The sequence below is a fragment of the Ostrinia furnacalis genome, unplaced genomic scaffold, assembly GCF_004193835.3.
Source record: "Ostrinia furnacalis isolate ACB-3 unplaced genomic scaffold, ASM419383v2 OfSCF7657, whole genome shotgun sequence".
NCBI classification, from domain to species: Eukaryota; Metazoa; Arthropoda; class Insecta; order Lepidoptera; family Crambidae; genus Ostrinia; species Ostrinia furnacalis.
The window spans coordinates 375,952-448,040 of NW_021137896.1; the positions used below are offsets into that span (position 1 = coordinate 375,952).

General features: G+C 37.9%; 2 protein-coding genes across 3 annotated transcripts in view; both read left to right on the forward strand.

Moving 5' to 3' along the window:
• Nucleotides 1–2,822: 2,822 nt before the first annotated feature.
• On the forward strand, nt 2,823–49,208 carry LOC114365832 (Kv channel-interacting protein 1). The gene is made up of 7 exons (XM_028322514.1): nt 2,823–3,330; nt 26,439–26,773; nt 39,494–39,563; nt 41,458–41,528; nt 46,874–47,083; nt 47,846–48,012; nt 48,962–49,208. Exons 2-6 carry the CDS (start codon nt 26,618–26,620, stop codon nt 47,972–47,974), a joined length of 636 nt encoding a protein of 211 aa, XP_028178315.1. The 5' UTR covers nt 2,823–3,330; nt 26,439–26,617; the 3' UTR covers nt 47,975–48,012; nt 48,962–49,208.
• Nucleotides 49,209–60,953: 11,745 nt separating this feature from the next.
• The window catches only part of LOC114365835 (uncharacterized), an 11,374-nt gene continuing 238 nt past the window's right edge, over nt 60,954–72,089 (forward strand). Inside the window, exons 1-4 of one of the 2 annotated variants that reach the window (XM_028322518.1) lie at nt 60,954–61,118; nt 61,810–61,876; nt 62,944–63,060; nt 69,697–69,806. In XM_028322518.1, the coding sequence (XP_028178319.1) occupies nt 61,044–61,118; nt 61,810–61,876; nt 62,944–63,060; nt 69,697–69,806 (369 nt within the window). In that variant the 5' untranslated portion in view covers nt 60,954–61,043. Of the gene's footprint in view, nt 61,119–61,809; nt 61,877–62,943; nt 63,061–65,872; nt 67,419–69,696; nt 69,807–72,089 lie in introns of those variants that run through there. The other variant, XR_003656982.1, reaches the window with a different exon arrangement.

Below are 72,089 nucleotides of genomic sequence, written 5' to 3' on the forward strand. Positions count from 1 at the left end.
TTCGATCGGCTTTTGTCGCCTAAAATAAAAATGATTGTCAGGATTTTAAAGTTATTAAGTTTCAATAAAATTTACAGCATTGTTGAGTGGATGAGTTTTATTTTACGCTAAGCCTGCAATGCTAGCGAGTCCAACAACGTGTTGGGCGCCAAAACTTTTTTGGCGCCCAACACGTTGGTTGACTTTTACTGGCCGTATTATGTGTTTACAAATTACAGTTTGCAATGTTGTTTATGCGAGAAACATTCATTAAGTTATTGAAACAACATCCCTGCCTTATATTTGTATTAAATAGGCTCCTAACTCAGTAGGTAGGTCTCAGTTCGACGTGAAAATACATAACTAGTGTGTTGCAGCAGCAAAGTAAAATAAGTATTGTCGATTAGAACTTAAACCACCTTAAACTAAGTAGTCAGTAAGAAAAGTTCTCGATTGGCAAGCGTGCGGACTGGAAGACTAGGCAGGCTCTCCCAAGGTGGACTGATGATCTGGTGAAAGTCGCGGGAAGCACTGGATTCGCGGCATCGCAGAACCGATTGTAATGGAAACACTTATAGATTTTAAAGTTAGAACAAACAAAAGAATAAATCGTCAGTTTTGACATAAATTTCCCATACTGAAACTGTCAATGTGCCAGTTATACCAGGAGCACAGAATAATAAGTACTTAATAGTATAAAAGTTTGGACGAATCGGCCCTTAGTTATTTAACGAACGAACGAATTAAACGAGTCGTCAATTATTTTTTTCGTTTTATTTTTCATCCTCGTTTCGGCCATTTTAGTATCCATAAACTGTTTTGTGAAGATGGATGACTCTCTAGAGATGCATAAAGACCTGTCTTGTTTGTAGCCATGGACCTATAAAAAAAGGCGGACGGAACTCGCGCTACAACAAAACTGTGACGCAAATTTTGGCGTTTGTCTATTGTGTGAGTGAATTTAGGGATGCCATGTTAGCCAAAACATTTTACCCATTTATTTTAAGAAAAACATAGATCGGCAGATGTTACTTGGAAATGTAGACAGAATTATTCCGTGCCATTTTAAAAGGATGAAAGGTGAATGCGTTGAGGTAGGCGCGAAATTTTCAATGTTCAAATTTTCTTACATTGTTTGCAAGTCAGTGTGTCAGGGTATGTACATAATGTTGATCAAAAATGATTCACGCAGTTACAAATTACGAATCTTGTGTACATTATAATCATAATCTTATGCATCATCAATATATTATTATTATCTCTGATAGATTTTTTTTAACATACAACCTGACACTGACTTGCAATCAATGTAAGAAAATTTGAATTTCGCAGTTCCACATTTTTGGGAAGGATCAAATTTGCCTATGAAAATATATCCCATTAAAACACAATTATTATGATAAATTATTTTATTTCCATAGTATGCGTAATAAATAACTAAAAAGTCCTAAAATTATTATTAATTTCCCATATTTCGGGTAATTTTCCCACGTAAATAACTGAGAACACTGGTCTTTGACGTATTATTTTTTCGAGTGAATGACGTTTGATTTCAATTAATTTCAATATTTTAATGTCGGGAAATAAGTGATTGGATTATTATTTTGCCTGTGAAATGTGATTCCTTAATTTTTGTTTGTTCGAACAGAACGGTTTTTACACAATTTCATCACACAAGACATGTCGTATTCGTGTTGTTTTTTCGCTGCTTAAATGTGTCAACTGTGTGAAGTTTGCACTCGAAGTGGTGTAACAGGGTGTGAATGTGTGCGTGCCGGCCTGTACGTACAGGCAAGCTGGTGTATCCTAATGTCACAGTATTTTGTTGATGAGAATCCGTCCGACTTTTTTTATAGGTCCATGTTTGTAGCCACCTTTATTTGGCACGTAAAATAGTTTTTAGTATCGGTTTAGATTCGAGCTATAAATACAACGGAATGTAGCATCAATTTATTTGTCTGTCTGTGAATACCACGGTGTAAATGTATTCTTAGATCTGCATATTAGGTCATTGCCCAGACTGATTTTGTTTGTAACTAGCATCGTTTGAGGATCCCTTCGAGTAGGTATTTGGTTTAATTATACTTACAGTTCAAAAAGCAAAAAAGAAAATGTGCATGACGTGAACAAAACTTATCTTATTTTTATTTTCTTTAATCTTTTAAGTGTAAAAGTTAATATTTTCCAGTTAAAAAAACGTCGTTTATAATTAATTATTTCTTAGACCTAAAACTTGTGCCCTACAGTGGGATATAGGATACTTAGCAGTAGCGGCGTAAGGGGGGGGCGGTGGGGGCGGTCCGCCCCGGGTGCCAAGCATCAGGGGGTGACAAAAGTCGCGCAGATTAGTACTCACTAGCACATCTGCATGGCAAATCCGCGGTCTGTCATGATACGGGGGGGTGCGATTGTCTTTCAAATCGGTAGGTAACCCCAAAGTCCTGGGGGGTAACAAGGGGTGCCATAGGACTTNCGGGTACCAACCCATGCTACGCCGCCACTGATACTTAGGCTCTATTATTACTTCTTTTAGTTCCCGAGAAGTTCAAACGCCTTCAAAATCAGTTTAAATACCTTCTTAAATAATTAAAATTAAATGTAACCTTTTAAAACTGAAAAATACGTGATAAGTAGGTTTAATAAAACAAAAAGTAGATTTAATAGATTTTTTTGTGCCAAGAACAAAGGTTTGTAGTTTGTAGTTGTTGCGGACGGTGCAGAAAGGCTGATTTCTTTCTTAAATCAAAAGAATATTTAATTCGTTCCATATATTTTACGCGCGAAAATAAGAATCGGCACTAAATTAAAAGCATCCAAATATAAAAGCGCACTCCAATCTTCGAAGCGCATAAATAACAAGATTCATTGCCACTAAACGTCGCATCAATGAAACGGACCCATTTTGACGTTTCATATCGCATCGATAATTGTAGGTGGCGTTACTGTCTTCGTGGAAGCGCTCAGTGACCGCCCGCGCCCGGGCCGAGCTAGTTGCTTGCCATCGACCGGGCAAACCCGCCTTGAATGATAAAAAAACACGCGCGATTACAGCCTACAATGTCCAAAACCATCTATCATGAATAAAAAACACAAAACTAAATCAAAATGTCGCCGTGAACGCGCGTTATAGTGTTAAAAGTGCGGATTTTCGACGCTATCAAGCAAGGATCAGAGTGAGATAGGTGCGCGAAAAAGGATAGGCTAGATTAATGTACCTTGTATAATTAAAATATGACAAAATTCCTTGGTGTGTGAGTGCGTGATTTTTTAAAGTGGTGCTTTTTTCAATTGGCTTGCAATTTCGGGCTAAGGAATAAATGAAATATCCTGTATCCTGCTGCTGAAAATATAGTGCGTATTCATTTTTTTTACAGTTAAATTCACATGCATGTTTTTTAATCTGTGGCATTCTAAATTTAATTTCAAATTCCATTGTTTTTTTAGAAAGGAGTTCGCTTTGTTTTCTTTTTGATGTTGGCACTAAATCGCTTGTTTTTTGTTATTCAGCCATTTTGCATAAAGATCCCAAACAATCCTGCATGGAGGTGGATTTCATTAGGCTCTTTAATCTTTGCTAATTATGTTTTATAGCTTTTTAATTAGTGTATTAAAATGCTTGTTGTTTGATATAACTTTTTTGTTTAAAGCTTCATTTGATGTTATGTTTTTGTAATTTTGTTTAGTTAATTAAGCTGTATTTTGTTTGATGTGTTTTTGTTTTAATAAAACCTTTTTTAATGTTGTTTGTCTCATTATTTCGGTGTTGTTTGTGCGAATGTTTTTGTTATTTGTACGAATCATCGTTATTAATGTAGCCTTGATATAATTAATGAGATTTGGGAAAATGGTTACCTATACCTATTTTGCAAGAAAATTTATAGGCTGGGTTGCACCATCTTACTTTGACAAACGTCAAAAATCTGTCAAACTCCATACAAAAAGCACCGGTTATCAACATAGTTACCGTTAAACTTAGGTGGTGCAACTCGGCCTTATTTTACTAAACTTTTCACATTTCCAACTAATGTCTTTTTTCTGCGAATACAACTGTTAGACCTTAATCCATCATCAGACTCATCAGATTAATTTTTTTATGTGATAGTGGCAGAATGTAGCAAAGACTGTGATCCCAAAATGGTTGAGAAGCCCTGCCACCGTAAATCCGTAATCAGAATCAAAATCTATCAGCCCTAATGGTTGAGAAACCCTGCCACCGTCAGATTCAAAAGCTATCAGCCCTTTTCAGAGCACTTATATACGTCCCAATATAGCTTGCACTAGCCATCATTTTAGAACAACACAGGTGTCCTAAAATTAACAAATCACATCGAACAAGCTTAAATGTCCACAGAAGTTTCATGAGTTACGAGATAATATGGCCAATTACATTTAGTCCAAAAAATAACTAAAATTGGTCACATCTCAAATCGGGTTTGACGGAAAATGTGCACTTGGCAAAATGAGTACTTTTCTATACTTACTAATTTAAAGCTTGAAGAGTTTGTTGTATGGAAATACATATTTTGCGAAGTGCATATTCTGCGTCAGACCCCTTAAAACTCATGCTTCCACTTACTAGTCCATGTACATTTGTTGTCACTGTGCTGTTCTCAATATAGGACATTATGAGTAGCGTAAGAAACCCAGTCACCTCTGTCAGCAAAACAACTATTTTTCAACCCAGACAAAAGGAAGAATTGTCAAAGCAATCCGAGTTGTGCTCACGCAAACAAAGCAATATCATATTTTATTGACAAACTACCAGAAGAACTGTTGTTATTCTGTGAGATCGAATTACTTGCTCGTTTATTTCTTTTGTTATTCTATCTGCTGTTTTCGCGTGTAGATTCTCGCAAACAGCCCTTTAAAAGTTTCCTGTATCCATAAATAAAGAAGGTAGGTCGGTACATACATACCTAGGTACAATATAACTAACTACCTATTTAAATACTACGCAACGGAGTCTCTTACGCGTACCTAGGTACCTAGATTAAGCAATTTGATGCAATAAACTAGGCATCATTTGAAAAATATACTTACTTATATCGTGGCTATAAAAAAACAGGTATTTTGCCATCATCATCATCATCATTTCAGCACAAGACTTTCTGATTGCTGAATATAATATATAGAGTTATAGACATAGTAGAAACATAGTTGTTACATCTCCAACTAGGAGGCCTCCCTCTTCCTCCAATGATTTTTCAAATTGGCCAATTTATTTTTAATAACATTGTGCTCTAAAATTCAATATTGAACTTTTTTGATTTGTTTTTTTTTGCTCTTTAGAGCAATATTACCTTTGAATGTCTTAAATTAATAAATGGCAGAATGCGCGAAAAGAGAGACAGCGTTTTTTAGCTATGGCTAAAAAACAAAAGAATCATACATTATAATCCATGCAGTAGTGTAAAATTCTTACATAAAGTGTGTCTTCTCACAACAACCCAACTCAAGGCTTCATTCTCCATTGTATGGTATGATTTTTTTATGAAGGTACCGATTGCGAGGTTCTAAATATTTCCCACTATGTATTTGAGAGGTCTCAAGGTCTGGGCTCTCATTATGTAAAAGGTTTACATGCTTAGAGCACGAGGAAATGAACTGGGGATTTTTGATATTTTTTATTCGAACTCCGTCTATGTTCTTATGGTTAATTTTGCTGCGAGTCCAAAGTCAGTTTAACTTACCCCCAGCGGGACAAACTTGGCCTTCACTGGTTGGGTTATTGGCGGTCAAGCTGTAGAACCTGGCTACGCAGGAGTTGCAGCGGTGGGAACGAGAGGTGGGAATAGTATTCTAAAAAAAAAGAAGCATGCTGTAGAAGCTGTACCTAAATAACTCGCGGCTCCGTTTCATTGGGCTCCGGTGGACACCGTCGGGTTTCAGTGGGTAGGCCCCGCCTTTAGTGAGCAGGTGGGGTTAGTCCCACATAACCCACTGGCCGTCCCCATCGACCTGATCGACTGTATTTGAATAAGTGCTCTTAAAAGCCAAACAATTTCGAAAGTCGTAATTTTTATTTAAAGATACGGCTTAGCAATCTAATCTAAACTAACCGAAGTAAAACCTTGTTTGCTAAACTACTTTCTGCTATTTAACCGTTAGATTGTGGGCTTACCTTTTTGTTACAGTACAGCCAACTAGCGCAACTTTAAAATGTTTACGAAAAGAATTGGTTGTAGAGAAAAGGTTTTTTGTAGTAGCGGTTTTTTTACTATAGGTCTAGCGCTTAATTCAGTCAGTGCCTGAGGGAGGATTCCGTCAACTGGGACCGCAATTAACTGGGACCGCGGTCCCAGTCGCCGGATGCCTAAAAATTTAATAATTTTCTTCCGGCGACTGGGACCACTCATGGATTTTAGTACTGTACCAATTTTGGATTGAATAATATTTTCTTTTAAGTTATCTATGAGTGGTCCCAGTCGCCGGAAGAAAATTATTTTTTTTTATGGATCCGGCGACTGGGACCGCGATCCTAGTTAATTGCGGTCCCAGTTGACGGAAGCCTCGCCTGAGGTACGAGTGTGGGAGCGGCACGGGAGGGGTTCGTTTCAGCCGAAAGACGTCCACTGCTGGACAAAGGCCTCCCCCAAGGATATCGACGAAGACCGATCCTGCGCCGTTCGCATCCAGGCACCTCCCGCGACCTTCACCAGATCGTCGGTCCACCTAGTGGGAGGCCTGCCCACGTTACGTCTTCCGGCTCGTGGTCACCACTCAAGAACTTTCCTACCCCAGCGCCCACTGCCACTTGATTTTAGCGATTCTGCGGGCTATGTCAGTCACTCTGGTTCTCCTACGGATCTCCTCATTTCTGATTCGATTACGTAGGGAAACTCCAAACCTTGTTGAAAAATTATAGACCCATCTCACTTCTGAGCCATGTCTACAAGCTGTTTTCGAGAGTCATCACGAATCGTCTCGCACGCAGGCTTGACGACTTCCAGCATCCCGAGCAAGCCGGTTTTTGAAAAGGCTTTGTACCATAGACCACACATACGGGTACGGGAGGGGTACATTGACATAGTAATGAAGTGACAGAGCATATAAATCTGAAGCCTCGCTGACGTTAGACCGCGGGTCACATAATAACCCTAAGGCCCAGAACAGACGGTGAAACGCAACTGCAACGAAACTGCAACTGCTAGTACTTTTGAGTTGCATCTAAGTTTCTGCCATAGCGTCCGTTGAGAGACCACACATAACGCATTCATCAGAATCATCAAAAAGTTGCAGTTTCGTTGCAGTTGCGTTTCACCGTCTGTTCTGGGTCTAACCGTGCCGCTACCATACCTCAAGTACTGACTGAGTTAGGCGCTAGATTTATAAAATTCAGTTGTTTTCTAGTAAAGCCAAGATTCCCGTAAAGACAAAGCTGTTCAACATTGAATTTGTGTATCATGGGGCTTCCCGTTTGCAGTGTCGTATCCCGCAAAGAACCGATCCATTCGAATTTCATACACGGGACTATTCCCACCTCTCGTTCCCACCACTGCAACTACTGTGTAGCCAGGATCTACAGCTTGACCGCCACAAAAACTCAACCAATGAAGGTCAAGTTTGTTCCGGGGGAAAGTTAAACTGTCATTGGCCCCGCAACGAAATTAATCAGAAGAACATAGGAGGAGTTCGAAATTAAGGTTCGACTTCCCTCCATTGCAAAGCGGATGACAGATGACAAACAAAGGTTTAAAAACCTTTAAGAAAAGAAAAGAAAAGAAAAGTCTTCTTTCTTAAATGTTTTCTCTTTTCTTAAAGGTTTTTTTTTTCATACACACTTACCTATGTGTCACACGATAGTCCTCCTGCATTACTGCATCCCGCAAAACTGGATGCGCGTGGGAGAGCAACTCACGTGGCCTATGTCCTTGGATTCTGTATCATAACTTTAGCTTTCTCAATAGAAATTTCATTATTTTAGGACTTGTTTCAATTTTCGGGAGGAAATTGCATCGCAGCGTTATGTAGGTCATATCGGCTACTATTGATTTACTCCAAAACTGACGAATCGCTTTGTGTGAGGGTTTGGACAGCACCAGTTGATTAAAATACTTTATAGGCTGTCAAAATGCTTTTTCTTCATAAAGTTTAATGAAATACCAACCTTTATCATTGGGAGAGGGCTGCTGAAATAATGATGATGAACCTTTTTTTTAACTACGATAGAGGCGGAAGGATGGTTGGGTGCAATAGAAGGGTACAATTTAGTAACCGATCAAGAAAACAGCAAAATGTTTGACCATGATGAGTAAGTGTGATCTAGGTTGATAGGAAAGTTGAAGATCGTGCAAAGTAGACACACAACTTAGGCTAAGTTGCACCATCTTACTTTAACTTTAACAAACGTCAAAAATCTGTCAAAGTCAAACTTCATACAAAAATATCATCAATTCATTTCAGCCACAAGTCTACTGAACAGAACATAGGCCTTCCCTCAATGATTTCCACATCACCCGGTTGGTATCGGCCAGCGCCTTCCTGCTACCTTGCCCGCTTAACGATGTTATTTTTGACTTTTAAAATCGCTTTTATTCTGAGAGGTTTGAAAAAAATCGCCTCCAAATCGGCTCACCTTTAAAGAGTTATGGCAGAGTAAAATACAAATGAGTCTGGTCATCTTCATAGAAACGCACCGAGCGCGGTTTGTGTATGCGCGCGCCTACTCATTTGTATTTACTCTGGTTATGGTCCCTGAAATACATACAGCGGTCAAAATCATAACACCTCTCTTGCGTCGGGGGTTAACAAATTAAATTGAATTTTTGAACACATGTCAGAGCCTTGTTACGAGGTAGTCCCGTGTAGAGATATTCTGGCATCTCTGGCAGTTCTGGCAACCTGCCAGAAAGTCTCAGATAGGAATGAAATGTTTCCGGAACGTTTTGTTTTGTTAAACTGTTGGATTGGACGCGAAACGGCTCAGTAAAGTTTCGGGCAGTTAACCATTTTCAAGTGTTGTTTTGCTGTTGTACATCGCTTTTTATTACAGCTTGAATATTAAACAATTCACGTGATATGTCTCTTGAGTAAAATTTTTACCGTTTGTGGTGTAGGTGTCTCTTTCTTCATCATCATCAGGTCATTTAGGCTAAGTTGCACCATCTTACTTTAACTTGGACAAACGTCAAATATCTGTCAAACTCCATACAAAAAGCACTGGTTATTGTAATTGTTAAGGTTAAAATAAGGTGGTGCAACTCAGCCTTGTCTCTACTACAGAAGCACGCGGCTCTCTTTCTAATTTAGCAGAGTCTCTTTAGATGTTTACCGTTCGTGGTGTACCAGTCTCTCTAATTTAGCAGAGCCTCCTTTAAATGTTTACCGTTCATGGTGTAAAATCTCTTTCTTCATCCTCATCATTCAGTCTCCCAGGAGCACGACCCTCTCTAATTTACCAGAGGCAAATGAAGGATTTGGTCTACACTCCCCACGCTGGCCAGACGGGTTGGGGAGGCCTGATGTCCACATTTGTCCCTTAGTAACCTCTTACGACAGCCACGGTCCTAAAAATATTGGACACGTATATTTTTATTTGTCAAACAATTTAAGTAAATTACGAAGTTATGTGTGTTGAAGTTCCGCGTCCGCGTCGTGACGCCACAAAGTGCTACACTTTTAAAAAAGCACTCCTTCACGTCACGGGCCTCTTCTTTTGAATTTTAGCTTTATTTCTGTCAATTTTCTACACTAATGAAAATTGACAGAGATTTAAGCTAAAATTCAAAAGAAGAGAAGGCCCGTGAAAAAATAAAGTGAAAATTTTCGAGTATTTTTTGATAAGTTAACTGACGGACTAATTCAAGCTCTTGCTTCTTCTTCTTCAAACCCAGGAAACATCCCTATTGAACTGTACATTTGTCCAAATACCTATCACAGAATAGGCTCGCATTCGGGAACAGTCCCAAAGCAAAGTGGGACAAATCGAAGTCATCCCAGGGGAGTTTAACAATACTCGCATAGAATATTATGCATGTAGCAAGTTTGCCGAGCACCGAGCCAGTTTCATATTTGAATTTGAATTGAATATCTGCAGATGTGAACTAGATCGTGAGTTCGTTTCTTTTTGATTTTAAAGATAGGAAATAACTTTCAGGTTTTATTTTGGTGTTATGCCGGCTCTAGGCTCTACACGTTGGCTCCAATATTGGTCCAAAGTCCAAACGCCATTCGTCCAGTGTGGAGCTTGAATTAGAAATTGGCACCAACGTTGGGACAAACTGTTTTCTAGATTTTGACGAATGGCGATGTAACCAATATTGGGTCCAACGCATGGAGCCGGTCTTCAATTTCTTAACCGAAAGATGCCATGACTTATTGTTAGGTATAACAAGGCTCCGCTACTGTTTGTCTGTCTGTCTCAGACTGCAATGTTTGAATTGTAGGTAAATCTAGAAAAAAAATCTGTCAGTACTGACCGTTAATTAAAAATTATGCGTCTTNGCGGCGAAGGACGTCTTTCGGCTGAAACGAAAGAACTAACGCTAAGAGATCTCTCTATCGAGGGCTAAGCTAGAGAAATAGCCAAAATGGACCCTCGTAAAGCACTTGCATTTGATCTGATCACCATGAAGTCCATGGTCTTGACAATGACCACACTGAGTGAGAAGAACCTCGCAAGTCTCTTAACTTTGGAAATGATCCAAAAGGCTGGCAAGTCGCCTAACGAATTCTCTTATAGCTCAATTAATCTGACATTTGTATTGTTAAAATTATGGAAAAGGATTATTCTTGCTCGTTTATCGGTCATTCTCCGGATCTGGATTATTTTGTTGATTACCCCGACCTTTTTTATTTTTTAATTTAGAGTAAGTTTAGGTAAAACATTTCAAAATAGACATTATTACGAGCATATTTTTTATATTGGCCCATCTGTAGCAAGCAGGAATAAAAAGTTATGCNCCTTTCGCACGACAAGGAAGACTATAATTTTCTTAGCCGCACGGTAAGCGAGACGTACACCAGGTCTATAGACCTGGTTTCGCACTCAACGTGTTAAAATGTGCACGTAGGTAAATAACAACGTTTAATCGGTCTTATTTAAATAGTCATCATCATTTTGTTCAGCCACAGGACGTCCACTGCTTAACATAGGCCTCCTCCAGATTCTAGATTGCCCGGTTGGCAGCGGCCTCTATCCAGCGCCTTCCTGCTACCTTTAGTCATCTGTCCTGTAATTTTCCCATCGAAAACCGTTAAGTAATATATCTTAAAGAAGAGTGTTCTCAAATAAAATAAACATCCCAAAAGTTAGATCCATAAACCAAAAATTATTACAGTTTTGTCGTAAAACGTGGCATTAATTCTAAATATTTTCCTGCAAAGCGGAAAACTCAATAAAAATACTTAGTACGAGTTCCCAAACAGCAGTGTTGGTCGTAAAACCGCGGGTAAGCAATAAAAACATTGTAAATCGTACGCATTTTGATATAATGTTGCCATTTCACGTACTTACAGGTGAATTTTGGAGTTTACACAGTGTTTTCAACGACTTCTTGGTGATCTTTTGGATCTCTCTCTAGTAAATCTTTTACTAATATTTTTTTACTAGCGGCCGCCCGCGACCGCGTGGACCCCGTTTTACCCCCTTAGGGGTTGAATTTTGCAAAATCCTGTCTTAGTGAGCACCTACGTTCTAAAAGGAACCCCGATGCAAAATTTGCTTTCGCTTTTATAGATAGATCAACAACGAGGAAGCTCTTAGCCTGCACCTCACCTGATGGAAAATGATGATCAGGCCGAAGGAAACGCACCTCCAGCTTTCGGAAAACAATGCAACTAACTAGTTAAGGCCATGATTTCCCAAATTGTCGATATTTGACCGATTTTGTTTGCAGATAGCTTCTAAATTAAAAGATATTTTAGCAAATAAAAAATTGTACGAGTAAGTTAATGTCTTTAACGAGGGCGACAACTTTTCCAAAACACGATATTGCATAGTTTGTCCGATAAAAAAAAATCCCAAAGAAGTACGTCGACGGCTTTTTTGTTTTACTCTCATATATTCGTTTTTAACATTTTACACTTAAAATATATACTAATAGATAGGACTTTGTATTTTCTAGGTCGACAACTTTTCAAACTTTTGTTATTGCGTCTTATTTAGTTACTATGTTGAAAAAATGTAAAAAAATCGGCCATGACGGCTTGGACAATCTCAATCAGTCGCGCGGTGGCGCTTCCGGAGGACGGACGCGTGTCAGTTTTATTCCTGTGACAGTTCGCGATTTGTCAATATTTTTGACAAAATCGCCTCGGTCTGGCGGGTGGCGAGTCACAGTATAATAATATCAGTATTACTGGAGAAAGCTAAGAATTTTCAATCATGATACATAGTACATTTTCCAAATATCAGATAAAACCAATGAGTTAAAATTAATTTATTTATGGGAAATTATGAGTCAAGCCGCAGATATATTTTAGGCTGTTTTATACAGAAATTTTGTTTATTATTTTTTCCACGGTATCTAACCTTTGATTTTAAAACTAAGCCACGGGAATAAGAAAGAAAGATACATTTATTACAATGGACATCATACAAATACAGGCAATGACATAGATGACAGTGGCACATAATAATGGAAGAAGAAAAAAAAACAAGAGTAAACTGAGCAGTGCCACCCATTCACCAACAAAATTCCCACTGCAACGGGACCCCACTCAGCATATGCCGTGGCCCACGGTGACGAAGGCCACGGCGCTGGTTTTCAGTGTGCCCCATTATAAGGCTTCTAAAGGTGAATATTAAAAGGCTTCTAAAGTTCTAATATACTAATTCGCCTTCTTTTAAATGCCACCTAACTATTCCAAAGAAAGCGTCAAATAAAGAACAATATTTATTATGACTTGTCCTCCTGGTTTATATGTTACGGTGAATATAATAAAAATTATGAATAATTACCGGTTATTATGAAATAATTATGATTTGGTAAATGTGATTAATATGAGATCATTTATATGTATATGTATCGGGTTGCCAGGTGTCCGGCTTTAGCCGGACATGTTTGGCTTTTTACGGTCTTGTCTGGCCAAATATTGTCTTGTCCAGCCTGTCCGGCTTTTGTTAGGCTTTTTATGCGAAAGAAAGCCGAGCTACGGAATAATATCAGGATGTTGGGCAACCGATGATGATAGTACTTTGTGAGCTATGACACTAATTTTAAAGTAAAATGTCCGGCCAAATGAAGCACAGAGTCGTGTTTTTGGACCTGGAAACTCTATGTATGTACATAGTCTGTTCAAAAATAACGGGAATTTTCGTTTTTTCAGAGAAGTATTTATTTATTGATCTACATCAGTATTTAAACTTTTAAAATAGTCCCTATTATACATTATACACGTGTGTTAGCGCTTCTTTCAATTCTCAAAATACTTCTTAAAGTCGATCTTTGAGATAGCTAATACATCGATCGGCGAAGCGTGTTTAATGTCACCTATGTCTGTAAAACGATGACCCTTTAAAGTTATTTTTATTCACGGAAATAGAAACTAGTCATACACAGCCATTTCCGGTAAATGTGGAGACTGGAAAATTGTTACAGTATTGTTTTAGCAAAAATTCGCGCCACTTTCACTCAAATTCACCAATTTTCGAACAAATTTTGTTACCATGTGTTTCATACCGACAAAAATCCAAAAAATATTCATAGCATTAGTCAAACGATATGCTAACATCATCAGCATCTTCCCTAATTGTGATTCGACGGTGTTTCATAACCACTTCTTTCAGTTTTTTCACATTTTCATCGGTTGTTCATATGCTGGTGCGTTCAGAGCGCTCTCTTCTATGTATTCATGGTCTTCTTAGATACGATTTTACCACTCGGAAACTCTTGATCCACTCACAGCAGACTCACCAAAGACCATTTTTAACATTTCAAACACTTTTCATTTCATTTTATAAGCAAAACTTGATTCAAATTCTTTAATCGTAAGGAGTTTGTTCCACCGTTTCTTCTCAACACTTGCCATTTATGTTTGTCTCGAAGCGCTGGTAGGGCCCAAATGGTAAGGAGATATGTAAAGTGCCCCATAAGGGCTACCTTTTTTTTTTAATTATTTACTTTATTTTATTTTGACGTTCATAAGTGCCACTTGTGGTCTAATCTGAATAAATATTTTTTAATTTTCCTAACAAACAAAAATCGCCGAACTTATAAAACACGTGTAACAAGTGAATGACAAAAGTTCTCGATCGCAGCCTTTGAAGGTCCCATTTTTGGGTTTTTCGCTTATATCTCAGAAACTGTCTAAATAAATAACTATGCGTCCTAGCGATATGACTACTGCAAAAAAATGAAAACTCATTTAATTTACTACTTTTTCAGTCAAGTTTTTCGATAATATCTTGTATGGTTTTCGAGATGTCTGCTCTTCTACATAGTTTTGTAAAACTTAAACATTTTTGTCTTATATTTTCAAATAATTATGTGGAAATAGTTGCCATAATTTACAATAAGATGATAATTTTAGGTACTTTTTGATGATGAAAGAATATAAGGCGAGTCATCAATTCAGATTTTTCACAAATTTTTAAAGATGCTGAATTATAAAACTAGATGGCGATACAGTTATTTAATTGATACCATAAATAATTATTTTAGAAGTTTACTGCTTGAATCTGAGTTACAAATCTAAAAGGGCAGAAGAGGACCTCTAAGCAAGTTGTTTTGAGGATTGTTTACTATTTCCGGGTTTACAAAAATTAATTTAGAGTCATTTGCATAAATAGAATAGCAAAATGTAAAAGAACTGTATAGAAATAAATTTATTTCATATTATAATGAAGTTTAAATTTTTGTGATCATTTACTACTTTTGTCGGTAAAAAGTATTTGTTTGACTTAATATTATCATCTATCATTTGACATTATTGATTGACAAACATTTGTGTCCATGGATTATAATAATGTTTGTTTCGGGCTGGGTGTTTTCTAACCATAATAATATGTATTTATTTTTGTTATGTAAAAGTATTTAAGTATGTTCATATCCCATAGTACAAGCTTGCTTAGTTTGAGACTAGAGGCGACTGCGCCTTGATATTTGAACACTGGTTCAAATATTATGTCGAAGGATATTTATTATTTATTTATTCACTATTTGAAGATTACGGTTTAATCCAACTTACGGCTTGTTTTTACACTGTGGCGTCATCGCGTCGCGCAATGTCAGCGCGAGTGTCAGTTCGAGGTGTGCGGGGGCTGAGGTAAACGAATGCACGGCATCGAGGCGGTAAATCCTAGCCTTAACATGGTGCAAGCTAGGCTTGGGTAATATACAAGTACGAGTAACTCTTATTACATAATTTATGATCGATAGTCAATTTATGGCAGCTCATATTAGCATTTTTATCATGGTCATAAATTAAAGTCTAAGATAGTAATACGGTAATACCTACTCGCATAACAAGAGTGCCCGGTGATATTTTACAATCAATGTTTCTTTTACAAGGAACTTCAACGAGGAAGCCCTTGGCGTGCATCCCTCCTGATGGAAAGTGACAATCAGGCTGAAGGGGGAAGCGAACTTCATCCGGAATCCTCAACTACAGAGGAACTGGCTATGTTACCCAACTGGCGGAACATAACAATGATGTTAACATTGTTGTTCAGGCGACAGACTTAGGCCCGGTTTCCACCAAAGCGGAGCGGAGAAGTCTTTGAATAAATAACCAGATTTCATTATTTCCAACTCTCTTCTCCGCTCCGCACAAATTCTATTAAAAAAAAATTGACGGCCTGATACTTTTCCGCTCTGCTCTGCCTTAGCGAAAACCGGGCCTTAGGTAAGATGGTGGTACTTTGCTGGGCGAAATAAGAATAAGCTTTAACACTTTGAGATAAAATACGCTAGTAATACCAGGTACAGGTAATACTCAATTTATTTCTTTCATTTCATTTTAAACATTCGAATTAACGGTAATTATTCGTCGAATATCAACACCGGACATGCGCTTGGCTCGTACCCAAACTGTGAGTTATTTAGACACATGTACACAAATGTTTAATCTATCTTGAACAATACTGATAACTAGGTTATTACATCGTTTCACGGTGGTCCTGGGTTTGATTCCCAGTACCGACATTATACAGCTGCGGTCATACTGGCCAGTTTTCATTTTTTTTTGCATTACAAGGCAGGTATTTGACCGCAATCGCACCTGGTGTTAAGTGAGATGCAGTCTAGGATGGTACATAATCTGCCATGTAAGTGCCTTCGTTCGTTTCAGCCGAAAGACGTCCACTGCTGCTGCTGCCTATTTATACTTTAATGCCAAAATTTTAACATTAGGTGAACTCACTCCTCGCCTTAAAAAGGCCCAGACTATAAGTAGTTATATGACTAATATTCACACCTCTCATCCTACCGCTGCAATTCCTGTGTAGCTTCCCACCTCTCATTCCCACCTCCCCTCTCGCTGCAATTCCTGTGTAGCCAGGACTGTACTGCTCCGCCCCTATTGGCTGCAGGGTGAACACAAAAAGAATACTTATTTCAAAAGAAAGAAAATAATTATATACAGGGTGTTAGGTAAATGGGTATATGAGCCGAATTATTATATTTTAATTTTCATTTTCATACAAATATATTTATTTTAATTTTCATACAAATCGGATTTTATTTAATTTATTTTGTATGAAAATTAAAAAAATTAAAATGAAGATATCAATTTTCTGACTTCACCATACCATTTATCGGTCATTCTCCGGATCTGGATTATTTTGTTGATTACCCCGACCTTTTTTATTTTTTAATTTAGAGTAAGTTTAGGTAAAACATTTCAAAATAGACATTATTACGAGCATATTTTTTATATTGGCCCATCCGTAGCAAGCAGGAATAAAAAGTTATGCGACATCAAAATTTTCATGGTCGGGGTAATCAAAGTTGGGGGTCAGAGTAATCAAAAATAAAACAAAATATTTTATTTTCTAAGGTTTTTTTTTAAGTTATGGTAAAATAAATGTTATTATAACTAGCCATTTGTTATTTTGATGTATAAACGACAACATTGTAAAGTTTCAATAAAATCTGTTAAGTAGTTGTTGCGTAAAAGAGTAAAAAACATACATTTATACATTATACATATAATATTAGTGACTCAATGTCCTATGTCTCCTATATGGGACAGAAGGCGTCCACAACAGTCCTCCATCGCATTCGGTCTTGAGCTTCGTGTTTGGTCTCGCTCCAAGTCTTAACAGTGCGCCGCTATGTTTTTTTGGCGCGACCACGTTTGCACTTTCCCTGGGGGTTCCAATCTAGAGCCTGCTTGGGGATGTGATCGGGGTCCCTTCGGAGAGTGTGGCCGATCCAGTTCCACTTGCAGCGTTTATTCTGCTGAAAGATCGGTATTTCGTGGCAGCGTTCCAAAAGTTCGTCGTTTGAAGATTTTGGAGAATTCGGTGAAGACAGCGGCTGAAGAAGATCTGCAGCTGGTACGAGATAACCTTAGTGACCTTCCACGTTTCATGCCCATAGAGCAGAACTGGTTTGACGTTGGACCCGAATATTTTGATCTTGCTTGAGTCAATTTCCGTGACTGCCATACGGCTCGAAGTTGTGCGAAGGTAGCTCTGGCCTTGGCAATGCGCGAAGTAATGTCCTCTTCGGTACCTCCAGGCTCTGAAACGATGCTCCCGAGGTAAGTGAAATTGTGGACTCGTTGGACATCCTCTGCACCAACGGTGTGCAATTCCTCACTCCAGATCGCATCTCTTGGGTCTTCCGGTACTGATACCCTTGCTTTACCCTTTTTTCGGCACAATAATTAGAAGCCCCTTATGCCAGTCGTCTGGGAGTTCCTCTTCCATCCAGATGTTTTCGAAGACAGGTGTCAGGACGTTAACGGCGGAGTTTACATCGGCTTACAGCATTTCAGCGGTGATAAGGTCGAGTCCAGGGGTCTTGCCAATTTTGAGGGATAATATTATGTATTAATAGGAGATAGGATTTCATTTTAGTAAAGGGTAATTTTGCTTATTAAACGTTATTTAGTTAATCATTCATTAGTAAAATTACAGTATTATTGATTACTCGGTGACAAAAGTCGGGGTAATCAAGGTCGGGGTAGTCAAAAAATTAAGGTTTATCCTGAGCCCTGCCCAATCTGTAAGTTGAATCCCATATGTTTTAATACACAAAAATGCGGTTACATGGACCATTATTCCTGTACATTCTCAAGAACTTTCCATGTAAAGAAACCTAAAAAAACAGGATAGAGTAAATCAATCGTGCACTGAACCAAGGTCGGGGTAATCATATTCTTATCTCGATAACTCCGAAATCCTGCGACGAGTTGCATTACCGATCACCTCGGCACGCAGGCCACCACTAAAGGTTCACGGGGGAGGATAGAGCTCGTTTCTAAATTGCGTAGCTAGGGACGTAGGCGCACATTAGTGACGTGTCGGGGTAATCACGGTTAACGCCCGGACACAACTTCAAATAGTTATTTTACAAAACCTTTTAGTCATATAGTTATATCGTATTTAATTTATCAATGTTTATTTAATCAGTAATCGATTACATAAGCATTGAAAGCGGTAATAATAACGGATTAATCTATACGAGCAAATTTGTTCTGAAATCGGGAGCGCGGACACGTCGTGGTAATCAATTTTTGACAACTTACGATTTTTTTTAAATTACTTAATTAACTATTATTAACTATTTCTGTGGTTTAACAACAAGAACCAAAGTTATACTATTAGATAAAAATATTTGTTACTAAAATTTTATGATATTCGGGTACTTTTTGGCCCCGGACACGTGATTTTCTTGGCCGGTGGAATGACCCTTATATGGCCATGTTGACATGGGCTAGTGTCGGCTCATATACCCATTTACCTAACACCCTGTATTTTAAAAAAAAAATTGTTCAAGCAAACAAACTCTTACAAGGTGGACCGACGACATCGTAAAGGTAGCAGGGAAGCGCTGGACGCAGGCCGCTACCAATCGATCAACATGGAAAGCATTGGGGGAGGCCTATGTTCAGCAGTGGACGTCCTATGGCTGAAATGATGATGATGATGATGAAACAAACTCTTCAGCTTTAAAATATTAGTACCTAGTACCTGCATGCAGCAGAAACTATAACTTCACGCATATCAAGTACCATCTGAATCAAGTACTCTGGTAAAACTTTTGGTGCTGAAACGCATGGCGTGATACTGTCGAAAGCACGTAAAACTTCATATTTCAGCTGCAAAATCGCCTCTATCACTTAGGAAATAAGAAACCACTAACTTTAGCTTCATATGCCCTCGTCTGTACATACGTTCCCAAGCTTATTATATAGCAGTTATTCATGATACAAGCGCTTCATGACACTCACTGATCGATAACCTGATGCATATTTAATATGGCCTGACGCTTGCATATTCGCGAACTAGGAAGCTACTGGTGAAGCGAGTATTAATTAATTAATTTACCAGGCGATTCCTCTACTTCATTTACCATGGGCATTGCTGAGGTGGTTCGTTCCATTTTAATGGAGCTAGAACTCGTTGCAAACTTTATTATGCAGGGTGTTAGGAAAAGGGAAAGCCCAAAAACACGGATAATGATGATTCCATAGAAGTTAGGGATTGCGAAGTCAAGGAAAAAGTTTTTTTTAAGATCAAAGTAACTATTACACTATTTAGTAAAGACATAGGTTGCAAATTCTGTGTTTCCATTTTATAGAAAATCGTTATCGTGTCTCTCGTTTCGCAGCGAGAGAAGTCCTTTACCTTTCTGGATTTAAATAAAAGTCGTTGTAGGTTCCAAAGAGTTCCTAATTTTTCTTTTTCCCGAGACTACCATATGAAAACAAAATTCCTGTTATGTGTTACCATAGGGGTCACTTAAAAATCAGGACTTGATGGTGAAAACGGGCATAAATCTTGTTTACTTACGTCAGACTTTAGCGGTTTGCTGGTAGATCCTGGCTAAAGATGAGATGAAATGTAGTTAAAGAAGCTAAAGAAGAGATGGAAATAGCTGAGTAGTGCTAATATGTACCTACAAAGGATAGGACTGCATAAATACATAATCATCATCAGGTCATTTAGTCTCCATTGAAGGAGCACGACTCTCCAATTTACCAGAGGCAAATGGAAGATTTGCCCTACACTTCCCACGCTGGCCAGACGGGTTGGGGATGCCTAATGTTCGCATATTTGTCCCTCCCTTTTACAACATCCACGGGAAGAGTAGGAGCTGGTCTCTATACCACCAGAACCACGCAAAGAGTGAGACTCTTTAATAATGTCAAAGGGCGATGGAGCGGGCTATGCTCGGAATTTCCCTGCGTGATCGAATCAGAAATGAGGAGATCCGCAGGAGAACCAAAGTAACCGACATAAGTAACTCGCAGAATTGCTAAAATCAAGTGGCAGTGGGCGGGGCACATAGCTCGAAGAGACGATGACCGTTGGGGCAGGAAAGTTCTCGAGTGGCGACCACGGGCTGGAAGACGTAGCGTGGCCAGGCCTTCTACTAGATGGACCGACGATCTGGTAAAGGTCACGGGAAGAGCCTGAGGACCGTTAATTGTGGAAAACCTTGGGGGAGGCCTTTGTCCAGCAGTGGACGTCATTTGGCTGAAACGAACGAATAATGTCTACGACTGTGTTTCATGGAAATTATATTAAAACATTATTGCATGATGGCAGAAACTTCGCGTGTCTCTTGCACAGTAACAACATTGGAAAGCAAATAAATAAGCTATTATAAGTAATACGGATTCGCGTGCACTGAACAAGTAAGTTTGGACGTATAGATTAGCGGTGCAGTGGGGAGAAAGTGATGAACTACAGCGAATAGCGATTCAAAATATAAGTATTTATTTAAATAATACTAGCTGACCTAGCAAACGTTGTTTTGCACCTACCTATGACTATGTTCCCACCGCTGCAACTCCTGTGCAGCCAGGATCTACAGCTTGACCGCCATTATAAACCCAACTAGTGAAGGTCAAGTTTGTCCCGGGGGAAAGTCTTAAACTGTCATTGGACCCGCAACGAAATTAATTAGAAGAACGGAGGAGAGATTCAAAGTTAAGATTCTTGGCCAGTCAGTATCTCACCAGGTGAAAAGTGTCAGGTCACAGGTGGAAGCGAGCTACACCCCGCAACTTCAACCTAAGAGGAACTGGCTGAACCATCTTAGTTCCAACTGCCGAAACACATGTTGTTGTTGTTGTTGAGTTGCACCATCTAACTTTGACCGTAACGATAACCGGTGATTTTTGTATGGAGTTTGACAGATTTTAGACGTTTTTTAAAGTTAAAGTAGTTAGTTAAGATGGTGCAACCCAGCTTTAGGTTGCTAGCTAAACGGACGTAGTACAAACTACTGCCACCAACCAAACTGAGCATAAAATGTTATCTCCATTGGAAATCAAACTCGGCACCTCTAGGTCATAAGCAAGTGGTCTTCTACTAGACAGAGAGGTGGTTTTAAAATTTAGTTAATATTAAACAGTTGACGTGCAAATCCGTTACACTGGACTTGTCAAATATTTACGCAATTATTAATTAATATCTTCGAATAGAAATGACTCAACCGCCATTTCTTTTAGATTGTGCCTCCCAAAATGAGCATCCGAAATGTAGGTCACACGGAAGCCAGCAAGATAGCAGTCGCGATACCAAGTGTATGCTGATTGCAGACTTCAGTGAGCTTAGTGAGCATACAAGTCGTAAAGACATCCATAGACTACAGGGGGCGTGGTATAAGTTTACATAAACGTCGTCTGTGAGCGTGTAAAAAAATTACATTAAATGTATGACGGATTGTAAGTCGCCCACCCAAATAAGCTAAATACCTATTATGCTTGTGTTAGGAGTGCTTTCACTACAAATACTCGTAGGTAGGTACCACAATAATTTTTAGTCCAGCGGTCGAAAGGGTCGAACCAGTGACCTTCAGATCAGTGACTTGACACCAAAACCTTAAGGTTATTGTCACCTTCAAATTATTGTAGGTTACTAGCTTTAAACACCTACCATTATTATTATTATTATACATTATTCAGCAAAAAATGAAATAATACTGAACATGACGTTTCTCTTTCCCGCCAAGAGTCAATTTTTTTATCTGTTCATGACATTTCACTTTCCCGCCAAAAAGTCAATTTTTTATGACTTTGCGATTTGCCCATTTGGCCAGTGTCAAGTACTCATAAATTCTGTACAGCAATCTTATGTCACAACAATGTCAGAAGGACAGTTTGAAAACTGCGCACCGAAATACCGGCGCCGGCGCCGCTTGAGTTGTTTGACGTGTTGTTTACTAACAGTGCTGCCAACGTGTAAACGAGTTGATTGAGTTTTAAATTAATTTTCACTAGTTTTGACAGCGGATTCGCCCGCGTTTCGTGATCGAATTAAGAATGAGAATCAAGGTAGGGCCCTAAACCACGTCGATTCAACTTTAAATTCGAACGGATCGATGTTTTGCGGGACACTGCAAACGGGATATTCCTGAGAATGTTATAAGAAAACAGTTCCTTCAAGAAATCAGTCCTATAAGAAATCAGTTAAAAACAGTTCCTGCAAAAAGCGCATCCCGCAGCCCTTACCCATTTGCAACACTTACAAAGCTCTATGGAATCATAGAAAAAACTAAAAATAAAAATACTCGTTTTACGATTATTAAGGTAAAGATAGCCGTACCTATGTAATTATAATAAAACTTAATGCATTCCACATAAAGATCTCTCTAAGCTCTAAAGCTATACTCGTAGAACTATAATTGAGAACAAAAACAAAAGCTATGCAGATTTTATACGAGCATGAAATAAAAATAAAATGCACAGAAAATAAAAGACTAGATCTTAAAATAAATTCTCCTTTTTATTTTCTAAAACTACAGAGCAATCAAAACACTGGCCAAGCAGAATCGCATTACCAAAGACAATAAAAGAAAACCACGCCAAATTCGCGCGTAAAATTTCAAAATGGCGCTATTCAATTAACTGTCAAATTTCCCGCGCATTCCGAAAACCAATATGGCAGCCGGCCAGTAACGGCTTGGCTTCCTGTCATTTGAGCATGCTAATCTATCTTGATTGAGATTGTGATTTGTTTTGAATGGCCTATCAGAGCTTGGGATTAAACGCTTGGCTGCTCATAAATTAGGTTTGCAGGTTAAATTTTGTTGTAGATACTATAGATTGTAGCATTAATAAAATTTTCAAAGAAAATAAGCACCTGAATATTTCGAAATAGTAAAGGGATGTTTTGTTCTTAGAAATTTTAGAACAATCAAATACAACGTTATATTGAGAAGAATCTAATGCTTCTAAACACCTGCAGACTACAAACTTCCCAATGACAATTTACAGCAGCAAATTCATGTCTGGGCTTGTTTTAGTTTCCGTCTTGATGGGATTCAAAAGCATCTTTTTAAAAATGTTTTAACTATTTTTGGTGGATCGACGATCTGGTCGACGAAGGTCGTACCTGGATGCAGGAAGAAGACAAGATCGGTCGTTAAAGAAATCCTTGGGGGAAGTCATTGTATAGCAGTGGATTTGGCTGAAATGAACGCATAAAACTGTTTTTTAATCCGAAGAAAAAACTTGTTTTAGTAGTCTATTGAATAGTTTTTACTCTCACAGCATCAAACGCTTTCAAAAACAAATCAAATGAATTACAACGTGCAAATAAAAACATTCAACCTTGAAAACGATTAAGACTGAACAAAAATAGGTTTAGGAACTACTGAGAGAAAATAACACTCACAGATACTGTAATACGGTATTGTAGAGTCATTTTATCAATGTTTACTTGACTAGCTATTGCCCGTAGCTTCGCTCGTCATGTATTTCGATCTATCACTTAATCTTTACCTACGCGTAAACTATAAATTTACATGGACGTTAAATGAATCTTCTAAACGTCCTTAAATGGGACTATTCCCACCTCTCGTTCCCACCGCTGCAAGTCCTGTGTAGCCAGGATCTACAGCTTAACCGCCAGTAAAAACCCAACCAGTGAAGGTCAAGTCTGTCCTTTACGTTAAGTTTAAGTTACTTGACTTTTTGATGTGGAAATACTTGTTGGTTGTTGTCCTAAATAAATACAGCTTTGCTTAGTTTTGGACTCATTACTTTATGGTTTGGGCCTAGATAGCGCAATGTAAAAAGCTCATGGATATGTCACCGTAATATTGTGAATTCCGTCAGATTATAATCTGACGTACCTAGATAGATTACAATCTAATCTAACCTAACCCACTGTTAGTTTACAATATGACGCGTTATATTATAAACTGACGGATTTCACAATTTCGCGTTGACATTTATTTTATTTTTTTTTCGTTTTCTTTCATAATTCTACTTTTCATTCCTTTTGTTCGAAAAAGTTGATTTCCGCCAAAATGTCTACCCATCGAGCTAACTGCACACCTATTTGGAATGCGACTCTCCCTCGCGTCTGTATCAGAGCGTCGATGTGACGTCACAGCTGCCAGGTGCGCAGTAAACTCGACCGGATTGTACAGTTACATTATGACTCTCTCGAGGCGTCATGATGGAAGTTTATTTAAACAATAAATCTGGCCATTACAGCTGGGTTTTCAAGTGTCCATAAATTTGGCAGGCGATGTAAAACAGATCCGAATCAGATACGATTGAATTTGTAATCCAATCTACTTAAATATGAACGTAAGCTTTTTGTCCAAAGTAGCGTTTTCCGTTCCGTTCCGTTACCGTCCAAAGTAAGATTTCACTATTAGGTTGTTTTGATGTGGTTTTTTTTTATTAAATAAGGCATTTTTTTTAACAACTTTTAAATAAATAGGAGGTACAGTATTTGGGTACTTAAAAGTTTAATGTTATGTAAAAAAATGTGTTTTCTTTTCTTTCTTTTATTCTTTACTAACGACCCGCCCCGGCTTCGCACGGGTGCTAAGTATACTTATAATAAACCTTCCTCTTGAATCACTCTATCCTTAACTGCATCGAAATCCGTTGCGTAGTTTAAAAGATCTAAGCATACCTACATAGGGACAGACAGCGGAAAGCAATATTGTTTATACTATGTAGTGATTATGGCTTCGTATGGCTTGTACCTACAATACATAGTTTTTGTTATGTACCAACTTAATATGAATATTAATATGCATAAACTACTAGGCTAGGCCCTTATTTCAAAAGACGCGCGTTGAAATTTCATTTTAAGTAAGTACCTACGTATTCAACGGATGTCTAACTTTTTTGTATTTTAATTTTGTATTTTGTATTCCTAAACTATGACGTACACATCACAGATGAAATCAGATTCCAAAAAAAGAAAAGAAAAATAAAGTTTCGGTTTACATACATATTATTATTATTATACATAGAAGTTTCGGTTCTGACTAATAGTGCCGTAACTTACACTCACCTCTACCGGCTACGTAACGTGATATTTTTATTGAACGTAAAAGTATCTGTTCTAATATCGGCCGGCGTTCTCGTAAAAGAAGTAACCCTTTTTAATAAAAACCAACATGTGGGATAGGGGATTTTATTTACACAATATTTTTAGTTATATCCCTGCAGGGTTCAATATCATTAAGTGGTGCGGTTTAGTTGGAAGGGATACACAGGCTGGTTTTATAAAGGGCGTTCTATTTACGCCAATTTTAGTGTTATAATCAACTAGCTTTTGCTCTCGGCTTCGCCCGACGAGTATTCTTTTGTCACAGAAAGACGGACTTAACATTTACTTTATACTTATCATTGATATGGCCAATTCATTCGACTGTCTTTAGATAGGTACATTTTCATGAAAATACCTTCAGTAGTTGTCAGTGAAAGAATAAGAAACAGCTAACCATTCTCACAAAATGTTACAGTTCTAATATTAAATTACTCGGAGTAATATAGGGAACAAAACTTCTAATGTAAATTATATTCAATTTTATAATGTTCTGTGTTGAAATAATACTTCATTAAAACATTATAAGATCTCAAAATAATGTGCTGAAGGAAAATAAACTCATCCAACTGTAATGTCTTTTGGACATTTCGTGTAAATAAAACTAAAGCGAGTTTAAAATGATTCAATGAAAGAATAACAAATTGAAACTTTATTGTCTGAATGTAACTATTATTTCCTTAAATTTACAAAGGCTGAAAAAGGCGACGGAGTTTCAACACTCCATGTGCTCCTGCAGTGGAGACTTAACATGTCTGTCTAAAAATAAAAATAAATCAACACAGTGCAAGCGGTCGATATTAAATTTATAAACTGTATGAATAACTTAACAAATAAGCAATAAATTCAAGTAGACATATAACTTATCTTTATAATGTCCCACCTTACACCGCGAAATATTTCTATGGCAGAGCGCCAGCCAAGAACGGTCGTGAGGTTCGATTAAATTAGTTTCGGGCATTTATCATGTCGCCGAATAATTTATTGCGATAATAACATTGGCAACACGAAAAACCTAACGGTCTTTTAATATTTGTTTCAGATCCGGCCCTCGAACCATCCATTTACACGTTCCTCGATGTCCAAAGCCAGGATTTAATTAAAAAAACAACTGTCAACTTTGGCGCCAAAAATTGACAGCTATGAGAGTTTAGTGACGGGGCAAAGACACGGAACTGTGATTTTGGAATCATGTGTTAAGTGATCGAGTGACGATTCAAGATGGCGACGCCTCCAGAGTCCCCTGTAGAGGAGCATGCGTACGAGTTGGAGCCGAGTCGGACGCCGAAGCCGATTCCTGTCGCCTTGGAGGAGCTGTGTAGACAGACAAAGTTTTCTAAACAGGAAATCAGAGTTATGTACAGGGGATTTAAAACGGTAAGCCCTATTTGTCTTTTTTAAGTATTTAGACTCATTTTTACGTCATAGTGTAGCGAATAATTTCACGTCCAACTTATTCATGAAGGCCCTCATAGCAGGGCACAGACTTCGCCCACTGCCGTAAATATTGTGGAGCTAGAGATGTTAACAGCCACTATTAAAAATGTTTTGCGTGCAAAAGTAGCACAAGTGCATCCGTTTCCGTATAGTTATAGGTACAGTAAGAAGACGTGTGGAATAAGAAAAATGTAGGTACATCGTCCCTGAGACTTTTTCAAAGCATCTGGCTTCTGGCCCCCCTAGACAAGTGGTAAAACATAATAGTTAGTTGTAATTTCGAGATCACGAAAATATCACGAAGCGAAAAAAGTCTTGAGCAGTTATTCTCATTTCCATAGCTAAATAAACAGGAGGAACCCTGCTCAATATCAATGTTCTATTGATAGATATTCAATGAATTGACATACTTTTACTGACTGAAGTGCTTTCACCTCTGCATTCAGGCTCCGATGCGCTGGAAATTCAATTTAGAAGCTAAAAGCTCTTCACTAATAGATTTTATGAATGAAAAAATATAGTAAAGTATCTAAGTGGAGGGAAAAATGACATGTCCACTTGTAGGCTCTAATTTAGATAAGGTAAATGATTTTTTCAGATAAAGATAATGATAATTAGTTACTCCATTAACGATAAGGGATTTGGTTTGTTTTTGTCAGCTTTTGATACACAAAAACAATGGGTATAAAGTTATTCAATTTGGCGGTTTAGTTTGAGGCCCAGAAAAGGGCGTAAGATAGTTTTATCCCGGTTTTTGAAACAGGGACGCCTCGCGATAAAGTTTTTCTGTGACACAAAATTTCACGCGGATGAAACCACTAGTAAAAACTAGATAAGGCATTAATTTTCATATCTTTTTTTACCCCTGCTAGCTAATTTAAAAGCTTAAAGTGCTTGCCAAGCAAAATGGTTAATAGCAAGATGACGTTGCTTTTTTGAAAAGAAAAAAACTCTATCCATAAATTGGAACAAACGACACTCGTTTTCACTTACTCCAGAATAAATTGCGGGTTGCAATAACGAAGCATTACTGAAACAACTTGGCAGGGGCATAGCCTATAAATTTTAATTTAAGTATCCACTTCTTTCTATGTCCCATTGTATTTAAAGGCTTAGCCTGTGGATTTAATTTAATGCATCTGTAAATTAAAAAGGCTGCGCTCTTTTAAATGCATTTTAGTGTTAAATCCTAAATTAAAAATACAGTGTATTTTTTTATGCATTTTAGTGTTGTGCGGCTTTGTATCACATTACCTACTTACTTATGATACTAGGTCGTTATCTGCAGTGATTTGTAAGCAATTTTTAATTTACTTATAATCGTTGTCGCTAGTTAACATACAATTCTTTAGACTTTTAGACTTGCATTTCAATTATTTAAAAGTTATAATCATTATGGTAATGCCAAGTTTAAGTAACTTCCATAATCCACAGACAATTTGACTTTAAAGAGCCGGGACAATAATGAGACTCTATTTTTTTAAGCCTTTTTTGAAATGGAAACTGATAGGTTAAGTTTATTTTTGAGTCGAAAACAAAATTTGAAACTGGACAATTTTGTTTTCGATTCCTCAAACCTACACATTTTATGCCTTTGCCTGTGAATTCTGATGATGTAAAAAGTAAAAGCTATGACATCATCGACCCAGCAAGGCCAGCAAGCGGCAGAGTGACTGACAAACGACGGAAACAGCAGTCGCGCTGAAAAGGTTTCCGGAACTGTGACGCGGTACTAGGTATCGAGTGACAGGAGAGAGCGAGTGGCGCGAAAAATATGATTAACGAGAGTCAAAAAAGGTTAAAGACTTTCGATAGAGGTAGTGGTTAAAAATTATTTCAGATTTAGGTAGGTACAATTGGCAGATAGTTCAAAGTAAGATAAAATTACGATATTGTTCAGCTGAAGCCGTCACCTAAATTAACATACATAACAGAAATTTTAATTTCCAAATGGGCCACTTTCTTAAGTACACCCATACCACTGCTTCGGGACAATAAATGGTCCAGTGCAGTACCAGTGCTTTTTTAAAAGACTTTATGAGCTACCATATGAGGTCTCTACTGCCTTTCGAAGCACATTATAACTAGTATAATAATATTTTCAGCGACCCAAAGTGTTGCCTCCGATATGAGATGTGACCATTTAAATTAACTAATGTTGATTGTTAGATTTATAACTGGGTCTCAAAATGTGATAAAATTCTTCCAACTTGGACCCCACAAAACAGCCCTCAGTGCGCCATACTGAACAATCGTAGCGTCAACGCGACAAAAGAACAAGTCAAAGGCAACACGTATCTGTCGCGTGCTGTCGCGCAAACGTTTCAATTTCCACTGTGTCACGTATGAAAGAACGTTCTGAAACGAAGCTGGAACGTAATTTGTTGTTTTGAGCGTTTGAAGTGCCAATATCGTGGAGGCAATTAAAAATACCTTGCTTTGTTGGGGGACTAACGTCAGCTGTAGTTGTGGAATTGAATCACACGCTCAAAATCAATTTGTCTTCCGAAATTCAACCTTGAACTGGCTGAAAAAAGGTATTGAAAGCATATAATTTTTAAACGCAGAAGCATAAGAGGTATGTTTAGGTAACAATTGAAAGAAACAAGTGTTTTAACGTCAGCTTCAAGAGAAAATTGTTTTTTTTTTGTATAGGATCGTGTAAAGAAGAAAAAATAAAGCTCTAAGAATTGAAAAAATACAAAAGAACTTTCATTCCATTTAAGTCTAAAAGATTTGCCAAAGCTTGCAAAAGTCGTGTTAGAAAACAGCAAAAAGACACAAAAAAGTAGCAACGTGATGCTTTGATTCGCAGCGCATTGTGAATTTGCGATGCAAAGTGGTTTGTAGCGGGAAACTACATTGTAGAGTGTAGAGATGTCTATTTTGCAGTCTATGTTAGGGCTGCCAACACCTGAAAATTTTACACCTGTAACTTCAAGCACAACTTTTTTAAAAGAGCCCTAAGGGCTGAGTGTGATTTTCACTAGTGAGTGCGTTAAAAATATATGAAAATTGTAGTTCTTGAAACTTTCCGCTAGGGACGCTGTACAATCCGTCATACATTAATTTATATAATTTTTTACGCGCTCACTAGTGACGACGTGGGTATGCAATTTCATGCATTTCCTGACGAGAAAAAAAAAGCCCTCTGAAGATCAATTGCAATTAGTTTATGATAAATTAGGTAACTAAAGATGTTTACTTGCTTTGAAACACAGAATTAAAATACTTTGAAACCGAGTCAGCGCAAGAAAAGTGAGACACTTCTTCGAACTAAACTACTGGCTTAGTTTTTTCATTCGGACAATTTTTAATAAAGTGAAATTACTAGGAAAACGTTTGTAAGATAGGTAACTATTTTGCGTCACTTTAGTTAGATTAGACGAACGGACTATCCATCTAGGTGTTACTTATGTAAGCTTTGTAATCAATTAAGCCTAGCTCCTATTTAATATACTAATCTATAGGGGGCCTTTTAGCATGTCGAAAAAAAATGGTGACAAATTAATTTAGGTCTTATCTAGCCCACTATCCAATTCTCTTAAAATAGAGACACATTTTCGATGTTATTCAAATGCAACTTCCTTGCTATCCGATACAAAATTAGCGCCTTGTCGAAATACCACGCTACATTTACATTCCCGCCAAACGAAAATAGAGGAGCATTGCACAATCTGTATTTTCCAACATGGCCGACATACAACTGTCAACGTGACAAGAAAGCGCGCGAAAATGCTTCCCCTATTTTCGTCCGGTCGTCGACATCACCCACTGACCTTTTACGAAACATCTTGATACGATTGTCTCTCTCGCTCTTAAGCCAGACGTATGCAGACGTCTCGTTCTAAATCATTAGCCAAAATGTATATGCAGGTTGGGTATGCATTATGACGTAGGTACTTTGGAGGATTGTTACGACAGTCCCTTCATTTTGAAGGGGCTAAAAGATTTTAAGGGTTGACTGAGTGCAGGGACTGTAAGATGTCACTTAAAATATCAGACGACTACCTACTGATTAATTAAATGAGTTTTGTGGCATACCTAGCTGTAATACCGCCATCTATTAATCGTACTGTTAAATTTTCATCGCTTAAAGATACATAATTTTATTATATATTTTAAACATTTTGATAAAATTGGTCTTATGTTGTTTTTCTCTGCTTCACCTGTGGTTGACAAGTAAAGAATGCTACCAGGCATTAAGTCCGTCTTTGTAACATTATGTGTAAAAGTTTAATTAAATAAATCAACTGTGGAATTGGTAGTTGCGATAAAAGTAAAAAAATCATTTTCATGTTTAAATAATTAAATATAACATTTAGCCCATTTGCAATTGTTTAACGTAAAATATTCACAGTAATAACAGAAACCATAGAATTTCCATATACGGACTTCATAAAGTGAATTATGAAGGCGCTTATTACCTCAATTACCTTGGAATTGTTTCCAGCTGCTGATAATTGAATATGAATCGTTGATTGAGCTATACGATTGTATTGCTCATCAACGTAACTCATTGGATATCATATCGTTAACTAATGATTGACAATCGTCAGCCAATTTACCATTTTCTATATTTTCCTGAACTGAAAGTTTCAGACTATTGTCTGATTGTCATTGATAATGTACCTAACTTATGAGTTAAAAATCGTTATGAGTTTAAAGCTAGTTATTTTTGCTATAAAGATAGGTAATCTATAAGCTTAGTAGATACCTACTACTTTTTTCTAGATAAAAACTTTCCTATGTTGTACACCCTGATTTGTCGTAGATTGCATAAATGTTGGTTTTGTTGATTTGTTGTTTTGTTTTTATTATTTTTTATTTGATTTTTGTGTTTGTTTTTTATGGGTACATTTTTGCCGCCCCCTTATTGCGTGTTCCCGCCGACGGACAGGTACTTTACGGAGTGCTTCTCCTTCGGCGGTAGGGCGCAGCAACGTCAAGGGACCCGCTGAAAATCGGTGTCGAGCGAGGCATGCCTTGTTTCCAATGTTTCTTCCTTATGTAATTTATGTAAATGTGATGTCGCTCTGTTTCGTCAAATAAAACATTTTTTACTTTTACTTTTACTATGTCCTTTCCCGGGACTCAAACTATCTCTATGCCAAATTCATCAAAATCCAGACAGACAGACAGACAGATAAAGTTACTTTCGCATTTAAAATATTAGTATAGATAAATGTCACTCAGTAATCTTACCATCTACATACGTACTGGTGAAAATCGGAAACAGTTTCAGTAGCTCCAGAGATTTAAGTATGTTACTTCGTACAAACAAACTCAAAAACTATAATAGTACTAGCTTTTGCCCGCGGCTTCACCCGCGTGAAATTTAGTTTGTCACAGATCGTCATTTTATAGCCTATAATTATGTTATTCTGGGCTATAAACAATAATACTGTAAAGTTTCATCAAAATCCGTTCATTATTTTTTGCGTGAAAGAGTAACAAACATCCAGACATCCACACAAACTTTCGCATTTATAATATTAGTAGGATTTTTCAGTTTTCAATTTCAGTCAAATCAAACACCTATAGAATTTTCAAAAAGTCCCCATTGTGACGTCAGCAGACGATAGATCTAATTAAAATTAGCCTAGGTATCTACTTAACTAAACTATGCCTCTTTCCAGAAGAATGCACAATATAATTCAGAGGCTGCTACTATGTCCCTAATCGCATACTTACACAACCACATACCACGTTATACTTAGTATGGCTTCCTAAGTTCACTAAGGATTATGTGTTAAGCTTTTACATTGTATTTACTTGCATAACCTGTTACACAATATTATGTTGATGTGATTTGTTTAGTTAGCGTATGCAAATACTTAATAACTAGTGTAATTTTATGGGAATTATAATTAGGTACACGTTAGGTATTGAAATTAATAATATCTATTACAATAACTTATTTGGTAAAATAGTTGCAGTCATAAAGGCATTGTTGGAAAATCAAAACTAGCTACTTATATTATTCAAGTTATTAGAATTTAATAAAAAGAAGTTGTATTGACAACTTTGCTAAATTATGTTATAGAAAATCCTATCCTACTAATAAATGCGAAAGTTTGTGTGGATGTCTGGATGTCAGGATGTCTGGATGTCTGGATGTTTGTTACTCTTTCACGCAAAAACTACTGAACGGATTTTGTTGAAACTTTAGAGTATTATTTTTTATAACCCAGATTAACATAAATAGGCTATAATATAAAAATGAAACCCGTTTTCCGTTGTCACGACATAACATGAAAACGGCTTGACCGATTTGGCTGATTTTTTTTTGTAGTTTTCTAATACTCTGTACAAGGTTTTTACGGAAAAAAATATAAAGAAAATCTCTACGCTAAGGCGGTACGAAGTTCGCCGGGTCAGCTAGTAGGCTATAATTTATGACGATCTGTGTAAACTAAATTTCACGCGGGTGAAGCAGCGGGCAAAAGCTAGTCTCTAATAAAATTATCATTGTGTCAATTTTGGTCTGTATTAAAACCTAGTACATTAAGTACCTGTTACTTCTAATAAGTTATCGTGTCCACACCCCATCACTACTTCAAAATGTCTTTGACGTTTAACTTTTTAAATTCGTGCCATGTGCATTATGCTATGAAAACAATTACAATTGTTTTTTTTTGCAAATGGCCAGGTAACATTCTACAACGCTATCTCTTGGTCAAAGCTAGAACTAAGTAATAATGACAAGTTGGTATTCAATTAAATCAGTATAACGTCCTAAAAAGCGGTAAATTCATCATAATTACATGTAGATTTATGAAAATAACATCTAGAGGGCCTAATATACAAAAGTGGCGTGACCATGAGATGTATTTGGGTGAAATCACGCGAATTAGCGTGTTGTTTAGTAGAACCCCATAATATTTTAGCTTTGGAATAGCATAAAATGGGGCCGGAGTTACTATTGGAACTCGAAAATAATATTTATTTGCTAGGAGTGGACCAGCCGGGGGGCTGTCTAGCATGTCTAGGGGAAGGGGTAGACAAGTGATTGTGCCAATTTTGAAATTTCGGCGCGAAAAATCCTTCAAAAAAACGCCGGAGCGAAGGAATTCCGGAATCACAACTGTCACGTTGATAGCAACACGTTCGTTTCCACAGGACGTCCACTGTCTGTGGATTTCACTAGATTTTAGCAATTATGAGGACGATGAAAGTCAATTTATATAAAAACACGACTGAATAGAAATATTTGATTCGCTTTTCTAACATTTTGAAAAGCCCTTACAAGTGGCAAAACGTGACAGTTTTAGGAGGTAATTTCGAAATGCGGAAAGCATTATTTTGGTATCTAGTTACTTGGAGACTACAACTGTCACTTTTCGCCATTTGTCTAGAGTAGTGGTTCCCAAACTTATTTAGTCTACTGCCCACTTTGAGAAGAAATTATTTTTTAGCGCCCCCCATTTTTGTAGTCAAGAGTCGAGCTCAATCGATGTCTAAGAGTCCTCCTAGTAAATGACGCCTCCCAAGACTCTACACAACGTCCCGATTTTTTTTCTGGGTCTCTTACCGCCCCCCTTTAAGCCTGCAGCGCCCACAAGGGGGCGTTATCGCCCACTTTCGATCGAGCTAACTGCACACCGCGCTGGAATGCGACTCTCCCTCGCATTCACCCGCACACCCCGCGTTCGCCCCGTCCGTACCGGAGCGTCGATGTGACGTCACGGCTACCAAGTGCGCAGATAACTCGACCGGGTTGTAAATCTTATAGCAGACAAGTGAAATAAGTGACAAACAGATGAGAACCCACAGTAACTGTAGCTCGACCCTATTAGCATGGCTATAACGCCATATTTGGCGGTTCAAAAGCTTTGAAGGTTGAATGCCAGTACATTGTGCTTGCATTTTGTAGGCTGTCTACAAACACTAAATGGTTCAATAAAATTGGTAGGATATTACTTCTTCTACTAAGTAGACCGACGACCTCAAACAGGTAGAAGAAAGACACTGGATGTAGGCTGCTACCAACCGGGCGATATGGAAATCATTGGGGGAGGCCTATGTTCAACCCCCGCCTGCCAAGTCTTTGCGTCGAGTATAGTAGGGGTAAGGTAAGTGCCCCCTACTTCGGTATATTAAGGCTCTTACGACTTTAACATTTTATTTAAAAATAACCAAGCACGATATCAGTATAAAAGCTTTTGTATGCTAAACTTTGGTCTTTTGACAGTAAGTTAATACATAATTAATAGTTATATAGTTTGAACTTTTTTTTATATTAATTGTTCTGCGGACCTCTTGTTTGGATCCTGTTTCGTGACAAAATTTTGCTCTGTTTCTAAGTTCGTGAACTCATGTCCCCTATTTCGGGATAAGGTTTTATGCATCCAGTTAGGATATTTTAATAATGATTAAGGGTTTAATAAATTTAAAAACGATAATAAAAATTTAGAATAAAATAATTACGTGAAATTGACGATAATACTTACCTGAAATATTCATAAGAAATAATGTTTCTAGTATTATATTTTGATTTGTTAATTCTAACAATATGTGAAAATATTTATATAACCATTAGAAATGTGGGGGGGACTTANTATAACCATTAGAAATGTGGGGGGAGGGGGGGGGGGAACTTAACCCCCCACCCCCCCTTCGTACCCATAAAATTTTGATTTGTTATTTATAGCGATATGTGAAAATATTTATATAACCATTAGAAATGTAGGGGGGGACTCACCCCCTCCCCCCCTTCGTACCCATAAAATTTTGATTTGTTATTTGTAATGATAAGTATGTGAAAATATTTACACAAGCCATTAGATGCCAGGGCAGGGGTGGGATTATGGGGAGGAGGGGGGGGGGGGACTAATCCCCCTTCTCACCCCTGGAGCTGTTTCACGTGAGGGTAGCCCCCCTGAAAATAACCCCAGATACGCCAATGAATCATAATAAAAACTTAGTAATTAATTAATTTCTTAGGTAGGTAAGTATTAAAAACAAAAAAATATGTCGATTTCTTTGATGGTATGTGTCATAAAAGTACCTAAAACCATACATTTATATAACACGAACTTGGAAAAAAGTAACAATAATACGGATCCTTGTTTCGTGATACTAATTATTCCAAATTCCCCAAGTAAAATTCATGGATTATTGTCAAAATGTGTCAATTAACTATTATCTATCCCATAAACAATACAAATAAGCAAAGGTAAATAAAACAAATCGAAATAAAACCAAAATTACGCTGGTACTACTTATGCTAATTTATCTTAAAATTGGTCATATATGTGAACTTCAAACTCGTGTCATATAAATTCTAGTGAACGAAACATATACCGAATTTAGGTCATGAGAAACTTAAATAAATGCATTATTTGTTTCATAACTTACATTTAAATTATCATAAATAATTATTTAAAAACCAAGCATCAAAATGTTATCCATAACATCCTTGATTCGGTAGTGTCAGGAAATAGGGGACACCAGAAAAATAATATGTACGCTATTTCGTGAGTCAATTAATCGCAATTTTAAAGGAATTCTAAGTTTTCATATAACTTTTTTCTAAGCCAAATCAATTGTCAAGGAACACACGAAACCACTATTACAAGTTTTATTTAAATGGACGTTCCTTCGCCTTTTTATAAGCTTAAGAAGTTGGAGCGCTAACCTTACGGTGAGAGCAACCTTTGCAAGCCGCACGGCTGTTTTTGGCTCTCTGAGAGTGGACCCATTTATGCAAACGGGAACCAACCCACAGTTTGAGTGAAATTGAGTTAAGTACATAGATGGCGCTCAAATAACGCATTCTATCTTGTAAAAAAATTTGGTTCATTTACAACGACTAACAACAGAGATACAGCACTGTCACTTGCGGAACCAACCCGCTTTGGCCAACTTTTAAAAAACTATAAAGAACTAAACAGCATGGTCCCTAAACACTTAATTAAACTAATTATGCAAACCAGAACCAATGTTGGTTGGTTCCATTTAGCAAAAATAGTTACATTTTTTTTAAAAATAAACAGAACCAAAGAGTTTTGTTCTTGTTTGAATAATGCAAATTAGGTTAGTCTTGAAGGAACCATATAGCATAGTTCTTATTCTCGCAAATTTCCGCAGTATTTACACGAAAATAAAAGATCCATGTAGCATAGTTCTTAATAGTGTTAAAATTAAGCTTTATTTAAAAATAAAAAATCCGTTCTTATCGTTGCGTTGGTACCTTTAACATAAATGATTTGAATAATAAATTTATGCATTTTAAAACTCTACTCAAGAAAAAATAAAAAGATGAGACGAGGCAGTATGATCGACGACGACTAATAAGGACGTTGACAGAACATGAATGAGACGATTCGTGATGACTCTCGAAAACAGCTTGTAGACATGGCTTAGAAGTGAGATCAAAATCAAAAAATCAAAATCAAAAATATTTATTCAGTTTAGACCACAAGTGGCACTTATGAACGTCAATAGAAAATAATAAAAAAGAAAAAGGTAGCCCTTATGGGGCACTTTACATGTCTCCTTATCTTTTGGGCCCTACCAGCGCTTCGAGACAAACATATGGCAAGTGCTGAGAAGAAACGCCGGAACAAACTCAGGGGGGTCTATAATCCTTCAAAAAAGTTTCTTCGCCTTTTTAGAAGATGAGTATCACCACACTTCTGTGCCATGCCGTAGGCGTTTTTCCCTCGAGGATGACGGAATAAAACAGCTTCTGAAGAGCCTTTAGTACCGGCGTTCCTTTCAGAAGCTCAGCCGTGATTNCACATACCATCAAAGAAATCGACATATTTTTTACTTTTTAATACCTACCTACCTAAGAAATTAATTAATTACTTACTTTTATTATGAGTCATTGGCGTATCTGGGGCTATTTTCAAGGGGGGGGGGCTACCCTCACTTGAAACAGCTCCAGGGGGGGGATTATGGGAAGAAGGGGGGGGTTATCCCCCCCCCCCCCTTCCTCCTCATAATCCCACCCCTGGCATCTAATGGTCATATAAATATTTTCACATATCGCTAGAAATAAAAAATCAAAATTTTATGGATACGAAGGGGGGGGGGGATAAGTTTACCCCCCCACCCCTACATTTCTAATGGTTATATAAATATTTTCACATATTGTTAGAATTAAAAAATCAGCTAGACTCACATTATTTCTTATGAATATTTATCGTTTTTAAANATTTTTGTAGCGCCATTAGGATGCAGCCATGTCAACTTTGTCTGCTTTGGCTTCCTGAGGAAGGAGTTCATCATAAAGAGGCTATCCCACTCCATAAAGCCAGCCAGCAGTAGGCCACCTGCGTTCCTCTCTCCGTACCCAAATAGTTCCACTTTCAGCTCATTATCGGTTCGTTTACCCAGCTTCGCGTTGAAGTCCCCCATCATAACGGTAAAATGGGACCGGGAGCTATGTATGGCTCTGAAAAGATCCTCATATGTACATATTCTCCACTTTGTCGTCGGGCTGTTCCGGGGTCGGTGCGTATACGTATATGACCTTCAGCCAATACCGTTGTATAAGGTACGCTACCCTCGCCGAAACACTCTCGATCTGGACCACGTTGTTGACAAGGGACTTGTGAATGATAAACCCGACACCATTCTAGGACTGCTGGTCGCCCTCCCGGAAATAGAGCAGATTTCCAGATTTGAAGATTATGGTGTCCTCCCCCTCTCTTCGGACTTCACATAATCCTACGATATCCCACCACAACCTGCTCAGTTCTCCCTCGAGTTCGGCGAGCCTCATGTCAGTCCACAGTGTGCGAGTGTTAAAGATTGGCCAGAGGTCGTCGGAGTTGGTAGCCTGGCATTATCCGGTGATTCTTCTGTTGGCGGTGGGGACGAGTACCTATTATTTATGGCCGTCCCCACACGGCACAAAGAAGTTAATAATATACAGAAAAATATCAGAAGCAGGGTCATGATAACCAAAAGTGATATGGACTACAAAACCCTGAAAAGTAGCAACATAGAAGACAATAATATTGACGGTTTTACCGGGCCTATCGATTTTGAGGTAGAAGACGATAATAATAGTGATTTTAGTTTAAGGGTTCGTGATTCCATCGTATAATTTTCGTATTAAATGAAAGATAATGATTCACTATGTAATAAATGGCATTAAAAACTATTTTTTATATAGAATAACTTTAATTTTTAGAAATATCACAACAAGAAATCTTACATCCGTTTTGCAAGAAGGAACTAAGCAACAAAATATGTTTTTGCAAGAAAGAACCAACCGGTTTTTAACGATTTACTTTATATTATAACTTTATAAAATGTATAAATCTGATATTCCTAGATAGGCTGCAGTATCCCACACAAGATTAACAAGTAATCATTCATTAGTATATTATGTACGCATTTTGCAACATTTGTTTACAAAAGTCTCGTTTTCTCGAAACCACCCTGCTGTGGGTTGGTTCTTGTTTGCATAAATGGGTCCGTTTGAAGCTTCGTATTGCTCTCATTTTTGGCGCCACAATGTTGGTACTTGGTTTTTTAGATAGCTTAAATAATAGAGTTTTTGTAGTAATGAATAATTTTTATAAATAATATTCCATTTGCTTATTATTTGAGCTAGAAAAAAAACTTACGAACTTACGTACTATCACGAACTAGTAGCCGTTTACCTTAGATGATGATCAACAAGTTCTTACGTTGTTCCAGGAGTGTCCAGAGGGAGTGGTCCAGGAAGAATCCTTCAAGGACATCTACGCGAAATTCTTCCCCCACGGGAGTGAGTACCAGTTTTACTTCATTTTAGTGTAGGAACATAACTTAATATCTCATTGCTAATTTCCAGAACTAATAAAAATTGGGGGGTTACAAAGCCCCAAAATGTAGCACAGTGTGTAGCTAACTATGCAATATGTTACATACAACTCAGTCGAGTTATTAACTGCGCACCTGTCAGCCGTGACGTCACATCGCCGCTCATCGTGTGAGTTTATCAAACGTATTCGATATCGAGTCCGTCAAAAAATCTATGAAGATTTCTTGAAAGTATCCACTAGGGACGCTGTACAATCCGTCATACAGGGTGGAATTTTGTAATGCCACCTGGAGGGAAAGTACTCTTAATACTGTAGATAGAAAATTTTACTCAAATAAAACATTCCTTTAATTTTGAAAAGAAATAGAACTGCATTCAAAGATTTCTATTTTTTTTAAATTCACCACCATAGCCATCCTACCATACAGTTTTCTGTAAATAATTAAAATAATTTAAGATTTCATGCTTTTCCTTTCATTTGATTTATCAACTTTGTTAGAAAGATTTCATCCTTATACTTAACCCTAACGATTGATGTAATAAAAATACAGGGTGTAATTTTAACAGATTTTAGTTTTTTTTATTTTTTTTATGCATAACAAGGCAGGTATTTGACCACAATCGCACCTGATGTTAAGTGGGATGCAGTCTAGGATGGTACATATCTGCCCTGTAAGTGCTTGTTGTTGGTTGGTTGGTTGGTTGTTGGTTCGATTCGTGTGTGGAAAACAAATTTTTGGATGCAGTTCTATTTCTTTTCAAAAATAAAGGAATGTTTTCTTTGAGAAAAAAATTCTATCTACAATATTAAGAGTACTTTCTCTCCAGGTGGCATTACAAAATTCCACCACAAATTCCACCCTGTATTATTAATTAATGTAATTTTTTTACGCACTCGGTATCGAATACGTTTAATTTAAACTCACACTAAGCTCTCTGGTGCGGAACGGAGCGAACGCGGGGAGGTATCGCATTCCAGCGAGATGGGTAGTTAGCTCGACCGGGTTGTACATTGCAGCTTAGTACCTAAATAGTAAAAAGGTTGAACAGCTTAGTAAATAGTAAAATAAATGTGCTTTAAATGTTTGTATTTGTCTTGACGATATATTTTCCAAATGCACGTCCTCTCACACAGCGATTAGCAAGGCAGCGGCGGTTAAACTTAACTTTAACAGACTTTAACTCCATTTAATACTAAACAAAACTTTGACATTGTGAAGTCTAACTAACATGGTTGCGACTAAAATACTTTTTTTGTCTCAGATAAAAAAAGAAACATTCAGTCTTTTTTGTTCAAGATGGTAATATGACACCACGTTGGGCGCCACTCTACAAAATGGCGCCCAACGTGGTGTCACATTGTCATCGCGTGTAACGTGACGTGACGCGCTCACTAGAGCCCATTTTTTTTTCATCATAGCTGACTTCAGTTCTTCAGAAATAATCTAGGATTGTACTTAATGGTGAAAGAATTCAAATTGGTACATTAATTTTTGAGTGTATTCGTTACAAACAAAAATACCAATCTTATCTCTTTATAATATTAGATAAATAGAAGAAGAAGAATAATAGAATAAAGAAAGAAGAATAGAATTACGTACAATGACCCCAAGATACCCATCCTTATCGCTCGCGCGTAATTATATTGCTATCGCGCTCGCACATTCACTGCGGCCGCCCGTCGCACATTCGCGACAGCATTATTTACGTGTGAGCGATAAGGATTGGGGTCATTGTACGAAATTCTGTCTGCTCGGCGACCGGACTTTACTTTATATTATGATCTGCTTTACACCGCCGCTGCCGCCGCCACTCGCTGTGTGAGAGGACGCGCCCCATGAGCTTCTCTATGTTGCAGACTCAGCGCTCTACGCCCACTATGTGTTCAAGGCCTTCGACGTCAACTGCAGTGGCGCCATCAGCTTTAGGGTGAGTGGGATTGGAACTAAATCTATATTTTCTTTATTTGAAATCAAACAGCTTTAAATTGAACGGCCGCCCGCAACTTCGTACGCGTGGATCCCGTTTTACCCTACTAGGGGTGGAGTTTCGTAAAATCGTTTCTAAGCGGATGCCTACGTCATAACATGCATGCCAAATTTCAGCCCGATCCGTCCAGTGGTTTGGGTTGTGCGTTGATAGATCACTATGTCAGTTAGTCACCTTTGAGTTATATGTATATTTAAACTAGCGGCCGCCCGCGACTTCGTACGCGTGGATCCCGTTTTAACCCCTTAGGGGTGGAGTTTCGTAAAATCCTTTCTTAGCGGATGCCTACGTCATAACATCTACCTGCATGCCAAATTTCAGCCCGATCCGTCCAGTGGCTTGGGCTGTGCGTTGATAGATCACTATGTCAGTCAGTCAGTCAGTCAGTCAGTCAGTCAATCAGTCTGTCAGTCAGTCAGTCAGTCACCTTTGAGTTATATTTTAGATATTCACACGAACATCTCGTTTGCAGTGTCCGACAAAAAACCAATAAATTCGATTGCTATTCGGTTTTGTCTTTAAACTGGACCAGTAAAAACAGTAGGTATCCAGTTTAATTGCTACCTACTGTTAAAAGTGTTCCCACTAGCAGCTTCCTTCATACATTTTTTTGTAAACGGTACTGCAAAGGAACGGGATACTATCGTGTAAAAAGACCATAGAAAAAACAAATTGATACCTAGGTTAAATACTTATTTTGATATTTACAACCCGTCTGGCCAGTGTAGGGAGTGTAGGCCAAATCCCCCATTTGCCTCTGGTAAATTAGAGAGGGCCGTGCTCCTGCAACCACGGGCGAGAAGACGTAAGGTAAACGGCTACTAGTTCGTGATAGTACTTAAGTTCGTAAGTTTTTTTTCTAGCTCAAATAATAAGCAAATGGAATATAATTTATAAAAATTCTTCATTACTACAAAAACTCTATTATTTAAGCTATCTAAAAAACCAAGTACAAACATTGTGGCGCCAAAAATGAGAGCAATACGAAGCTTCAAACTCTCAGAGAGCCAAAAACATCCGTGCGGCTTGCAAAGGTCGCTCTCACCGTAAGGTTAGCGCTCCAACTTCTTAAGCTTATAAAAAGGCGAAGGAATGTCCATTTAAATAAAACTTGTAATAGTGGTTTCATGTGTTGCTTGACAATTGATTTGGCTTAGAAAAAAGTTATATGAAAACGTAGAATTCCTTTAAAATTGCGATTAATTGACTCACGAAATAGCGTACATATTATTTTTCGGGTGTCCCCTATTTCGTAACACTACCGATTCAAGGATATTATGGATAACATTTTGATGCTTGGTTTTTAAATAATTATTTATGATAATTTAAATGTAAGTTATGAAACAAATAATGCATTTATTTAAGTTTCTCATGATCTAAATTCGGTATATGTTTCGTTCACTAGAATTTATATGACACGAGTTTGAAGTTCACATAAATGACCAATTTTACGATAAATTAGCATAAGTAGTACCAGCATAATTTTGGTTTTATTTCGATTTGTTTTATTTATCTTTGTTTATTTGTATTGTATACCTATGGGATAGATAATAGTTAATTGACACATTTTGACAATAATCCATGAATTTTACTTGGGGAATTTGGAATAATCAGTATCACGAAACAAGGAACCGTATTATTGTTACTTTTTTCCAAGTTCGTGATATTATTATATAAATGTATGGTGTTAGGTACTTTTATGACACATACCATCAAAGAAATCGACATATTTTTTACTTTTTAATACCTACCTACCTAAGAAATTAATTAATTACTTACTTTTATTATGAGTCATTGGCGTATCTGGGGCTATTTTCAAGGGGGGGGGGCTACCCTCACTTGAAACAGCTCCAGGGGGGGGATTATGGGAAGAAGGGGGGGGTTTTCCCCCCCCCCCCCCTTCCTCCTCATAATCCCACCCCTGGCATCTAATGGTCATATAAATATTTTCACATATCGCTAGAAATAAAAAATCAAAATTTTATGGATACGAAGGGGGGGGGGGATAAGTTTACCCCCCCACCCCTACATTTCTAATGGTTATATAAATATTTTCACATATTGTTAGAATTAAAAAATCAGCTAGACTCACATTATTTCTTATGAATATTTATCGTTTTTAAATTTATTAAACCCTTAATCATTATTAAAATATCCTAACTGGATGCATAAAACCTTATCCCGAAATAGGGGACATGAGTTCACGAACTTAGAAACAGAGCAAAATTTTGTCACGAAACAGGATCCAAACAAGAGGTCCGCAGAACAATTAATATAAAAAAAGTTCAAACTATATAACTATAAATTATGTATTAACTTACTGTCAAAAGACCAAAGTTTAGCATACAAAAGCTTTCATACTGATATCATGCTTGGTTATTTTTAAATAAAATGTTAAAGTCGTAAGAGCCTTAATATACCGAAGTAGGTGGCACTTACCTTAGCGTGGGCAGGCCTCCTACTAGGTGGGCCGACGATCTGGTAAAGGTCGCGGGAAGAGCCTGGATGCGGGCAGCGCAGGACCGTGCATTGTGGAAAACCTTGGAGGAGGCCTTTGTCCAGCAGTGGACGTCATTTGTCTGAAACGAAACGAACGAACGAACGTGCTCCTGCAGTTTAGACTACATGACCTGATGATGATGATGGTGATGATGATGATAATGTACACAAACAAATCGGATACCAAACCTTCTTCTAAAATCTCTCCTACCATCTAAGCAAGAAGATTCCTCTATAATAAGGTATTCTTCTAAAGCCTGGGTCCGTGAGCACGTAGAATCCCGTCCAATGACCCCAAGCTGCCCATCCTTGTCGCTCGCACGTAATTATGTTGCTGTCGCGCTCGCACACTCACTGCGGGCGCGCGTCGCACAGTCGCGACAGCAATATAATTACGCGCGAGCGATAAGGATGGGTAGCTTGGGGTCATTGGACGGGATTCTACGTGCTCACGGACCCAGGCTTTAGTTATCAAAATTATTAAAACCACGCCCTCTGGCGCGCTTTCAAGAAACTTTCAGAATATCAAAAACTTGAAGGTAAGCTCCGACAGTTCGAAGTTTGAGCCTTGGAGCTAGACCAAGAACTGAAATTTATAACATTCGCGGTAAAACTAGGTGGGTAGTTACTGAATTTTTCATTGCTATCGGAAAGAAAGTGCATCGCAAATATTTGTTAATAGTGCCGTACATAACAGAAACCCTATTAACTAAGTGTCTACCTATGTATTTGTCGCTGTAGATTCTTGACTAGTATAGTTAAAAAACTAAAAACACGCTTTTAATTACTGCACTAAAAGGCCAAAAATATTCCAAACTCTTATGAGTTTCCGCCGTTTCGTTTAGGAGTTCCTATGGACATCTCCCGACTCAGGACCCTGGACATCATCTAGCATTAAAGTGCTCGAAAAGACAAATCCAATGAACCCAAACTCGATGCGATTCCGCCATTTCATTTAGAAGTTCCTATGGCCACATTCTAGTTCCATCATCAGACCAGCTTGATGGTACCATAATATTGTATTGTCATCTAATCTACATTTTATAATTACAAAGTTTCATGATCATACAAGAATTAGAAGTGCGTGTAATTCAGATTCTTAGATTCCAATTCCATTACATAGTTAGTTACTTACATACACGACGACCTATATGTAGTTGGGTGCTGTCTTTATCTCATATTAAGTACTGAAGTTTAGGGCAAAAATTAAAATATAATTAAGTGGCATTTAACTGTCTCCAACTCGCTCTGAGGTTGTAACTAGATGGGTGACCATGGGTGGTCATATTTAGCGGCATTTATTACAAGCATCTCCATACACAGAAGGTATAATACACGTTATTCCCGGTAAAGCTTAGTAGAAACATCGATGGTAGCAGATTTTTCCACATTCGAGCTATAAAATACAAACGAATTCAAACAACTAAACACAATTCAAATTATTTACTCGTAGCAAACAGGAAATACAGTTGGATAGCTGCATCTGACACCGGTACAAATTAAAAGTTCACATTTCATAGCCAATACACATTGATACGGCAAGCTCACCAAAATCAAATATGGAGTGACAAGGGCAAAAATGGCGCCCAACGTGGTGCTACAATATTATTATATTTTCCTGCAATTACAATTATTTTAATTGTAATGTACTATTAATAGCGCTATTAAGAACCACGTAAAGACGCTCACAGATAGAGATGTACTTAGTTAGCAGCTCCCGTAAAGAAAGTACCTACTGTCTGAATTTCTAGTTTATGTTATTTGACTCACTCAGCTTGAGTCACAAAATAATTGTGTCTATTTTCTTAAATCGGGATACGGCATGGCGGTAACTTAGGAATGCCTAGAACCGAGGGAAATTAATAGAAAAGTCAACATAGGGGTCCAATCAGAGTGTACATTTCCTGAGACTTCATAGAAAAAAAAAACAAAACAATTACAATAAAAAGTATTAATATAATAATAAAAAGACCGCTGGCAAAACTGGCAGCAACAACAAAAATACAAATTATTCTCATCTAAAAAACACCAAGGAGTTGAGGGATGTTACTGATTGCACAAGCACTGTGTAGTTATCCAATGTAATTCTGCACAGTTTAAAACTCCGGCACTGAAAGTTTAGCTATTACCAACTAGTGCGGGCGAGTTGAGAACAAAATAGAGTTCGATATTATAGTAGGTTAGGTGTCGAGCAATTACTGCCAGTAATTTACTCCGTTTCTGTAAAAAAAACTGCTTTTAAAAGTATTGGAATACCGTTTCATCATCGTCAGATTGGAGCCACTGGACGTCCACTGCAGAACTTAAGCCTCCCCCAATGATAATCCAGATTTACCGGTTGGTAGCGGCTTGCATGAGGTCACCTGTCCACCTTATAGGTGGGTAAAGATAGTGACTGTAGGTATTTAGTTAGCGTGAACGGTGCAGGACTTTCACCCACAAGGTGGGCCGTCGACCTCATAAATATAGCAGGAAGGCGCTGGATGCAGGCTGCTACCAACCGGTTATTATGGAATCAATCAATCATCAATCACCTATGTTCAGCAGTGGACGTCCTGTGATTATTTTTTATTCTTAGATGATATTCCTCCTTGTCTGGGTGTCCACGTAAGACCAGCGTCGTGGCATTATCTACTGAGATGCCACGACACCATGCTGAGTGAACAGTATCATTAGGTACTAGTTAAATCATTTTTAAGTATTGTTGTAGTTTAAGTCTATTGTCGATGATACTGAATAAACATTTCTTCTTTCTTTCTTTCTAACCAAGCCACCGTATTTTCCAGGAGCTTCTAGTGACGCTTTCAACTCTCCTTCGGGGGTCAGTCTACGAGCGGCTCCGCTGGGCCTTCAGGCTCTACGACGTCGATGGAGACGGTGCTATAACCAGGCAGGAACTGGCAGAGGTGGTGGTGGCTGTACATGAGCTACTGGGGAGACGGGCGCCGCCTGGGTCACCTGCTGCGAGGCTGGACGATGCTAAGGCTAACGAACAGGTTGGTTTTTATTTTGTTGGTATTGTATGCGCTGGACTAACCAAGAAATCCGCAGTGGGAAACCACGCACATAATCTTCTGATTAATTTCGTTGCTGGTCCAATGACAGTTTAACTTTCCCCCGGGACAAACTTGACCTTCATTGTTTGGGTTTTTTTGGCGGTCAAACTGTAGATCCTAGCTACACAGGAGTTGCAGCGGTGGAAAACCTTCACAGTGTCAGCCCAAAACTCCGCCACAAGAGTGACGTTGTCAGTAGCCTTCATTAAATCTTCCTGCGTGCAGTTGTTTGGGCACGCAGGGCACGACATCATGTGCTTCGTCGACTGGGGAACAAAACCACACTTTGGAGTGTGGAGAGCTGTATCCGCCTCTACAGTCGAGGTGGACGCCTCTACGTGATCGCTAAAGCTTTGCCAAGAGCGAATATACGGAGAAGAAGCCGGTTTTAAGATAGAGCGGTTGTAATTACTTATAGGATCCTTTGCTGCAAGCCCGAATGATGCGAGAGCTAATGCGTTAGCAGTGTGGTTCCGGCTGAGCAAAGTAAGTAGGAACACCTTCAATCTTCCCGTGGGCGTGGTGACTAAGGGAGAAGTATACGAACAGCGCGGCAGCGTTCCCAATCCATCTGGTCAACGTAGGGAGTGTAAGCCATCCTCATCCATTTGCCTCTGGTAAATTAGAGAGGGTCAAACTTGTAAATTGAACTGATGATGATGAAAAAGAATATAAATTTTGATTATAATTGTTAATTTCCAGGTGGACCGCGTGTTCAGGAAGCTCGACCTGAACCAGGACGGCGTGATCACCATCGAGGAGTTCCTGGAGTCGTGCCTGAAAGATGACGTCATCACTCGTTCGCTCCAGATGTTCGACACGGCACTATGACGTCAATCCGACGCAGCGCGCTCGCAACTTGCCGCCAGGTATTGTTACCTACTTCTTTTCTCCCTCCATGGTTGGGAATTCTCCTTTTTTTCATTCACTAAGGCTTGACCCACAAGGTGGACCGACGGCCTGATAAAGATAGCAGGAAGGCGCTGGATGCATGCCGCTACCAACCATGCGATGTGGAAGTCATTGGGGGAGGCCTATGTACAGCAGTGGACGTCCTGTGGCTGAAATGATAAGGCTTGACCCGTCTGACCAGTGTGGCCAAATCCTCCCTTTTGCTTTTAAATTAGAGAGGATGTCTCTCTGCAGTGGAGACTAAATGACCTGATGATGAAGGCTTCGTGCGGTCTGCACATCAGTGTCAAGCAATAGTGTCAAGTAGGTAGGTACATAGTTCATGGAACTGAAGGCCTTTGGACAGAAAAGTACTCGCAGCCCTATTCGATGGATCCACAAAGTGAATGAAGGTTATAGACGCGGAAACCATCTGCAGTGCAGCGCAGGTACAATCACTGGAAATCGTTGGAGGCGGCCTAAAGGACTTAGCACATACCTACCTACATTGAACCCGGAAAGGGATCGTTACCGTATCAACTCGAGTTGGTCAGTATTCTTTGTATGAAACTCTATACTGCAAGGCACACTTTATCCGCACCGTAAAGCCGGCCCGGGTCTAGACGGATGTAATGTGTAATGTAAGAAATAAGTGTAATGTAACACGAATTCTACGTGTGGACGGCACTACATGAATTACGTATGCACATACTAGTTTCATACATTACACGATACATTACATTACGCGTTACACCCGTCTGGACTCAGCTTAACGTAAATGCCTCGCCTCGTGGTAGTCCTCGCGAGGCGATACGGTGATATCATGATCCCTTTCCGAGTTAATTTAATTTTACTATGATTCACTATTACCTACCTTAAAACCGTCGTTTTTATTATGACTTATTCCAGGGATTATTTTGTTTCCAGGACTGAAGCTAAGCGTGAAAGCCCGTCACTCCGCGTGATCCGTTACTGCCACTGCGCGCGCGCCGACGCCGGCTTCCTGCGCAACATGGCGGCCGCGTGCCGCCGGCGCGTGCGCCTCTGCGCGCGCTACGTCGGCTTCCTCGACAACTTCTACCACGGGGTCGTCAAGCCCAGGATACGGAGCGTTTTGTTTTTCCATTTCTAGAGGGTTAGAGAGCGAGGTCTGATGTTTGTTGGATTTCTTAAGTTTTTTTACAATTACTGCAGGGTAGCTCATGGGTGTATTAATTAGGGAGGGGGGGCTGTCGCCACCCCTACCCCCCTCGCCAATGGAAATTTTACGAACCTAATAATATGTAGGTAAATTATGTTTCTTCCTAAGTGACTAAATGCGAGCGACTGGGCTCGATTGCCCCTCCCCTTTAGGCAAGACTGCTTCTCCCTTGTTCAGAAAGCCCCCCTGGATCAGATTGCTCCCCTCCCCTCTCCTGACTCAGACTCCCCTCTAGCTCAGAAGCTACATAGGGTACGCCCATTAGTGAGTTCGTTATTAGATTTCTTAGATTTTTTTATGACAGGGAAGCTCTTACTCTTGATAGAAAGTGACAATTAGAAGAACAAGCGACTTTCAACCTTAACTCCTCAGCCACAGGAGCTATCCCCCGCACAACATGGCGGCCGCGTGCCGCCGGCGCGTGCGCCTCTGCGCGCGCTACGTCGGCTTCCTCGACAACTTCTACCACGGGGTCGTCAAGCCCAGGATACGGAGCGTTTTGTTTTTCCATTTCTAGATTATCATTATTGAGGTAAAGCGAGGTCTGATGTTTGTTGGATTTTTCTGATTTTTTACCACAACAGCTGGGATTTCATGGGTCAACTGAAGGGGGCAGGGGGGGCTACAGCCCCCCCTCATTCCCCCGAATTTGACGCCGTTACTTACTTACTACCTTGTTTTCATCCATAAGTGTCTAAGTGCGAAGGATCCTGCCTAAAAAACTGATATGCCTCTCTTCCTAGGCTAGACTGCACCCCCCCCCCTTTAGATCAGACTGCTCCCCCTCCCCCTGTAGCTTAGAGGCTGGGTAGATACGCCTATGTAGATTTCTTAGGATTTCTTTTTTTCAACGGGGAAGCTCTTGCTCTCGCTGGAAAGTGATGATCAGTCTAGACTCTAGACTCGCTTTCTCTAGCTAGACTCTAGAGAAAGCGACCTTCATTTTAAATACTCAGCTACATAGAAACTGGTTGCTTTTAGCCTGTAGACCAGATGAAAAGTGACGATCAGTAAGAAACAAGCGAGTTTCACCCTTATTTCAACCTCATAGGATCTATCAGTCTCACCTTCAACGATCAGACAGTATCAAGCGACTTTCAACCTTAACTCCTCAGCCACAGGAGCTATCCCCCGCACAACATGGCAGCCGCGTGCCGCCCGGCGCGTCTTCACTTGATGGAAAACGATTCCAGCACGAGCTTCCTCAACCACAGGAACTATCTTATCTCACACTGTTAAATAGCTTTTAAATATTGCTTGATAGAAAATCGATTTCAATAAGTTATCGTTATTGTAATGTCGATGATTGATACCATACATACAGTTTATAGAAACACAATCACAGCGAAAAACCTATTTTTAGAGAAAAATCCTTCCCCTTTCGCTTCCCGCGCAAAATCATAGACAAAAAAACGACAATTTATTTGATTTTTTTAGTCTGTAGTGGTTAACAAAACGCAAATTTGCACTTCAGGGCCGATTCTCTAAAACAAATTGAATTAGAATTGTTTGAATTTCGAACTGTTTTGAATTGTTTTGTCAAATTGTCAGAAATGAATTTACCTATTTAAAAAATATTTTGTATCTTGCTAAAGGTGAAATAATTAATATTCATGCAAAAGTTTTATTTGCGGATTTTATATAAAATTAGTTGCGGAGTTTTTTATTTAGAAATTAACGTGATTTTTATTTATTAAGGATCTATTTATCGAAGCTTTTTAACACATTGGCGGTTTAGTATTCCCTAATGTCATACCTTACCTACTGATACCAAAAAAGTTGACTAACTCTGGAATATTGAATTTTATATATTTTTTTATATAATTATATGAAAATGATTATTATTTAAAAATCCAACAAGCATCGACCAAGCGCAGACAGAACTTAACCGTAATTTTAGGAGTTACGGTTAACTGTTTAGGAGTTTTTAAAAATTTTACTAGATTAAGTCAACGATTGAGTGCAGAAGTGACTTGATATTCTTTGATTTAAATTCAAATTAATATTATGAGGTGTAAATTTTAAATTAGGTTGTTAAGTCTTGGTGATAAATGTAAAATATGTATTGTATACTATTAGTTTTCCAGTTAATTATTATTTTTCACTTAAAAAAAGGGTACACCGACTAATTTAAAAATGGTCATGGAACTTTTAACAATATTATTTAAATAATTAAGTTGTTTTCCTTCGATTACTCTAATAATAAATTAATAATAATAACAAACCACTTCTATATTCGATAAAAAACTGACAGTTAAAGTAATAAAATAGATAATTGTTTCGCGGTAGACAGCGTAGAATTCAAACGTATTAAAAGAAGTTTTTAGAAGACTTAAAACTCATAATCACCAAAGTAAGACATTATTATACATTTATTTAGTTACTAAGAAAAGCGACGTCTACTCATTTAACACGAGACATAAGAATAAACTTGCTGTTCCATCTTTTAGGTTGCATAAAATAGGTAATTCATTCTTGGGGAAATGTATTACCATATTTTACAAAATACCACACAACCTTGTCGAATTACCAATAAACAAATTTAAGATACATATAAAAAATACCCTTATGTCCAAAGGGTACAAGGTTCGAGACTATATTGATGACAAGGATGCGTGGTCAGTTCTGCACATATTTGATGTACTCGAATTTGGTTATTCTTAGCGTTAGATATTTCCCGTCAATTACTTAGTGGTGACTGAGTTTGTTCCGGCGTTTCTTCTCAGCACTTGCCATTGTTTGTCTCGAAGCGCTGCAGCGCTGGTAGGGCCCAAATGATAAGGAGACATGTAAAGTGCCCCATAAGGGCTAACTTTTCTTTTTTATTATTTTCTATAATAATTTTGACGTTCATAAGTGCCACTTGTGGTCTAAACTGAATAAATACTTTTGATTTTTGATTTTTTTATAGGTCTAGCGCTTAACTCAGTCAGTGCCCGAGGTATGGGAGCGGCACGGGAGGGGTGACATTGATATATTGTAACGTGGCAGAGCATACAAACTGAAGCACATTTGAAGAAATCGATGACGTTTGAGGTCTCAAAAACATCCTCCCGTCTCGCTCCCATACCCCAGGCACTGACTTAGAAGCGAAGACCTATAAATATAAATTCAGACTTTAATTGATTCTGTCACTCATCAATGGCCAGTAGCGCCAATTGATAAAACATTTTTTTTTTCATCAAAAAATAGGTTTGAAACTTTTTCTCTTGATTTTCGAAAATTGGAGTATAAAAAATAAAAAAAAATGTGGTGTGAGTCGTAAGTTTTCTAACTACTTCGAGCCCTAGAAAAATGGTAGATAGTCCCTAATCACCTAATGTTATTAGCATGTAAACAATATTGTCCTTTAGAATCGGAGTTTTGATGATTACCTAGTGTCATTTTTAAAAGCCGATAACCAGAATCAGATGATATAAACAGAAACGAATAAAAAGCTCTTACACATCAAAGTTTTTATAAGTTTCATTACTTTATTTTGTATACAAAAAATTGAAATCTATATTATATTATTTATATGAATATGCTTTTAAACTACGCGAACCTGTAGATTCTTAAACAAGGTTTCGATTTAGCTTTCCATAATACAGTGTTTTTAAGTTCAATTTTTGCAAAATCATAATAATATTTCATTGAAACACTGACATATTGCTTACACTTTTCGCGCCAAAGGACATTGTCAATTTTGCAATATAAGACCACCAAGATGGCTTTTTACTAAGTCTATATAATAAAATTGCCATGCCATATAATTTTAAGATCACAAAATAGAGGAGCAGAAGACAATCTACATACAAAGTGCGCTCGAGCAACGCGCACATAATCGCAAACCAGTCTAAACCAGTGCGTGTGCTTATGCAAAATAAAGTATGTATCTACATACCAGTGATTTTCTTCTGCTACTGTCTTTTTTGTGCTATCTGTTTATCTTGTATATTTTCAAATACATTATTTTCAAAATTGCTAATGTCTTTTGGCGCATGAATCTTTTTATGAAAAAAGGATCTTTTATAAGACAGCTAGAGCGGTCTGCAAAATTTCGACGGCCACTAAAATAATAGAAAAAAATATTTTTCAGAATATTATCTACATTGAAAGCTCTTTTTCATCTTTTATCAATATTTATACGACAACAGGGTAATATACCGCTCCTTTGAACAGCTGAAATGTTATTTTAAAATGTTTTAAAACCTTTTGGATGTGCTTACCATGATGAAGATATTTTTCTATAGAGAAATACAGGATGGTAGGGATAGGATGGCAAAATCTAAAAAAAAAAAAGATTTCATCCAAATTTTATTTCTGGTGGAATCAATGGAATTATATTATGCGAATTATGGGTCATTTTTCACTTTTTTAACCGGTTTTATTTGTATTTTTCATGATGAAAACCTTTTATTTAGTGAAATACTGAAATATAACCGTATTTGTTTTTTTTATTATTAATGTGATTGTTAAACCAATAAACTAATCTTTAAAAAAAATCAACACACTTTTGCTATTAGTTCTCAGTTAATAAAACAAATGATAACGAGCTTGTAACAGTAACCCGAGTCCACTATTTAAATTTTTGCCACTCTGTCCTTTCCACCCTGTATAATTTCTGTAATATTTTGGCTTTTTGTCGTATATTATGATGTTTTATATGACCTTTACCCTAGTACTAACAAATTGCGTACGAAATTAGTTATTGAATCTTTTATTAAACTTCCATTTCAGTCCTATCCTAAGATCTTTTGGACACGTGCATATTTATTAGTACTGGAGACATTATTTATGGATATAAAGATGTATATATAATTTTAAACCTTGTTGCTTTGATAATAAATATGTATATTTTTAAACGATTGTACAGCTTCACCTGAGTGTGGCTCTATAATGTATAAACTACTTGTTACGTTTTTTAATAATGTTAAAAATTAAAACGAATGTAAATTTAATTATCCAAATAGATATAGCGGGTGATATTGGATTCAAAATCAATTTTACCTCAAAATTTTAAGAAAAGTAAAAGGAAAAATGAAAATAATTAGATTGAAAAATACGTTTGAGGGAAACTAATTTTTTTTTGCAGTAAATTACCTAATTAAAAAAAATATAAAAATAAGTTCACTTTCGCCCGTTATTTCTAATTTAGTTTAATAAAATACTAAGATTAAAGTATTTTACTTATTTACTTAATTCATTGTAATTCAATCTTGAATTTATTGTTTGAATCCGCATAGTCTCATTTTTACTTTAGCATGTAGTTTTAATTATTTAATACTACTAATAATATTATTATTATTATCACTTAAAAATAGCTCAATCTCAAGCAATTTGGAACCATATCACGTCTTGTGTTTCTAGCTTTATATAAATACGTGAATTGCGCGTGATTGTGCTTGTGAACTTGCATTTATTGAGGTGAAAATGAATTGGAAAACTGAAAGTGATGGAAATTCATTGTATAATGTGGGTCTTAACCAGTTTTGACGCCTTAAAGACTAGCTAGTGCGAATTTGGACATGCATGTCTGATGTTTGGCGTACATATACTGCTACACACAAGATATAAAATAATTTATATATTATGTATAATTTATGTAATTATGTATAATATTTATATAAAATAAAATTATATATATATATATATACAACCAAACAATTTCTAAATTTAACTACATTTCTGACTAAAATAGTACAATTCAAATTACTACAATGTACCTACTACATCCAACGACCTTAACAAAATCGATAAGAATAACGCACGAACTACATGGAATTGACTGGAAAAACGGATTTGGATTGCATACCTACCTATAAATAAGTATTAGGTAATTCACCATCAAACCTTTGTGAATTTCACTAAATAATTATGAATTCATATAGGCTGCAAAAGCTAAAATAAAATAGTAAAAAGCTTTTAATGGACACAATTAAATACAAAATAGATTATTGACTATAGGAATTGCTAAGATATTGTGCAATTAATCAAAACCTAATTACCGTTTTAGACATCTGTAAGAAAATAATAATAATAACATCTAACATCAGTTACCTAAAAAGAGTGGATTTGGAGATAATTATCTTATGAATTATAGAATAATGTGATGTATTGATTGATGTGAATTAGATTTGTGACTGATTCAGAAGTCTAGGAGAGTTTGTGTCTAGTATAGAAATATTATTTTACTACACTTAAAGTGATTATTCTGCTCTTAGTAACATAAATAACTGTTGATTTTTAGTTTTTCTTTACTGAAGGCCTGTTCTTGCTTGAATTAGATAATTTTAGATATCACAATCACAAAATGTTTTGATTGACCGAAGTAAAGGTACAACAGACCGATTCGATATAGTTTATTTAGTAGTGTTAGGTACTCGTTACTATTTATAATCAAATACATGTAGCTAGATTTGTAGTTTATGCATTTTAATAGAATTATTTTTGTTGATCTTTCATAGTGTAGTTTATTCTATTGTTATGTGAAAATATAAAGTTTGTTTGGGATGTTTATATTTTAGCACCAAATATATAGTAGCAGAAGACAAACCACACAAAGTGCACTCAGTCTACGCACACTAGACAACACTCACGGCCAGCTCAATAATCGCAAACCAGTCTAAACCAGTCGCCCATGACTATTAACATAGTCGGAACTGCAAAATTGCCATTTTCATTTTATTTCATAATTTGTGCGTAATTAATCAAAGCTATCATTAGGTGAAACAAAAATCATGATTGTATGCTTAGTTTTTGAGATAACTACATTAAAAATGTCGGATATTGCCTAGATAGACCGTTAACAATGCCGGATAGTTGTTCCCGACGTATTTAACGGTGCGCGGAGGCGGGTGAGCGCGTGCGATCTCCCACTTCTGGCTATGTTAGCGGGATGAACGGACGTCGTGCTGTCATTTGTTTTTTACGGCAGTTATTTTAAATATAAATAATTTTAAATGTAATACCAACTTGCATTAGCATTTCCTAACACGTAACTTAAAATTGTAGGATGTACCATATCCGACATTGTTAATCTTATTTTTGTAACACTTTATGTCAGTAGTACCACATACGACGTTGTTAAGCTTTTCTTTGAAGGGGATAAATGTCAGAAGTACCATATTCGACATTATTGAATGTTTCTTGAATAATTTAAATGGCGGTAGCTCCACATCCGACATAATTATAACGTTCTACAAATGGGTTAAACTTTCGGTAGTAACTTATTAGCCATTGTTAGTTGTTTTGTAAAATACTAAAATGTCGCTAGTATCTTGTATGACGATGATTGACTGACTGTCTGACTGACTGTAAAATAAAATAAGCATGTTTGTTATAAATAATTTTTGTTCGCACGCATGAATTTGCAAATGTCTTTTTATGCCTTCTTTTATTTATATACTATACTATTTTAATTCCGGCCTTACATAATTTAAATTACTTATAGTTTTTTATAGTTATTTTTAGTTCGTCAAAAGTCTCCTATACCGGCGAGTTTTCAAGAGGAATTGATTCAAATGCAGGAATTACTTAGTGATGTATTCAATGACGATGACGAGATATTATCAGTAAAAGAAATTAATGCTACTAGCGCCGTTAAAACATCGGTACCGTCACCACTTCCACCACCAAAGAAACTTTTATGCTCTAAGTCACATATCAACCTCGACGTGGGGTCTATCATTTGAAATGCTCCGAATAATATACGTGGCTATGTGTCTAAGCTCCATTTGCTATGGTGCACCAGTTTGGACCAACAGAGCTACTATAGGAGCCGCTCGACGGAAATTACTCCAAAGTCAACGCCTTGCACTGATTTTTCTTTGCAAAGCTTACAGAACTGTGAGCACGAAAGCCCTGCTAGTCCTGGCTGGTGTACTGCCGGTCGACTTAAAGGTATGTACTTTGTGCGTCTATGTACTTCGCATCACAGGAAAATATAACCTCCAAGTTCTTCAATAACGTGATCGTTCTAAAATAAGCTGATTATTTGATTCCCGACAAGTCGTTGAAGAGGGATTAGTTACTGAATGGCAAAAAAGATGGGATACGTCAGTCAAAGGGCGTCAATTATATAAATTCTTCCCGAATGTACGCGAACGTATATCTAGGCGATGACTAGATATCGACCATTGCTTGTCGCAGTTCCTTAAGGGGCAAGGCAACTTTAAACTTAAGTTTCACGAATTCAAACTAGTTCCGTCTCCTTTTTGTGAGTGTTCTTCTGATGAAGTCAGTCATGAGCAGTCTGCCCATCATATCTTATGGGAGTGTGATCTTTGGAAACATTATACGTGACATAATGCTTAACTCAATAGCTCCGAAGCCCAGAGGTAGAGCATCACTAGGGCTATCCAAATCACCCCCATGTATGTTCCGCGATTTTTTTAGTCTTCAAGTTATGATTGTTTTAAATTTCTGTGCTTAGGCACTTTTTTGGTCACTGTGGCTCAAATAGTCAAGTTACATGGCTGATATTTTTATTATTATTAGATGAATACTAGGCCTAGCTAATTCAGAAGTATTTACATCCATAACACGAATGAAAACTAAAATCCTGTATGTTGTAAAAAAAATCATAACTCGAAAGCTATCAAAAGTCACGATGATTTGGGTAGCCCTAGTGATGCTCTACCTCTGGGCTTCGGCTTGACACTACTTTTTGGGACATCCTGTATATAATTTCTATAGATTTTTTGTGTTTTTTTTCAGTAATTTTTACATACGACATACGTATAATCATAAATAAATAATTAAACAAGGACGTAAGTGGCATTTCCGACAAATAATCACTAATTTAGTTCAAGCAACAATGTCGGTTCTGGTAGATATGACAAATCAGCACTAGTATAACTCCGTTAAAAAGGTCACAAGTGACTTTTCTCATATTTACACATTAAATACCGGGTACTCATAATATTGTCCTAAACATAAATAACTTTCATAGTAATACTCTAAACTTTCATAACCCTGCCTAAAATAAGTACAAAAATATGAGCATTTTAAACTTTGAAACGCTCTCCTGTAAAGTTGCTGTTTTTCACATACGACATTGTTAATAGTCATGGGCGCAGTGTGAGTGCGAATGCCGCGTCTGTGTGCGTATGCAAAATGGAGTTATACAGATTATTGCCTTCTGTTACTATCTAGTTTGTGCTTTTAGGTACCTACGTGGAATAATTTTGTCTACGCCGAACTTTTCCCTGTCCAGTTATAATACAATAATAGTAACATTTGTTAATTAATTTTATAAGTATATAATTAAATATCTATCCTATACCTATACGTCATGTCCAATATAATTGTATTATGTTGTTAAGAACTTTAAAATTATAATATATTTTATGCTAATATTATTCTAAAGTCAGACTTTTAAATTGTAATTATTTTATAAAAAGAATAAGTAGATATAATTAATAATTTTGATAAATAAAATAAATAAAAATTGTTTATATTTCAGTCCAAAATTCGTAAGCCTGTAATATCAAATTTTAATTTAACGAATTGTTAATTATATTCTCAATTATTTCATTAAGTTGATTATTACACATTGCACTATTTAATAATATTATTTGTATATTGTACCTACATTTTAATAATAGGTATTACCCTTCACCAAAACCGCGACCGCGCTAAATTGGTAATTATCTCATGAATAGCTAAGAGACCATAGACTAGGATTGCAAAAAAGAAATCATAATTTTGTGTCCTGTAGTCACTTTGGTTCATTATAATTATTGTCCTTCTCACTTATGTTTCTATTAACCACAAAATTTGTAACTGTAAGGAACAGTGTAATGTTTATTTATTTATTATCACGACTGAAAATATTGTATTTTGACGTATTTACGTATTTCGGTGGCTGGCGTGTAATGCGCCTACAATACCGAATTCTGACTAAAATAATTAAATAACTAGTTTTTAGAATAAGTGTTCCTCTGGAAAATTACAACGACACTAAATAAAATTAAATAATACTGATTATTTTAAAACAATACGCAACACATAATACTTTTGCTTTGAAATATAAATTATTCAACCATATTGATTTTTTCAAGTTCTGTGGCGCGCTCGCAAGTGTGTCTTGTCCCCATGACAGTAATATTCTCTCCTTTTCTCATAATAATGGTATAAATATCTACTGTCACAGATAATACTGTCACGGCGACTAAAGTGTAAAAATATTGAATTACAAATTAATAATTACAATGTAATTAAAATAAAATAACTCACTTGACTTATGCCCGTTTTCACTATTAATCCCTAATTTTTAAGTGACCCCTATGGTAAAACATAAATGAATTTTGTTTTCATAAGGTCACTTCAAAACTAGGGATTGATGGTGAAAACGGGCATTAATGTCCTATGTCCCCATATAGGATGGGGCATGACAGTTATTAACTTTCCCCCGGGACAAACTTGACCCACTGGTTGGGTTTTTATTGGCGGTCAAGCTGTAGATCCTGGCTACACAGGAATTGCAGCGGTGGGAAAGAAAGGTGGGAATAGTCCCGTATATGGGGCAGAGGGTGTCCACAACTGTTGTGGACACCCTCTTTACAGTCCTCCATCGCGTGTTTGATATCGCTCCAAGTCTTGCCGATTATTTAAAATAAAATGCTTTAAATTAATAGTGTCGTTGTGATTTTCCCGTTTTATCAATTTAGCCTTATGGTGGTATGTGAGGTGGGTAAATTGTAAATAGTATTTTGTCGCTGTCTCGAGACGTCCACGTTACATCTGATAGTAAATCAGTTCTTCATGTTGTTTGTTTGTTTTATTAAAATGCCCCTTATCCTATAAGACTAGTCCTGAGTTAGTGAGGTAGGTACAGGAACGGCACAGAGTGAAGACACGGAGGCGCCTCCTCCTGCACTGCACCGCCGTTGGACGGGATTGGCCTCGTGGTCCCGGTTAATCCTGTCGGCCTCCCACTAACTGGGGGCGTGTTGGGTCCCGCCGTGTAGGGCGGGACGTCCGCGGAAGGCGCCTTGGTCGTTTCTAGTACCCAAGGCGCCGACCACTATGCGGCAGAGGGAACACCCCAGGTTCTTAGTGGGTTTGAGCCCCACATAACCTGCCGTCCCCCGGCGGTAGGTATGGATAGGCCATTTTCCTGGGTAAAAAAAGGAGCGGCACAGAGGGGTGTGAGATGTCAAACGTCGTCAACGAGATTTTGGATCTCTTTCAGATCTGTATCACCGTGCCGGTCCTATACCTCAGTCACTAACCGACTTAAGCGCAAGACCTATACTTAGTCACTGATACACAGTAATAAAGTCCAGTTAGCAGCGTGGAACGTCCACGCACAGGTGGACTGACGATCTCATAAGGTAGAGCAGGAAGGCGCTGGATGCAGGCCGCTACCAAACGGGCATTCAGTGCCCACGTTCCGTCGGTGGGTAGACGAAAAAATGGAGGAGTGGGGGTACGACATACAAACCTACACTATTTGAGATAAGTTTGTGAATGAACTCTTATTTTTAATACTTTTTTGATGATATTTTGTGGTTTTATTTGTATCAAACGGAGGAGGAATTTATTATCCCTTAATTAAAGTAAATAAACATGTCCTTAGTTGCATTTTATTTATATGTAGAACGAATTTTAAATTAAAATTATATTTTCAATTCAATTCAATCACAAATTAAAAAATTACATTGAAAGAATCGACCACTTCATGTTGAAACTAAGCGCACATGTCACTGTCAAGTAAGTGTCAACGTCACCAGATCAGCTGATTTGTCAAATCGTGTTTTGATTACGATTTTGTTAGATTTTCTCTATTATTCTAAGTTTTATTCACTTAATTAACAATAGATAATGTCTAAAACTGCTCACGTAGTGGATGGAGAGGCATCGGAATCGGATTCAGAAATTGAAGTAGGAAAATCACCCGTAAGTACCAGTTTAATAAACAAACTTTTTTCATCAAATGTTTATGGCTTTATTTTCTTATTTAAAACCAGAATTCCGTCAGAAAATATTAATAATAAATAACCCACATCTTGTTCTTACCGCTGCAATTCCTGTGTAGCCAGGATCTACAGCTTGACCGCCAATAAAACGCAACTTTTGAAGGCCAAAATTTGTTCGAAAAGTTAATGTAAGGACCCAAAACGAAATTAAAAGTAAATAAGTGAAGGTAGAAGTTAAGGATCAACTTAAAATACATTTCATAATATCTTAGTGAAACTTCTTAGGTCCTCTAACCAAGATTTTAGCTGTAATGTTCGTTTTTTGGGAGCTGCTAGCATAAAGCTCTTTTGTGTCGTGTTTTGGTGTAAACTTGATAATAATCTCAAACATTTTCCGTAAGTAGGCTCTCAAAGAGCACTTTTACACAACCCTACCTCTGCTTTGGGACAGTAATATGGGCCAGTGCTGAGAAGAAGCAGCGCAACAAACTCAGTCACTATTGTTTGTAACTTTAACTCATGTTGATACCCTATTAATAAATAATTAACTACATAGACTTCTAATGGACCCGCTACATAATAAAATGTCCAGTTTGAGACTTGAGTCCAGTTTCTTTCACTTAAATATAGAGCTAGTGGCCAAAAAGTATTAATAGTGTGATATTTTGCAGGAATTAGAAATACCAACAAATACAGCTGGGTTTGTTATCGCTGGAGAAGCACCCGAATCTGATGATGGTAAGTTTATGTTAAGGATGTTTCAGATCAAAATAACAAACACTCAAATGAGTGAGTCTTAGATGTGTCAAAGGACATCATCCACGTTTCATATATTTTTGGTCCAAAATCAAAAGTGCCGGCCAACAAAAAAAAGTGCTATATTCTGACAGAATACGTCTGCCTTAGCATTTGTTACTATGGCACCAAAGCCGTAGCTCCACTGTGCGTCGAGTATTTGAGATCTAAAAGTCATCGACTATTCATACATTTTTTGTTCAAAATGAAAAGTGTCGGCCAATAGAAAAAAAAGTGCTGTATCCTGACAGAATACGTCCGCCTTAGCATTTGTTACTATGACACCAAAGCTGTAGCACCACTGTGCGTCGTAGTACCTATTTGAGATCAAAGTCAGTCGTTTCATATATTTTTAGAACTCAAATACCACGATGCACAGTGGTGCTACAGCTTTGGTGCCATAGTAATAAATGCTAAGGCGGACGTATTCTATCAGAATACAGCACTTTTATTTTTTGGCCGGCACTTTTGATTTTGGACCAAAATGGATGATGTCCTTGTTCAATAAATATCCAAACATTTTCGCAGACAGAAAGAAGAAAATTAAATGATTCTTTTTCTGCTTAGCCAGAAGGTTGACTGGCAGAGAATGCTTAACTTAGGCATTCACTTTACTTTGTGTACAAATTAAAATGGCTTTAAAACTGATATCTTACTAATATTATAAATGCGAAAGTTTGGATGTCTGGATGTTTGTTACTCTTTCACGCAAAAACTACTGAACGGATTTTGATGAGACTTTACAGTATTATTGTTTATAACACAGAATAACATATTAATAGGTATAGGCTATAATTTATGACGATCTGTGACAAACTAAATTTCATGCGAGTGAAGCCGCAGGCTAGACTAGTATTATATTATTATCAGTCTGTGCTAGTACATAATATTTGTGTGATTCTGTGCTTCAAAGAACATTAAAGTTCTAATTGTACCATAACTACTGACTAAATAATCTATCAATACAGATTGCCATTTAAAAACAATGTTAAAACACATTTTTGTTCCAGAATCAAAGATAACGCGAGTGCAGACACCGAGTGAACCTGACCTGCCCCTCCATTCAGTTCTCACTCCCCCCACAAGCCCTAGCAAGATATACAACTCACTGCTACACCAAAAACTATGTATGTATTGTACCTTCGTCGTTTCAGCCAAATGACGTCCACTGCGGAACAAAGGCCTCCCCCAAGGTTTTCCACAAAGACTGGTCCTGCGCCGCCCGCATCCAGGCACTTCCCGCGACCTTCACCAGATCGTCGGTCCACCCAGTGGGAGGCCTGCCCACACTGTCTTCCGGCTCATGGTCGCCACTCGAGAACTTTTCTGCCCCAGCGGCCATCAGCTCTGCGAGCTATGTGCCCCGCCCACTGCCACTTGATTTTAGCGATTTTGCGGGCTCTGTCAGTCACTTTGGTTCTCCTGCGGATATCCTCATTTCTGATTCGATCACGCAGGGAAACTGCGAGCATAGCACAAACATTAATAAAGCTTGTCGCTAAACTCAGGAACAACTGGTCCGATTTGAAAAAAATATTTTTGTGTTGGTTAACTTCTTTATTTATTGAAGACTAGCTGACCCGGCGAACTTCGTACCGCCTTAGCGTAGAGATTTTCTTAATATTTTTTTCCGTAAGAACCATCCTTGGGCTTCCACAAACTTTAAAAAAAAAGAATTATCGAAATCGGTTCAGCCGTTCACACGTCATGCCGTGACAACGCGAAACGGGTTTCATTTTTATATATATAGATAGATTAGCGGCCGCCCGCGACTTCGTACGCGTGGATCCCGTTTTACCCCCTTAGGGGTTGAGTTTCGTAAAATCCTTTCTTAGCGGATGCCTACGTCCATAACATCTACCTGACCTGCATGCCAAACATCCCGATCCGTCTAGTGGTTTGTGATCACTATGTCAGTCAGTCAGTCAGTCACCTTTGAGTTAGAAATTAATTTAGAAGACTAAAGTCTTGGTTGTGGCGTAATTTTGATATATCAAACCGAAGCAACAATGAAAAATGTTGCGAAAACGATAAAAAAATATTCAAACTATTTTCACGCGTACGAAGTCGCGGGCACAGCTAGTACGGATATTACATACTTTTATTTATGTAAGGGCTGATTTTTCAATCGTCGGATAAATTTTAACTGCAGAATAAGTTTGGCACATTGACAGTTTCAGTATAGAAAATATGTCAAAATGACAAGTTTATTCTTCAGTTAAAAGTTATCTGACGATAGAAAAATCGGCCCTAAATAAACTAATATTATACTCGTACAGTCGGAGAATGAAAAGGTTCGTCACCTTAGTGTCGGTTTTCGCTTGCACTAGGTACTGTAAGAGTCAAACCTGCCAACATAACAGTGCAAGAAACAGTGCTGCTAACATTTAAATAAATATGACGTTTGCTAACGAATAAGGTTTTGCTTGTTTATTTTTCTATCCCATCAGTGCAATGCAATGATGACATTGATCAATTGACAATAGTTTTTTTTATTTAATAGAAATAATAATGGCAGGTTGAACCAACAAGAAGGTTTTAGTTTATCAATCATAATAAGTAATCTTCTTGACAAGATAAATCGTCATACAACTTTGATCTGAATAATTTTGAACTTTACTGACGAACAGTTAAAGATTATTTTTTCTAACTCGAGATTATTCTGTAACATAGGTTCAAAAGGTAATATGTGCTCGCGATTCGTTGAAGGAATCAATTTGAAAACTGACGAACCTTTTCATTCCGCGACTGTACATACAAAACACAGCCTAAAGCAAACATAAATGTTCTTGTACACAAATGCGCGGGATTCGAACCCGCGACATTGTGGTTCTGTATCTACTAGTTTGATCGCCAATAAAAACCCAATCAGTAAAGGCCAATTTTGTCCCTGGATAGCCAGTCCAGCATCACCTTTATTATATCTACACATATTATTATGTATGTAGGATATCTAGGACATACACTACATAGATGTTATAGGTCATTGAAATCAATACAATCGCAAAACTGCATCCGCGCATACTATCTATACTATCTACCGAACGCACATCAATTTATTTATACCCTATTGCCTCTTATTCACTTGCAATAAGAGCGATATTTCAACGTTAACGTGTAGCCCCATGTGCTATCAAATGTCCGAGATTTTAATTTGTTGTTTATCCTTTTCGATCGCGGAGATCTCGTTAATGACCGAGAGGGATGCACGTGTGCTAGTGTTATCGATATGTCGATAGTTTGAATGTCGATAAAAATCCTGAAAAACCCTCAAGCTATAGTCTGGTCCGGGAGCACGTAGAATTTTGTCCAATGACCCCAAGCTAGGGTCATTGGACAAAATTCTACGTGCTCGCATATCAGAATATAAAAAAGTGTCATTCGTAATGAAGTGATGACTAATTTTCTAATATCTAATACCTAACACCCGTATTCACAAACGATTATTGCTCAAGCAACAAATTGAAAAATTCACTTAAGTAAAGCAGCAAATCGAACGCACAGCGGTGAATAGAGCACTGTGATTGTGACCCTGTGCGTCCACGAGCACTATGAGACCTCATAGTAATGTTTGTGAATACGGGCGTATGTGCAGTAAGATTATTCAGTCGATGGAGCAATAAAAACCATAGGCGTCGCTATCGCCCCAGTGATCATCTATGGCATGTTAGGGACCAGGCCGCTCCTGAAAAATTACCCTAGATACGCAATGATAAAAACTATGAAAGAATAAAATAAATGCCTTTTATGATAGTCCAAAACATGCAAAAGCATATTATTGGTATTTATGCTGTCGATTGTAATTAGTCAAAGCTGTACAATACAATAGTACTGATCACAAATATGGATCATGGTATTCTATCCATATCTGTGGTACTGATACTATCAATAATTATGTCCTCTAATACTATTTTCATGTTCCAAGCACATAATTTTCGTGCACATCGATGTCATTGATAACACTTCAAACACCCCTGCAATTTGTAGCTATAAATAAATCGTCTAGAAACTTCTATCGACAACCACCCACGGGCAACCCTACGCGCGAGGGGTGGCCACCCCACCCCTTCCCCTGTCTGTAGATGATTGATTATTCAGTGCTCGTTTCGCTCCGGTCGCAGAAACAGGTGTTCTGTAAACCAGAAAAATGGAGTTCATTTATACCAATGACCAGTATTGCGAAATGATACGCATGCTAGCTTTGTGCGGCGACAACGTCGAAACGGCGTGCGAAAGGTTCCACGAGAAGTTCCAAATTCGCGTATCTCCGCTCACGATGGAGAACGCAACTATTAGGCTACGCCAGCACGGCACTGTACGTCAGGAAGAAGAATTTGCCACGTTATTCCAACAAGACTACCCTGACATGGATTTGCAAGATGACATATGCGACTATTTCCAACTAAATCCAAGAGGCAGCGCCCGACGCGCGGCCAAACGCATCGGCTGCAACCAGGTCCAAATCTGGCGCGTCCTGATGGACGATTTCCAGCACCCAATCCATTTCAGGCGTAATAACGATGATATTATAACCCCAGTTGAAGGCCAGCCCCGGGTGATGTTCTGCCAATGGCTCATACGGAATCTTGATAAGAACATCCTTTGGACAGGCGAAAAGAACTTCACTAAGAATGAAACTCGTGAAGTACCTTACCCTTCCATGGATAATCCGCCTGAAGACTTCATCACACAGAACGTGTGGGGCGCTATCATTGGCCGATACATCATCGGTCCAGTTTTTTTCGAGAGAAACATGACTGAGCATACCTACGAAGATTTTATCAGGTATACTCTGCAGAAGAAGATCTCTGAATGGATGGAAGACGAGGATATCCCTTTGGGGTGCACAAAGGACATCTACTTCCAGAATCCTGGTGCGGGGCCGTATTTCCTGAAGGGATCCAGGCACATCCTTGAGAAAGAGTACGGGATGAGGTGGATAGGCCGCATGGCTCCCAACCCGTGGCCTCAGCGGTCGCATGACCTGACTCCAGTGGACTTTTTCCTCTGGCCTCGCGTTAAGGCCTATGTATATGCCAACGGATATGAGCCTGCTAACGAGGCGGAATTGCGCGAGAAAATCAAGGAGGCTTTCGACGAATTGAGGAAGGATGAAGAAGTTCTGCCCAATTTGAAAGATATTATTCGGAGGCGGGCGTTCCTTTGCATCCATCGAGTGGGCAGGCGTTTTGAGCACTTGCTCCCAGCTGAGGACAGGCTAGTCTACTAAAGCTGGCACTTCCCAAGCACACCTACAATATAAAAATAGTCCTTTCATAATAATATACACCTATTTATCAGTGTTACATATACATCGTATAATATAATCAGTGGTTCTTATAATATTATAGTGGTACTCAAAAGTGTATACGCATAAATAGTGATAAAAACGTTATTTCTATAGCTACTCGTTACCTATTAGTTGTTTCCCTAAAGACTTTCAACGACCAAAATCATATTTTGATGTCTTTACATTGAAGATTGGGTAAGTAAATACGAGTAAGTACACTCAGCGTCAAATTGTTCGTGACACCCAAAGTGGCCAAAAAGTTGGTAGGTACTTCGTTCGTTCGTTCGTTTCAGCCGAAAGACGTCCACTGCTGGACAAAGGCCTTGGTAGGTCCTCAACACAACCTTATTCCAATTGTAACAAAGACGTGTTGCGAACTTTTTGGCTACTTTGGGTGTCACGATCTATTTGACGCTGACTGTACAAGCTTTGCTAAGTTTGAGATTAGCTGGCGCAGTATCCAAAATGTTCAACAATTTTTAACACGCTTTTTTAGGTCGTCGTGTATGTAACTAATATTTTGTGCTAACTATGTAATAGTATCTAAGAATCTGAATTACACGCACTTCTAATTCTTGTATCATCATGAAACTTGGCAATAGGCTAGTTTCCTAAAAAAAATAATTAGTCCGTCAATTTTAGTATAAAAAAATATTGGACACGTATATGTTTAATTGTCAATCAAACAAATAATTACAAAGTTATAGTGCGTTGAAGTTCCGCGCGATGTCACAAAGTGCTGCACTTTTACGCACTCACTGATCACGGGCCTTTTCTTTAGAACTTTGGCACGCTTTACTTATCTGTTTACATTTTCATTAGTTTTAAAAAGTAAAACATAACGTGTCGAGTAGTTTTTGATAAGCTAACTGACGGACTAATTAAAACTTGCTTTTTTACCCAGGAAACATCCCTATTGTAGATTAGATGACAATACTATATTATGGTACCATCGAGCTGGTTTCATGATGGGACTGATGGCCATAGGAATTCCTAAACGAAATGGCGGAATCGCATGGAGTTTGGGTTTATTGGATTTATCTTTTCAGGCACTTTATTGCTAGATGATGTCCTGGGTCCTGATGATGGAGTCTGGCCTTTTAGTGCAGTAATTAAAAGCGTGTTTTTAGTTTTTTAACTACTTATTAATTTTTGTTTATTTTAAAAGGCTTGAATCTATTTATAAGATTGCTTGATGCTGAGTTACACGTTCCCGCGGCAATCCAGTTGCGAATCCAGTAATGTAGAAAGGGTCCCGCAAAAATGGTCTGCGTGTGAACACACATTATGTGTGTTAGAAATTATTCGAATTACAAATTCGAACGGATCGGTTTTTGCGTGATACAAACGAGATTTTATGTGTAAAAACATTAATATTAAAACTAAGTGTTTTATACTAAACGGGACCCTGCAAAAAACGGGATGTCTCCGGGTGAACAAGCCTCATCTAATACAAGTTCCCAAACTCGGGACCTACCTAGTATAGGAAATTTCGCCCGCTGCCCAGCGGTTGTATCGGTAGGGTGGTGTGTCGTTCTACAGGCAGGGCCCACTCAATGTTCGCTCGCGACCCACCACTGGGTCGCGACCTATAGTTTGGGAAACCCTGCTGTAGGTACCCAGTTTCCAAGCAAAATTAGTCTGTTTTAAGCGCATGTGCAATCGTTGCGATCGATATTGCACCGATCGCAGGTTCTATCCCGGACTACCCACGCACTCGACCTGTATTGAATGCTCGTAGAAATTATCATTAGCGAAATATTATTAACTAGATGACCCGGCGAACTTCGTACCGCCAATAAATACTTGTCTTACATAAATATTTGTAATATTTTACAATACCTGGCTCAGCGAACTTCATGGAGTGTCAATTATTGCGGAAAAATTTAAATATCAAATTTATTTATGACACAGTACCTACATCGACCTTTTTGAAAATATTTTGCTACCTATGTTTAGCAAAAAAAAACTTGGATTCTATTATGGTAGGATTATACATTGTATATGTATTGTAATGTTGAAATAATTTTTCAAATCGGTCCATCAGTTTCGGAGTCTATTCAATACAAAATACAAACAATCAAATCTTTCCTCTTTATAATATTAGTTAAAATATCCGGAATTTTGACTAAAAAGTAATTTATTTTCTGTAAATAGGCTTTAAAAAGCGCATTAGCTTTCGAGTTCTCGTACCTATAAAGAAGTAGCGTGAAGAAACTCACGTATTCACAAATATTACTATGAGGTCTCACAGTGCGCGTGGACGCACAGGATGACACACAAACCAATCACGGAGCTCTATTCAACGCTGTGCGTTCGATTTGTTGCTTCACTTAAGCAAGCATCGTTTGTGAATACACACTTTGAGACCTCATAGTAACGTTTGTGAATACGGGCATAAAAATACATGGCACCCGGATTCACGATATAACGATATTTAGACCCTTTAAATTAAAGTTTCGTGCCTTTTCAGGGGAATGCAACGTGTCCTTACGAGCGAGCATCGAAGGCCTGTTCAGACACACGACTGAGCTGTCGGTGGACAAGCTGGCGAGAGCTGACAAGACTCTCCTTAATGTGCAGGTCAGTTTGTTACCTTACCTTTACTCTTATACCATACCTTGTAGCAACTCATTATAGGTGATAACAGCCTGTCGGACTGCCAATTCTGATAGTTCTTATCTAAGGCAGAGCTGCTCCACCTTGCTTTAACCTTAACTATAATCATAACCAGAGTTTTTGTTTGGAGTCTTTTGACGTTTATTAACCCTTCATTCGACGAAATTTTTTTTTAGTTAAATTTATAAAACAGTTACTGATTTCGTTTCTTAGCTTGTATGGGACCCCAGAAAAAATACCCAAAAAAATCTCACTATTTCAGTTTCCTGAAAAACCTATGTCCAGTATACTGGACATTGCCAAGTTCACAAGAAAGTGACGCTCTCCAACCATGTCCAGTATACTTCCCATTGTCGAAGAGACAGAAAAAAGAAACAAGTGGTTCCGTAATAAAATATTAATTATTATTATCATAATTTCAGCTTTATGACGTCCACTAATGAACATTGTCCTCCCCCAATGATTATCAGGTTAGCAAGTGGGTTAACAACCGGCCAATCTGAAAGTCGTCCTGTATCCTGCGCCTTCCTGCTACCTTTATGGGTGCATCTGTCCACCTTGTGGGTGGACCTCCACGCAGCGGTTGTCGGCACGTTGCCTCCATACTAGAACCTTGCTGTAGCCATCAGCCATCAGTTCTGCGTGATGTGCGCCCTGCCCATTGCCACTTCAGCATGCTAATCCATAAGGCTATATCAGTGATTTTAGTTCTTTTACGGATCTCCTCATTAGATGTCGCACAGAAACACCAAGCACAGCCCTCTCCATGTCATGCTGTGATATAGAGAGGGCTTATTGTGAGAAGTAACCTTTCAGTAGGTACCATTATGTGATTACTGGTAACACACTTAGACTTGTTGCTGATTTCTTCTCCTGCACTTGGACCGCCATCAAGGTGGCGTTTTGCGCAAGCACTTCAGCACCAAGGGTCAATACGGAAGCTCTCTGGAAAGACTACAGCACGGCTCAAGCTTCAACCAAATCGAAAGCCTCCTCATAGTCCACGTACGCCAAGCGTTATGGCAAGTAATACTCTTTGGTCTTCTGTATAACCCTGCCGCAGTGTATGGATGTGGTTAGTGGTTACCAAGACTTCTCGGATACCGGCATGTAATATCCCTCGCATAAAAGCTTGTAGATATGGCTCGGAAGCGTGATGGGACTATAATTCTTCAGTAAAGTGTTATCCCCTTTCTTGAATAAGGGTACCACCACGCTTCTGTTCCATGCCTCTGGCATTATTCCCTCGAGTAAGACAGAGTTAAAGATTTAACTGTTTATATTCATGAGCTCTATGCAAGAACTGATGGAAAAGCAGGACGAGAAGAAGAATTTTCTGATAAAAACCAGTATCTATATGAAAAGGAGTAGTGTTAGGCGGCACCAATGCTACTAAGGCTTGTTTTTTAGAGTTGAAACTCTGAAAAACGATACATAGTGAGGCAGAAAACATTTTATGTGTGAATCCCTAAAATATTATTATCAAAAACCACAAAAGTTAATTTTCTAATAATTTGGCAACGGGAAGAATACTGGACATAGTATTTAGAAGTTACTTTACTAGTAATTCGACGACGGGAAGTATACTGGACATGCAAGTTATAGGTGTCGTAAAACGAAAACAAAACTCTGTATGACAGTAACTACATTGTAAGTAGCTTCGCAGGTATCCTATCTATAGTTTTTAATCATATTACAAGAATATTAAGCCGTAAAATAATGAATAAAATACAATTTACCGAGAGCCCGCATAGCGGGCCCTTCCTCCCCGTCATATTATTGGAGATTTCTCGCGTCTCATCGATATTGGTGCCTTGCTGATTTTTGACAGCATAGTTAGATAGTTCAGGGAGCAAATAAACACCTTGAGTTCAAGATATACGCTCAATTTTTTTACGGATATTTTTTTTCGTTCAATGGGAAGTATATCGCACGTCGTCGAATTAAGGGTTAAAGTAAGATGATAATCTGCAACTGATTGTGAAACCGTTCACCAACAATCAATTGATCAATGAACTGCTGACCAATATGATCTTTAACCCATTAACTTTTTGCCCAAAGATCACTTTACCCATGAAGCGTTCGCCAAGAGAACGGCACGCCAATGAACGTTTGACCAACAGATTTTTTTGACATCTTACTTTTCGTGTTACTTTTAATGTGTAGGTATATTTCCGCTGTATCTATTTCTCTAATTTTTCTTTTAAGAAAGAATAGGCATATGAACAAAAAATTCTTGAATAAAAT

Excerpts from the sequence above, each read along its gene's own strand:
- LOC114365832 (XM_028322514.1), top strand. The coding sequence starts at position 26,618 with ATGGCGACGCCTCCAGAGTCCCCTGTAGAGGAGCATGCGTACGAGTTG. Across the intron at positions 39,564-41,457 it reads GAAATTCTTCCCCCACGGGA|ACTCAGCGCTCTACGCCCAC; the intron begins GTGAGTACCAGT and ends TCTATGTTGCAG. Across the intron at positions 47,084-47,845 it reads ATGCTAAGGCTAACGAACAG|GTGGACCGCGTGTTCAGGAA; the intron begins GTTGGTTTTTAT and ends GTTAATTTCCAG.